Below are 72089 nucleotides of genomic sequence, written 5' to 3' on the forward strand. Positions count from 1 at the left end.
TAATGTAAGTACGGTATTTAATGTAAGTATTGTATATAATGTAAGTACGGTATATAATGTAGGTACGGTATATACTGTAAGTACGGTATATAATGTAAGTACGGTATATAATGTAAGTACGGTATATAATGTAAGTACGGTATATAATGTAAGTACGGTATATAATGTAAGTACGGTATATAATGTAAGTACGGTATATAATGTAGGTGGGTATATAATGTAGATGCGGTATATAATGTAAGTACGGTATATAATGTAAGTATGGTATATAATGTAAGTACTGTATATAATGTAAGTATTTTATTTAATGTAAGTACGGTATATAATGTAAGTACGGTATATAATGTAGGTGCGATATATAATGTAGGTGCGGTATATAATGTAAGTACGGTATATAATGTAAGTATTGTATATAATGTAAGTACGGTATATAATGTAGGTGCGGTATATAATGTAAGTACGGTATATAATGTAAGTATTGTATATAATGTAAGTACGGTATATAATGTAAGTACGGTATATTATGTAAGTACGGTATATAACGTAAGTACGGTATATAATGTAAGTACGGTATATAATGTAGGTACGGTATATAATGTAGGTACGGTATATAATGTAGGTACGGTATATAATGTAGGTACGGTATATAATGTAAGTACGGTATATAATGTAAGTACGGTATATTATGTAAGTACGGTATATAACGTAAGTACGGTATATAATGTAAGTATGGTATATAATGTAGGTACGGTATATAATGTAGGTACGGTATATAATGTAAGTACGGTATATAATGTAGGTACGGTATATAATGTAAGTATGGTATATAATGTAAGTACGGTATATAATGTAGGTACGGTATATAATGTAGGTACGGTATATAATGTAAGTATGGTATATAATGTAGGTACGGTATATAATGTAGGTACGGTATATAATGTAAGTACGGTATATAATGTAGGTACGGTATATAATGTAAGTATTGTATATAATGTAAGTACGGTATATAATGTAAGTACGGTATATAATGTAAGTACAGTATATAATGTAAGTATGGTATATAATGTAAGTATTGTATATAATGTAAGTACGGTATATAATGTAAGTACGGTATATTATGTAAGTACGGTATATAACGTAAGTACGTTATATAATGTAAGTACGGTATATAATGTAAGTACGGTATATTATGTAAGTACGGTATATAACGTAAGTACGGTATATAATGTAAGTACGGTATATAATGTAAGTATTGTATATAATGTAGGTGCGGTATATAATGTAAGTACGGTATATTATGTAAGTACGGTATATAATGTAAGTACGGTATATGCTATGGTGGTATGGTACATAATGTAGGTGCGGTATATAATAAGTTGATGACTATAATTAACGTTATCAACCACACAATATGTTGCGTGTTATATAAACGACAGCTGTTTATTTTCGCCAGATCTTTTTAGTTATTAACAGTACACCAAACAATATTATGTCCTAATACACTCGTCAAATGCCGTTGATATTTATGAATAATTCAGACGTCGTTGTAACACATGTATATTATAAATATCGATTTCTAAAACATGTATCTACAGACATACGTACATGCCGACAGAAAATCGATAGTGTTAGTTTATCCTGTAAACATACTTAGGACTTCTTACACGTGTCAACAGCATGGTTACGTCACATAGATTATCTGTAATGATCTGACTTCCAAATCTTTGATACATAATTAAGTTATGTGTGACGACTGATAGGCAGTAACAGTCCCTTAGTAAAAACAACAACAACAAAAAATTACAAAAGTGTAAGTAAATCCGTAATTACATGTAACTGAACATCGGACATGGACAAAAATTAACTAAGAATAAAACGATTAACATGGATTACCCTGAGGATTAACCTGGATTACCCTGAAGATTAACCTGGCTTACCCTGAAGATTAACCTGGCTTACCCTGAAGATTTACCTGGATTACCTTGGATTACCCTGAAGATTAACCTGGATTACCCTGAATAATAACCTGGATTACCCTGAAGATTTACCTGGATTACCCTGAAGATTTACCTGGATTACCCTGAAGATTTACCTGGATTACCCTGAAGATTTACCTGGATTACCCTGAAGATTAACCTGGATTACCTTGAAGATTAACCTGGATTACCCTGAAGATTAACCTGGATTACCCTGAAGGTTTACCTCGATTACCCTGAAGATTAACCTGGATTACCCTGAAGATTTACCTGGATTACCCTGAAGATTAACCTGGATTACCTTGAAGATTAACCTGGATTACCCTGCAGATTTACCTGGATTATCCTGAAGGTTTACCTCGATTACCCTGAAGATTAACCTGGATTACCCTGAAGATTAACCTGGATTACCCTGAAGATTTACCTGGATTACCCTGAAGATTTACCTGGATTACCCTGAAGATTTACCTGGATTACCTTGAAGATTAACCTGGATTACCCTGCAGATTTACCTGGATTATCCTGAAGGTTTACCTCGATTACCCTGCAGATTTACCTGGATTACCCTGAAGATTTACCTGGATTGCCATGAAGATTAACCTGGATTACTCTGAAGATTAACCTGGATTACCATGAAGATTAACCTGGATTATCCTGAAGATTTACCTGGATTACCCTGAAGATTAACCTGGATTATCCTGAAGATTTACCTGGATTACCCTGAAGATTTACCTGGATTACCCTGAAGATTTACCTGGATTACCATGAAGATTAACCTGGATTACCCTGGATTACCCTGAAGATTAACCTGGATTACCCTGAAGATTAACCTGGATTATCCTGAAGATTTACCTGGATTACCCTGAAGATTTACCTGGATTACCCTGAAGATTTACCTGGATTACCATGAAGATTAACCTGGATTACCCTGGATTACCCTGAAGATTTACCTGGATTACCATGAAGATTTACCTTGATTACCCTGAAGATTTACCTGGATTACCCTGGATTACCCTGGATTACCCTGGATTACCCTCGATTACCCTGAAGATTTACCTGGATTACCCTGAATAATAACCTGGATTACCCTGAAGATTAACCTGGATTACCCTGAAGAATAACACTGTGTCCCGGATGATTGGTGTTTGCTGCTGCACCAACAACACTTGCCTTACAAATCTGGCATTGATCCAGCTAATGCTATGTAAAACGGGTTATTATTTTTTCATTCGTTATTTGCTTGGACAGGAACAAATCAGTCAAAAACGATTGGTTGAAAATGAAAATAAATAAATATAGAAAACATGACCCCTTTCATATCAATATTGTCTGTTTCTGGTATTATAACCTTTTTGTTTCTCTTCGATGCTTATGTAGCTTCATTACTTATATCTACGGTTACTATTTATATCTACGGTTACTATTTATAACTATGATTACTATTTATATCTACAGTGTTACTATTTATAACTACGGTTACTATTTGTATCTACAGTGTTACTATTTATAACTATGATTACTATTTATATCTACAGTGTTACTATTTATAACTACGGTTACTATTTGTATCTACAGTGTTACTATTTATAACTATGATTACTATTTATATCTACTGTGATACTATTTATAACTACTGTTACTATTTATATCTACAGTATTACTATTTACAACTATGATAACTATTCATATCTACTGTGATACTATTTATAACTACTGTTACTATTTATATATACAGTGTTACTTTTTACAACTATGATTATTATTTATATCTAGTGTTACTATTTATATCTACATTGTTACTATTTACAACTATGATAACTATTCATATCTACAGTGTTACTATTTATAACTACTGTTACTATTTATATCTACAGTGTTACTATTTACAACTATGATAACTATTCATATCTACAGTGTTACTATTTATAACTATGGTTAATATTTATACATGTATTTACATTGTTACTATTTATATCTACATTGTTACTATCTATAATTACGTTTACTATTTTTATCTAGTGTTACTATTTATATCTTCTATTTTACTATTTATATATACAGTATTACTATTTATAACTATGATTACTATTTATATCTACAGTATTACTATTTATATCTACAATGTTACTATTTATAATTACGTTTACTATTTATATGTACTGCTAGTATTTATATATATAGTGTTACTATTTACAACTACGCTTAACATTTATATCTGCTGTTACTATTTACATATACTGTTTTATTATTTATATATACTGTCAATGTTTATTTATATTATGTTATCATTTAAAAATTTACTGTGTTACTATTTATATATATTGTGTTACAATTTATATATTTACTGTGTTACTATTTATATATATTGTGTTACAATTTATATATTTACTGTGTTACTATTTATATATATTGTGTTACATTTTATATATTTACTGTGTTACTATGTATATATATTGTGTTACAATTTATATATTTACTGTGTTACTATGTATATATATTGCGTTACAATTTATATAGTTACTGTGTTACTATTTATATATATTGTGTAACAATTTATATATTTACTGTGTTACTATTTATATATATTGTGTAACAATTTATATATTTACTGTGTTACTATTTATATAAATTGTGTTACTATTTATATATAATGTGTTACTATTTATATATATAGAGGATCTGTCATGAGTTTCCCTTCATATTAGATTTATGATACGAGTTTTGAATTTTTTTATTTTTGCGAGCCTCTGGCGATCAAAAATAAAAAAAAATCTAAACGAGTATCATAAATCTAATATGAAGGGAAACGAATGACAGATTCTTTTTATCATATGACGTTTTCTTTCATCGTTCCCCATCAAAAACTGATTTTCTCTTTTGCCTTGAATCGTCACATCTCAACCAAATCACCCGAACCTTCGAAGTAGGTCAATTATACCGACGAGAGAAGAAATAGTTCTAACACAACTGACTCTTGAAAAGGATTCATTTTATTAAATACACGTCTCAAAACAAAATTTCAGCATTTTTTTCATTTAATCTATAATAGATAAATTGTCCTTGGTGTTTGAAACAATGAGGAAAATATTTTAGTTTGAAAGTTCATGAGCGACTGTTTTTGATGTGACGAAGCCGTGACGTCACTTGGCGCGATAATGGAGGCTTCGTTGTACAAATGTCTATTCGCTGTCGCTGTCGTACAGAACCATTGTACGGCGCCTTTTCACTGCTTTGTGTTTATCCTCGTCCTCGCGGGAGTTTATGGAGATGTGAAATGTTCCACCGTGAATATTCCCACTGAACATTGTGTTCAGACTGCCGTGAAAAGCGACTTTGGATGCCGATTTGTGGCAGTGTTGTTTGTTTTGACATTACACGTGTTTGTCGACGACAGTGTCAGCATGTTATTCTGAGTAACCGTTGAAGGCAAGTTGTAACAAACTACATTGCCGTTTTTCATGAGGATTTTATTAAATAATGTTATTATTTGTTTATTTGAAAAGAATCTAGACTAGATATGTCTCCTCGGACAACGCAACCGCATTTTTGTATCTGAGTTGAAATATGTTACTAGACTAGGGGTCATAAAATAGATGTTTGCCAGGCCTAATTTAACATCTTATAGTATAAATATAATTAAAAAAACTTAGGATGTTTACATCTTGGATTTTATCTTTGATTGTACAATATGTTATGTTAATAGACCAATTTGTCGTTCAGTTGATTTTTTTTCAAAGTTTACAAGCACTATAGTCGCCATTTTTACGAGTCGTAGTAAAAAGAAGTAGGTCGTTCCCACGCGTATGAATACAGTTCTCACGGAACCAGCCAATCAGCGTAGCGAAAGGTGTTATTACACTAGTGTCATAAAGAAAATTTATGTGATGGGTTTATGACACCGTATATAACGGTAGTCATGTGATAAAATGTGTTACTATTTAAATAGTTACTGTGTTACTATTTATATATATTGTGTTACTATTTATATATTCACTGTGTTACTATTTATATATAATGTGTTACTGTATATATCTACTGTGTTACTATTTGTATATTTACTGTGTTACTATTTATATATAATGTGTTACTATTTATATATAATGTGTTACTATTTATATATATATACATGTACTTTGTTACTTTTCCGTAGATGATGCCTGTATATGGATCCTTATCGACTAATCACTCGACATGGTGGAATTATTTATGCCTGTACTCCAATTAACAATTAGTTAAATTAACATATCTTAATTCCATGTCTACGACCAAACTCCTTGTATTCATTAATTAATCAAGCGTGCCTCCAAGGCTTAGCATTGCGATACTAAGGTGTTAACACGTCACAATAGACCATCTGTTCCGGTTTATAACAACTTCCTGTTGATTGTCATATAAATAGATTATTTACTTTCTATCAAATAATAATTGTTATCAATGGGCTATAGACATTTCACAAGTCTGTACCATATTCGTACAAAACAACAACAAGTCTATCTTCGAGGAGGGGACATGCGCATTTACGATTTATATGACACGTCATCATATCCTATCATATATTGTAGCTTTACAACAGAATCAACCTCATGTAACAATATTGTAAATTGGATGTTCCCTCCGTCGTTTTGTTATTGGTATATCGCTGATGTCCTATGATTACGGCTATTGTATTGTAGGATCTTTACATTCCGTTTTGTTAAGCTGACCATACTGACAACATGATTCAAGGCCGTAACAATGTTGTCAATTATTTACAGAGTGATTAATCTGTTCTGCTAATTAATCATATCGATTCCCAACTGTGTGTTTGTACTTTTGATTAATTCGACCGCTCTCTCCATTTAGTTAGACGTCGAATCATTGACACCACGACACACTACTGTATCCCCGTATACCTTTTGTCCGGTTTCATAACCTCCAACGTATGGTATGCAGTTGCTGCACGTGCTTTCGTTCTTTGGGATTATTGACCCCTGGACAACTGTACTACACGTACCTCTCCTATTTAGTTTTATGACCTCTCCCCGAGGAATTACTTCCGGGTTAATTTAGTGTAGCTGCGTAAAGTATTCACATGGGGGTACAACAGAACAGATAGATATTTAGGAATAGAACACGGTCTAAAAATAACTTCTTTATTGATACTATTAAGAGATTAATTGTTTTCTCACGTCGGTACAAATTGAATATTTAGTTAATCTCGTGTGCATTTTATCACGTTTCTGAACACAAAGACGTGATCCAATTTTGGTACAGGATGGGTAATTTACCAGGGATCGTGCAGGACTTTGGTCCGCTGATTATCATATAATTTTGGTACAGGATGGGAAATTTACCAGGGATCGTGCAGGACTTTGATCCGCTGAATATCATATGTTTAGTAACAGCTGTTTAGAATGTTTAACGTGAGTAGGTGTATCCTACAGGTGTACACAACAGGGCGGAATATATAATATTTGCAGCATTATAACAGTCTTGATGGGGCGGAGTGTCCGATATTTGCAGCATTATCACAGAATCACAGTCTTGATGGGGCGGAGTGTTTGATATTTGCAGCATTATAACAGTCTTGATGGGGCGGAGTGTTTGATATTTGCAGCATTATCACAGTCTTGATGGGGCGGAGTGTCTGATAGTTGCAGCATTATAGCAGTCTTGATGGGGCGGAGTGTTTGATATTTACAGCATTATAACAGTCTTGATGGGGCGGAGAGTCTGATATTTGCAGCATTATCACAGAATCACAATCTTGATGGGGCGGAGTGTCTGATATTTGCAGCATTATAACTGTCTTGATGGGGCGGAGTGTTTGATATTTACAGCATTATCACAGTCTTGATGGGGCGGAGAGTCTGATATTTGCAGCATTATCACAGAATCACAATCTTGATGGGGCGGAGTGTTTGATATTTGCAGCATTATCACAGTGTTGATGGGGCGGAGTGTTTTATATTTGCAGCATTATCACAGTCTTGAAGGGGCGGAATATCTAATATTTGCAGCATTATAACAGTCTTGATGGGGCGGAGTGTCTGATATTTGCAGCATTATAACAGTCTTGATGGGACGGAGTGTCTGATATTTGCAGCATTATCACAGAATCACAGTCTTGATGGGGCGGAGTGTTTGATGTTTGCAGCATTATCACAGAATGCAGTCTTGATGGGGCGGAGTGTTTGATGTTTGCAGCATTATCACAGAATCACAGTCTTGATGGGGCGGAGTGTTTGATATTTGCAGCATTATCACAGAATCACAATCTTGATGGGGCGGAGTGTTTGATATTTGCAGCATTATAACAGTCTTGATGGGGCGGAGTGTTTGATATTTGCAGCATTATCACAGAATCACTGTCTTGATGGGGCGGAGTGTTTGATATTTGCAGCATTATAACAGTCTTGATGGGGTGGAGTGTCTGGTATTTGCAGCATTATCACAGTCTTGATGGGGCGGAGTGTTTGATATTTGCAGCATTATCACAGAATCACAGTCTTGATGGGGCGGAATATCTAATATTTGCAGCATTATAGCAGTCTTGATGGGGCGGAGTGTCTGATATTTGCAGCATTATCACAGTCTTGATGGGGCGGAGTGTCTGATATTTGCAGCATTATAACAGTCTTGATGGGGCGGAGTGTTTGATATTTGCAGCATTATCACAGAATGCAGTCTTGATGGGGCGGAGTGTTTGATATTTGCAGCATTATCACAGAATCACAGTCTTGATGGGGCGGAGTGTCTGATATTTGCAGCATTATCACAGAATCACTGTCTTGATGGGGCGGAGTGTTTGATATTTGCAGCATTATAACAGTCTTGATGGGGCGGAGTGTTTGATATTTGCAGCATTATCACAGAATGCAGTCTTGATGGGGCGGAGTGTTTGATATTTGCAGCATTATCACAGTCTTGAAGGGGCGGAATATCTAATATTTGCAGCATTATAACAGTCTTGATGGGGCGGAGTGTCTGATATTTGCAGCATTATAACAGTCTTGATGGGACGGAGTGTCTGATATTTGCAGCATTATCACAGAATCACAGTCTTGATGGGGCGGAGTGTTTGATGTTTGCAGCATTATCACAGAATGCAGTCTTGATGGGGCGGAGTGTTTGATGTTTGCAGCATTATCACAGAATCACAGTCTTGATGGGGCGGAGTGTTTGATATTTGCAGCATTATCACAGAATCACAGTCTTGATGGGGCGGAGTGTTTGATATTTGCAGCATTATAACAGTCTTGATGGGGCGGAGTGTTTGATATTTGCAGCATTATCACAGAATCACAGTCTTGATGGGGCGGAGTGTTTGATATTTGCAGCATTATAACAGTCTTGATGGGGTGGAGTGTCTGGTATTTGCAGCATTATCACAGTCTTGATGGGGCGGAGTGTTTGATATTTGCAGCATTATCACAGAATCACAGTCTTGATGGGGCGGAATATCTAATATTTGCAGCATTATAGCAGTCTTGATGGGGCGGAGTGTCTGATATTTGCAGCATTATCACAGTCTTGATGGGGCGGAGTGTCTGATATTTGCAGCATTATAACAGTCTTGATGGGGCGGAGTGTTTGATATTTGCAGCATTATCACAGAATGCAGTCTTGATGGGGCGGAGTGTTTGATATTTGCAGCATTATCACAGAATCACAGTCTTGATGGGGCGGAGTGTCTGATATTTGCAGCATTATCACAGAATCACTGTCTTGATGGGGCGGAGTGTTTGATATTTGCAGCATTATAACAGTCTTGATGGGGCGGAGTGTTTGATATTTGCAGCATTATCACAGAATGCAGTCTTGATGGGGCGGAGTGTTTGATATTTGCAGCATTATAACAGTCTTGATGGGGCGGAGTGTTTGATATTTGCAGCATTATAACAGTCTTGATGGGGTGGAGTGTCTGGTATTTGCAGCATTATCACAGTCTTGATGGGACGGAGTGTCTGATATTTGCAGCATTATCACAGAATCACAGTCTTGATGGGGCGGAGTGTTTGATGTTTGCAGCATTATCACAGAATGCAGTCTTGATGGGGCGGAGTGTTTGATGTTTGCAGCATTATCACAGAATCACAGTCTTGATGGGGCGGAGTGTTTGATATTTGCAGCATTATCACAGAATCACAATCTTGATGGGGCGGAGTGTTTGATATTTGCAGCATTATAACAGTCTTGATGGGGCGGAGTGTTTGATATTTGCAGCATTATCACAGAATCACTGTCTTGATGGGGCGGAGTGTTTGATATTTGCAGCATTATAACAGTCTTGATGGGGTGGAGTGTCTGGTATTTGCAGCATTATCACAGTCTTGATGGGGCGGAGTGTTTGATATTTGCAGCATTATCACAGAATCACAGTCTTGATGGGGCGGAATATCTAATATTTGCAGCATTATAGCAGTCTTGATGGGGCGGAGTGTCTGATATTTGCAGCATTATCACAGTCTTGATGGGGCGGAGTGTCTGATATTTGCAGCATTATAACAGTCTTGATGGGGCGGAGTGTTTGATATTTGCAGCATTATCACAGAATGCAGTCTTGATGGGGCGGAGTGTTTGATATTTGCAGCATTATCACAGAATCACAGTCTTGATGGGGCGGAGTGTCTGATATTTGCAGCATTATCACAGAATCACTGTCTTGATGGGGCGGAGTGTTTGATATTTGCAGCATTATAACAGTCTTGATGGGGCGGAGTGTTTGATATTTGCAGCATTATAACAGTCTTGATGGGGCGGAGTGTTTGATATTTGCAGCATTATAACAGTCTTGATGGGGTGGAGTGTCTGGTATTTGCAGCATTATCACAGTCTTGATGGGGCGGAGTGTTTGATATTTGCAGCATTATCACAGAATCACAGTCTTGATGGGGCGGAGTGTTTGATATTTGCAGCATTATCACAGAATCACTGTCTTGATGGGGCGGAGTGTTTGATATTTGCAGCATTATAACAGTCTTGATGGGGCGGAATGTCTGATATTTGCAGCATTATCACTGTTTTGATGGGGCGGAATATCTATTATTTGCAGCATTATAACAGTCCTGTGGGGCGGAGTGTCTGGTATTTGCAGCATTATCACAGAATCACAGTCTTGATGGGGCGGAGTGTTTGATGTTTGCAGCATTATCACAGAATGCAGTCTTGATGGGGCGGAGTGTTTGATATTTGCAGCATTATCACAGAATCACTGTCTTGATGGGGCGGAGTGTTTGATATTTGCAGCATTATAACAGTCTTGATGGGGTGGAGTGTCTGGTATTTGCAGCATTATCACAGTCTTGATGGGGCGGAGTGTTTGATATTTGCAGCATTATCACAGAATGCAGTCTTGATGGGGCGGAGTGTTTGATGTTTGCAGCATTATCACAGAATCACAGTCTTGATGGGGCGGAGTGTTTGATATTTGCAGCATTATCACAGAATCACTGTCTTGATGGGGCGGAGTGTTTGATATTTGCAGCATTATAACAGTCTTGATGGGGCGGAGTGTTTGATATTTGCAGCATTATAACAGTCTTGATGGGGCGGAGTGTCTGATATTTGCAGCATTATCACAGAATCACTGTCTTGATGGGGCGGAGTGTTTGATATTTGCAGCATTATCACAGAATCACAGTCTTGATGGGGCGGAATATCTAATATTTGCAGCATTATAGCAGTCTTGATGGGGCGGAGTGTCTGATATTTGCAGCATTATAACAGTCTTGATGGGGCGGAGTGTTTGATATTTGCAGCATTATAACTGTCTTGATGGGGCGGAGAGTCTGATATTTGCAGCATTATAACAGTCTTGATGGGGCGGAGTGTTTGATATTTGCAGCATTATAACAGTCTTGATGGGGCGGAGTGTTTGATATTTGCAGCATTATCACAGTCTTGATGGGGCGGAGTGTTTGATATTTGCAGCATTATCACAGAATCACAGTCTTGATGGGGCGGAGTGTTTGATATTTGCAGCATTATAACAGTCTTGATGGGGCGGAGTGTCTGATATTTGCAGCATTATAACAGTCTTGATGGGGCGGAGTGTCTGATATTTGCAGCATTATAACAGTCTTGATGGGGCGGAGTGTCTGATATTTGCAGCTTTATCACAGAATCACTGTCTTGATGTTGAAGGCTTGGTTAAGCTTGTTGTTGACCCTTTTTCGTCCTTTAAGGAGTTGAGGATATATTTTCTTCATTCATGAAATGGAATTTAAATCCGATACCAGATCACCATTTATGAAGCAGTTGAAAATTTCGGAACATTTGAGTCTTAACCATCCTTGAATATCAATTGATATTGACACGCAGATTATGATATTAATCGACACTATCACGGTAAATATTCAAACCCACTTAAAACAATACAATATCATACGAACTAGGAACAGATGCGCTGTCCATTTCATGCTTTTAGATTTGTTGCACCTTTATCATATCGCCATGGCAACGAGTGTTAATGACGTCATCAAAAATTGTCTGATAAGAACATTAACACGCGTTGACATATCGACCTGTGACCCGTACATCAATAACTCGAATTGTCTATAACAATACATTAAACTACCGGGATAGAGGTTAAGCCAACTTAAATTGTCTGGCCTGTGTCTATAGAAATACATTTCCAGTGACTTTGATAACAAAACTAAATATGTGTGACAACAGACTGGGTTATTTATGAAGCCACACGAACAGATGTTTAAACAGCTAAGTGTCCACTACAAGTAAATGATGGTATTTATAATCTCGGTTATAAGCTCTCCATTATACCTTGTAATTTACTGACAATTTAAATCTCAAGTTGTCAAGTGTTGTCATACGGCGACAGATATATGGATTATTACATTAGACATTCCCCAATGTTGGAATATTGTATCGCTGACGAACGAAACAACACAATTGAAAACGTTAATCAATACATAGCTGACCTTTACCATCCATCACCTAATTACCCGTGTGTGTGTGTGTGTGTATTGGCCATCAGGACCATAATATATTAAATCAAATATAAATGAACACAGTTTAGGATAGATTACTACATAATGATGTTACAGAGTTCATCCGCATTAACAACTGTGTTCATTGTTACAAAAAATATCATTATTAACCAATTATCTTCGTTCTAAAATAGGACCAATAGACAATTCATCAGCGATGCATGTTCAAGCATTGATAATTCCGTCAAAAATAATATAGTCTAAAAGTTAAAACATTCCGAAAAGACGGGACATATAGAACCAACTGTATTTCGGCATTTCCGGAATACGTTAATTAAAAATTAAATAGTGTTGTTGTTTTGATGCCTATTTTAGGATCTCAATACAATTTCATTTCTTTTTCTTTTTTTTTCCAATTTGTTAACAACTTTGAGCTTTACATCTCATCGGTGCACATAACACTTCATACATTGTACAATTGGCGGACACTACGTGATAGCAGTGTATACCGGACAAAAATATTTTTTTTTGAGAATGGACAAATCAAGTTAGACAATAAACATTATATCAGACTTTTCAGTAGTTGTGTAGCATCATATATATATATAGCTTAGAAACACAAATGACGAAGGAAGACAACTTTTTGACTCGTGCCCTGACCGGGCCTCGAACTCACGATCTACGGCACCCAATCACCTAGCCAGAAATACCCGCAGCCTATACCGCTGCTCTTAAAAAAATGAACGTTTCAATGGCGCACTGATGGCCGGCCCGATACCCTGACATGATCATTGTGGAAGTCGTCTATAAGATGATATATGAATACCTGGATCGCAATGTATTTACATACATGGATACGAATTGTACATATATAATATATATTTCTCTCGGTACAACTACGACAGGAAATTCAAATCTATATCTTCGGATCACCAACACAGAGTGTATATGATACAATGTGCTAATAAATAGATATATAGCTTAGAAACACAAATGACGAAGGAAGACAACTTTTTGACTCGTGCCCTGACCGGGCCTCGAACTCACGATCTACGGCACCCAATCACCTAGCCAGAAATATCCGCAGCCTATATACAATAAAGTTAAAATGTCCATGTGACGGTAAATAATAATAAAATAAAAAGTCAAACACAGATCTGCTGTCTCCCTAGTACTTTCGCGGCTACATCGTGCCGCTCTTCAGGGGATATATACAGATATATCTGATCAGCTAAATACATGTACTATATTCAAATCAATAACATCACCTTTCATCGACACGGTGCTAGTGTGTTCATAATTTTTATATTGCAAAATAGTTGGATTTACATAGGCTTAGCCTGTTTATCTGATCCTATTGTATATTTTTGTACAGTAAAATTTGTTAAAATGAAAAAGTTGGATTTTTGAGAAAGTAATGAGCCACATATTTTTTCTAATACCGCTGATTTCTTCATCATGACATTTAAAACGATAGTGAAATTCGTCACCTGTGGACATTAACTAAATGACGACGTCTCTGCCTGTACATAAGAAAAGGACAGTACTATCATGGGAAAAGAGGGAACTTGTTTTAACACAATTAACTCTACAACACCGGAAACGAGATTTATGGTGTACGACTCATATTGATTACAGTTCCGGCTGAATCTCTTACAGCATCATTTCATTTCGTTAAACAATATAAAACCATCGGACCGGGGTTGATAAATAATTTCCCAACGGTCAAAGACGTACATCTTATAATGTACTGACGATAGAAAATATTCACCGGGCGGAGTAGGAATTCATTAGGAGGACGAGTATCCTTAATAATCAGAAGATATTCACCGGGCGGAGTAGGAATTCAATAGAGGGACGAGTATCCTTAATAATCAGAAAATATTCACCGGGCGGAGTAGGAATTCAATAGAGGGACGAGTACCCTTGATATTCAGAAAATATTCACAAGGCGGAGTAGGAATTCAATATGGACACAATTATCCTTAATAATCAGAAGATATTCATCAGGCGGAGTAGGAATTCAATAGAGGGACGAGTATCCTTAATAATCAGAAGATATTCACCGGGCGGAGTAGGAATTCAATCAAGGACGAGTATCCTTAATAATCAGTAGATATTCACCAGGCGGAGTAGGAATTCAGTCAAGGACGAGTATCCTTAATAATCAGTAAATATTCACCGGGCGGAGTAGGAATTCAATAGAGGGACGAGTATCCTTAATAATCGGAAGATTTTCACCGGGCGGAGTAGGAATTCAATAGAGGGACGAATATCCTTAATAATCAGAAGATTTTCACCAGACGGAGTCAGAATCCAAGGAACTGGAGTGTCGTAAATAGTCATAAGATATTCGCAATAAGCTTAATATTTTGTCATCTGTGTGATCGTCACTTTCGAATGGAGGACATCGTAGAGAGGAGATTGTCCACTCGGAGCCTTCGGATAGGTCATGTTTATTTTAAACATGTATACTTCTTTGTAAGATGATCAGAATGGCTATTGTTTACGCCATTGGACTGTAAAACTGATGAAATGATTACATACATGTAGTTGAAATTGTTCATTCCATATAACTCTTAAAATCATAACCTGTTTGCTTCCATTATTGTGAGGTCATATATAAATGACGTCACGCTATTGTCGCCGATTTTATTGTTTGTGTCAATATAGACCTTGGCTTTAGGGAAATTACTGTGAAAGTTTTCTCTTATCGTCCCCGTCAATGTTGGATGAAAAGAATATCACATTACTTTTTATGTGGTATGGAATTTATCAAACGAGTTCAATAATTTGATATTACAATGTATGTGTTATGAATTTTGGACGAGTGACATATCAAATTATCAAACTAGGTTTTATTGATGTATGATATATATTGATATTAGTACATTCTATTTATCCTACTGACACATGTTTGGATCATTTATATACAACAGTTACAAGGTACTTCCTGTATTGACTTTGTGTACCAAACATACACTCGGAACATCCAGCGTTGTTCATAAAATGCGCCAGGTTCACACGTACAATGGATTACCTGCCTTAGTACCATTTCTCTCCGCTAGGCTGCGCTCATGAATACTAAGTCGTTGTATTTTCGAAGCGAAGCCTAGCGGAGAGTAGAAAAACTACGGCAGGTAATCCAGTCTAGGTTCACACGTAGTCATTCGTAACCTCTCCCGATCTATATACTTGGGAACCATTATCAACGTATTTCATACACAGTGATATTGACTTCTGCTCAAATTTCTCTTCGTAATGTTTTACTGTAATTAAATTATCACATCAGGTTTTTGGACGAAGATCAAAATAATTTGCTTGTAAGCAAAACTTAAAACGTTATCGTTAAATTAGTCCCAAACTCAGGAAGATGGCTCTCGATTTCATATTTCATAGTTATAATTGTTTGAATACTCTAAACTTAAATCTTTTAGCGATAGTTGTATTTTAGTGGTAGTTGTATTTTAGCGGTAGATGTATTTTAGCGATAATTGTATCTTTGCGCTAGTTGTAAATGATCATTAGAGATAATTCATTTTAGCAGTTACTGTAAACGTAAATCTTTTAGCGATAATTGTATTTTAGCAGCAATTGTATTTTGCGGTAATTGTATTTTAGCGGCAGTGTTTTTTAGCGGAAATTGTATCGTTGCATTAATTGTATTTGAGCAGTAATTGCATCATTGTTCTAATTTTATTCTAGCGGTAGCTGTATCTTTGCACTATTTGTATTTGAGTGACATTTGTAATTTAGTGGTAATTGTATTTGAGTGATAATTTTATTTTAGCGGTAAATGTATTTTACGGAAAATTGTATCTAAGCGGTAATTGTAGTTAAGCTCTGAAATATTAATTGCACTAATATACATGTATGACTGCAAAATTGCAGTTGCTGTATGTTTATATACAACACTTGTATTTTGTTTGAAACTCTATCATGCTAAAATTTGACGACGCCAAAATGTACTATTTTTCGCGTTGTAGGACATGATTGCGGTCACAAACAACTGTCGGACAAGATTGTACAAAAACGCCAGAAAGTGTCAAAGTATCCGTCTATACACAACTGTGACATTCTGTATTTATCTGCCCAGGGACACCGAGACATTTAAAATGACAATAATCAATAATGGGACATGAAAAATAGAATTATTGTTGATACACACAAATAAATTATAACTTACCGCTATAAGGCAACTTCTCCAGCTACAGGCGGCACCGGAACAGCCAATCAGCGAGACAACTAATCCGGCTAGACCAACCGCGATAAAGAGATTTGACAATGTAACCAGCATGTCAGCGATGGTGGCGCCATCTTGCTGTGTGTTTAGTTCTCGGAGTAGTTCCACTAAGGGCCCATTAATAAAGTCACCTTTGACCTTGACGGCCATACCGGCCGCTACCATGGCAAACCCAAGGAGCTGAAAGTGCAAAAAGAACAATGTACATATATGTATAAATTACAAAAAAACCTTGTGGAATCTGCGTGCATGTTTTGTATAAGTACAGATTGGAATATTTCTATCCTTTTGAAATATCATTATTATCAAAAGGAAACGAAACAAACAAAAATAGAAAAAAAAATAATAAAAACAACAACATTTTATTACAAATATTGTTCATTCAGTCACTAAATGTTGTTTTCTCTGTTGATTTCTCCACTAAAATAAACTCATTGACAGTATCTAAATTGTGCGTTAAATATTCGCAAAATATGACAATCACTAAAATGAAATCATTCACAGTATATGAATGGTGCGTTAGATATTCACGAACATATGACAACTACTATACTAAAACCAATATGTTGGCAGTGTCTTAGTGTTTCGTTAGATATTTGTGAAAAATCCATGGAGACGAAGGCAATTAGTTCATTATAAGCCTACTTCGCTATATGTGTATAACGAAGCTTGGAAAAATTATGCATAATTCGTTAAAGGAAAAATCAATACAATATAACGAACGACGGACTTATTTCTGGATAATATTTAATAGTTCATGTGAAAATAAACAACTATACGCTTCAGTCTACATTTGATGTTATTTAAAGAAATCGCCAATGTCTGTTTGCTTTCGTTCACTTTCTGAAACATTGTTTAAAACAGTTAAACGGTGTTCAAAGCATTGTAATTAAAAGATGTATAATATATTCGCGAAAATAAAACTTCACCAAAACATTATCAGATATCATAGTCCTGTTACTGTAAATGCCCCATGCAGCTGTCACATATTACCGGGATGGAGAGACGATCGTACACAGAGAAACTAAATCCCGATAATGATACGTCCTGATGTAGGCAGATAGTACCCAACAGGGACACTCTTCACCACTGATAAATTATTGATGACTCACTCGGTCTTTTGGTCCCCGGTATACCACTGTATCGTTAGTATTGCTGTTATAGCTGTGTAAATGTACTGTCAAACGTATCAACAGCTTAACAACGAAACTGGCAACACATAAATACATTCATATCTTATCAACTTAATTCTGATTTATTATTTGAAATTTTAGACATTTAAAAAAGTTGTTTTACTTCGTGTCATATTAAAAATCTGTTGACAAATTCTTGGATTTTTCATCCTCACCCGATACTTGTCAAGATGGCAGGTTTTTATCACCACAATACTTATCCCCCTCGCGGATATATCGATATCATTCCTCCACTTCTGGAGAGAACACAGATGATTTAATGGACAAGAACAGAGTCCGACATTGTTCCGAAAACAAACAACATCACGCCTCGTTAGCGCAGAAAACAGTGGAAAAGAAAAACAGACGATAGCAGACGCAATCACGTGGCTTTGATAGTAGCTAATAAATTTAAGAAATGATGAAAAATGTCATGAATTATAAAGCGAGTAAAATATTATCTTTATCGCTGTTTAATACACAATTTTGAAATCAGTATAGGCCTATCGGTCAAAATGTCCACTATGTTTGCCTTTTTCTCCACTGCACGACGTTTGGTTTGAGTACAGCTATGGCCATATAAGGACTGTTTCCCTGTGTAATTTTAACATCCTACCAACAGCTAGGATTTTGTATCACAATACAGTTTTTTGCCTGTCTAATGGTGTCAGTTAGACATGATATAAAACTATTATTGCTATATTATTCTGATGATAGCGAGGCTGGCAAGACCGGTAAGATGATGATATCGAGGCTGAGAGGACCCGTATAATGACATCGAGGCTGACAGGACCCGTATTATGAAAGTCCAGTCAGACCAATGGAACTTTAATCAAATATCGTTCAAAATTGAATTTAGAAGAAAAAGTCTGTGAGAAAAAGCTCAATGTTTAAAATTATCGGTACCTTTCCATCTTGTTTATCATTCTTCTGCCTACAATCGATTTATAATGACATGTCTGTATCAATGTTTAAAAGAAATGTGTATTTAAACATTAAAAAACACACACATAATGCAAAAAAAACTTATACTTAAACCGTTTTTTGTCGGTGAACTAACCAGACTCAAAATAATAGCCGTCTGCTGTATTACAATCCTGGGGTTATCCTAATGAACAAGACGCTAAGAAAAATATGTGTTAGCTTCCTGTATCCGCGACAGAATTTCCGAAAGGTTATTTCCATAAGATTGCGTTTCAATTGTTTAGAAGTAATCTACTTCCTGTGTTTTTACATGAAACGTATAATCAAGCGAAGAATCGTTGTTTTCCCATCGATTTCAGGACAAATAAAATTGATGCCTGTTTCTAAGTAACGGGGCTGTTGACAGCCACCAACCCCTTGAACTAGATAGCATGCTGAGTGATAGTACAAAAGTATTACGCGGAAAAAACCTCATTTAAATCTGTCTTTACACGGCAGGATCAGCACAGTGGTGGAGGACATCTGGGTCGGATGTTTCTAGACACGGATTGTCGGTGCATGACTGGTGCTATCAGTATATGACAAGTACTATCAGTATATGACTAGTAGCAGTCTGTGACATGGGGTTGATATAAACCACACATCTGAAAATTGGTTTTTTTAAACAAGTGATATTTTCTTTCCTGGTAACAGCTCGGCCAACATGACGACAGGTATCAAGGTGACACAACAGAGAGCTAGTTACGGGAAAAAAAATTGCTAATGCAATATGAAGTCAGACGGGTGTCGTCGATGATACAGAAAACGCTTACTCTTTCGGACCACCTGGTCCTTTTCTCCTTGCGTTCCTTCCTGGGTCTCCATGCTGGGACGGCGTCCTCTGTGTGCGAGTTGCATGCGTGTTTTTTTGGGGGGGGGGGGGGGGGGGGATTGCGGTATGTTCGTGTTTGTATTGAGTGGAACTGATGTCTTTATAGAGATACCTCACAGAAAAATACTACTGAAGACACCCATCAGAACACACCACCCGGTCACAATCATACTGACAACAGGCGAACATGTCCCACTACCAAACACCTAAGCGTTAAGCAGGAGTAGGAACTACTATATCAAAAACAATCGACAAGCCATAAATAGTAAGATAAAGGCCCCGGTAGTTGAGGTATCATACATATACCTAAATATGGGACACGTATGGGAAAAACATCTCCGATTCTTCACTTTAACGCCCTCTACACTTTTCCAAAGTCATACAGACGGGAAATAATAGCACGGAAACAAACTAGGAACTGTAAGTCAATGTATAGTATAGGGAAAGTGAAAGTATAGGTTAAGGTACCTATTGTTTTAATTCCTGATAACACCACAAGGTTACTGTCGTAAAACACTCAAACAGACATAACAAACTCAGCATAAATAACGAAACGATATTTCAACTCCAAAGGGAAATCTTATAAGGATACTTATATTTTTAGTTTTATAATCCGCTATACCCCAGCAACATAGCCACCTCAAAACCTGTTCACAAATTAGTATCTGTGGTTTATATTAATTTCTTTTATACATAAAAGGCATATTGTATGTCTGGTTTCGTGTAACGATTCCTAAATTCCTTTTGTTTCCATACCAAATAATCAAATGATCTTACATGGCCTTAATGACCATCAACAACTTACAAACTCAAGAGGAATTGTTAACTATTTAAAGACAAGGTCAGGAGTGTCTGTACACGTAGTTTGATTTGGTTTATTTTGTTTAACGTCTAATTAACAGCCAGGACCATATAAGGACATGCCAGGCTCTAGAGGTGGAGGAAAGCCGGAGTACCCGGAGAAAAACCACCGGCCTACAGTCAGTACCTGGCAACTGCCCCACGTGGGTTTCGAACTAGCAACCCAGAGGTGAATTAACATAAGGGCTAGTGATAAAGTGTCGGGACGCCTTAACCTTTAGTTTAGCATGCTTTCTAGTCCATCAACACAGATGAAGGTCAGACTATAATCAATTACGTCAAACAATGTGTCCATTAATAAACCGACATGCCGCAAACTAATACGAACATTACAACAAAAGGGTATTCACATTAATCGGTTACTGGTATCGTAATTATCGATTGTGTACCGCATATATTCCGGATAGGATGTTTACGGCGCGGATTACAAATTCATTCAGGTGCTGGAGTATATACAACACGCCTCACTAACTCACTGGGGCATCAACGTAGAAACTAATCTATAATAGATCAACACGTACGGCTTATTCATTTTAAAATCACAATTCTACCATAGAATGTATGTAATCTCCATAAATCATGGAACTTCTAGGATTCTCGAGCGAAAACCCTAGTGTGCCGAGCAACTAATCGGGGAAATGATGATTATAATGGACTATTGCTTTGTCGTTGTTGTTTTTACAAATCCCCGGTGCGTATTACTTCATCAATACAATATATCTTTTTTTTTCAAAAGTTAACGCCTTTGAAAATAGCTTTAATCATGGCAAGGCAACAGCTTGTTTTGATTTGTCAACATCTGTGTGTGTTTGAGGTATTGTTCTTTCATCAGGTAATGACGTCATGACGGTGTCAATCAACAGTGTCATCCCATTGTAATATATCAATGTTGACGACAGAATTTAAAAGCATTGGTGCTTTTTCTCGGTCAATGATTTTCCTCGTCTGGACAAACGGTCGGTACTAAGGATGGCATCAAGACATTATCACAGAATGATTTAGGAATATGTGAGTAGAAAATATGTAAATATCCCGACTGTTCTAATGACTAAAGTAGATCTATTTTAGACCCTTCCATGTCATGTCCATATAGTTGAATTAGTAGATATATCGTAGATAAGGCGTCGTGTAGAAGTGTTAACTCTATCCTGCGAATAAATAAGTCTGTTTGTTCTTCTTAAGGGGTTTAACATCCTCGTAACAGCTAGAGTCATATAAGGACGAGTGTCAAAGAGAGACCTAGAGAAAGAAAACGAAGAAAGACACAGAAAGACAGAGCAGTAAGGGGGAAAAGGAAAGATTTAAGATTAGAAGCAATGGGGCCGAATTTAGTTTAGTCTTCACAGTGTCCCCTTTAAAAGAAGACAGAAGAAAATCCCCGATTCTTCAAGGGGCCCACTTTTAGTCGCCTCTTATGATATGCAGTCAGTTACAGTAAGGATATTCTTCCCCAATCCTGGTCACGGATAAATATATACTGCTGTATCAATCCAAATCGTAAGCCTTCAAAACAACTAAATTAAATACTGTAAACGTACATATTTTAGCGGTAATTTTATTTTAGCGCTTTTCGCGCTGGAAGCCTTGCGCTAAATCATGATTGCGCTAATTACTTTTTGTACGTTCTATTTCTATAGAAAGTTCTGTGGATGCGCTAATTCATCTTTGCGCTAACTGGGTAAAATCTGCAAATGCGCTAAAATTTGATTGCGCTAAAATAAGTATGTTTACAGTAATTACCCCCCTGTAGGAGGAGGGAACCCAAAGCTTTTAATTTTTGATAATTATCTACATTAACCTACTACGACTCCCATCCTTACCAGCATTAGGCTCACCCCTAATGTACCGTGCCAGCTTAAGGAACAGCCAACGTGACGTCACCAGAATGGTTAGTGTTCAAAATCTTCACGTGGAACATATCTGTTGCCTGATAATTAATCGACGGCGTATCAAGGGCCAATTAAGTTGGCTTGTCTAATTACGTGACGTCAAACTATAACCGGTAAAGGCCATTGCTGTGTACAGATGACTGGATTCTAACAACATTTACACGGTATGGGGAGACAGATACTATACAAAACGTCTCTCTAGATGTCAGAGTTATACAGATACGTATACAAACATCTCTCTAGATGCCAGAGGTAGACAGATACTATACAAACATCTCTCTAGATGTCAGAGGTAAACAGATACGTATACAAACATCTCTCTAGATGTCAGAGGTAAACAGATACGTATACAAACATCTCTCTAGATGTCAGATGAAAACATACGCATACGAACATCTCTCTAGATGTCAGAGGTAGACAGATACGTATACAAACATCTCTCTAGATGTCAGAGAGAGACAGATACATATGCAAACATCTCTCTAGATGACAGAGGTAGACAGATACGTATACAAACATCCCTCTAGATGTCAGAGAGAGACAAATACGTATACAAACATCTCTCTAGATGTCAGAGGTAGACAGTTACGTATACAAACATCTCTCTAGATGTCAGCTATAGACAGATACTATACAATCATCTCTCTAGATGTCTGCTATAGACAGATACGTATACAAACATCTCTCTAGATGTCAGAGAGAGACAGATACGTATACAAACATCTCTCTAGATGACAGAGGTAGACAGATACGTATACAAACATCTCTCTAGATGTCAGCTATAGACAGATACTATACAAACATCTCTCTAGATGTCAGAGGTAGACAGATACGTATACAAACATCTCTCTAGATGTCAGAGGTAGACAGATACGTATACAAACATCTCTCTAGATGTCAGAGGTAGACAGATACGTATACAAACATCTCTCTAGATGTCAGAGGTAGACAGATACGTATACAAACATCTCTCTAGATGTCAGAGGTAGACAGATACGTATACAAACATCTCTCTAGATGTCAGAGGTAGACAGATACGTATACAAACATCTCTCTAGATGTCAGAGGTAGACAGATACGTATACAAACATCTCTCTAGATGTCAGAGGTAGACAGATACGTATACAAACATCTCTCTAGATGACAGAGGTAGACAGATACGTATACAAACATCTCTCTAGATGTCAGAGGTAGACAGATACGTATACAAAAATCTCTCTAGATGTCAGAGGTAGACAGATACGTATACAAACATCTCTCTAGATGTCAGAGGTAGACAGATACGTATACAAACATCTCTCTAGATGTCAGAGGTAGACAGATACGTATACAAACATCTCTCTAGATGTCAGAGGTAGACAGATAGTATACAAACATCTCTCTAGATGTCAGAGGTAGACAGATACGTATACAAACATCTCTCTAGATGTCAGAGGTAGACATATACGTATACGAACATCTCTCTAGATGTCAGAGGTAGACAGATACGTATACAAACATCTCTCTAGATGTCAGACGTAGACAGATACGTATACAAACATCTCTCTAGATGTCAGAGGTAGACAGATACATATACAAACATCTCTCTAGATGACAGAGGTAGACAGATACGTATACAAACATCTCTCTAGATGTCAGAGGTAGACAGATACGTATACAAACATATCTCTAGATGACAGAGGTAGACAGATATTATACAAACATCTCTCTAGATGTCAGAGGTAGACAGATACGTATACAAACATCTCTCTAGATGTCAGAGGTAAACAGATACGTATACAAATATCTATCTTGATGACAGAGGGAAACAGAAACGTATACAAACATCTCTCTATATGACAGAGGGAAAGAAACAGATACGTCTATAAACATCTCTCCAGATGACAGAGGTAAGCAAATTGACCGTCTCTAAATTACCATAGCTGTTGATAGGACGTACTATAAAACCAGTTCATGCTGGCATGTGTTTCTACCGACCCTGAGAGGTCGATCCAGCCTGATTAAGATGGCGTCATACGAATTCCTTCTCAATATATTGGAAGTGTTCTATCCCTTTTATTAGAATTGTTTGCTCAAAACCTCAATTTGTATCGCTTTTGAAGATATTTTTTTTTAATTTCGAAATTGATAGACTATAAAAGAAATCATATATTTATTTTTGCCTCGTTCATTAACGACTGTCACCACACTACCAGACGTTGTCACCCGGCCGTAGAGCTTGACTGAATTCCATAGCATTATATCGATTACTGTCAACAAACCTTACTCATTTCCTTTTAATCAAACTAATATATTACCTAGCAAGCATAGGCGGGTATGTGGACAAGGAGTTTAGGCTAGGCTTTATGTTTTATATATTTAAGAGAGTTCTATGTATTTTCTTCAGTGATGACATTCTTCCCCCAAAAGATGAAACTATTCCATTTTAAACACAGCTATGATGTCTTCAATTATTATTGGCGTTCTGTATCCAGCAGAAATTAATAAAGATATCACCTGTATCCTTATAATAAGTTTGTGTAGCTGTCAAATAAGTAAACAACAAAATACACTTATTGGACAGCTACAGGTAACTTATTGGACAGCTACAAGTAACTTATTGGACAGCTACAGATAACTTAGCTACAAGTATCTTATTGGACAGCTACAGGTAACTTAGCTACAAGTATCTTATTGGACAGCTACAGGTAACTTATTGGACAGCTACAAGTATCTTATTGGACAGCTACAGGTAACTTAGCTACAAGTATCTTATTGGACAGCTACAGGTAACTTATTGGACAGCTACAAGTAACTTATTGGGCAGCTACAGATAACTTATTGAACAGCTACATATAACTAATTGGACAGCTACAGGTAACTTATTCGACAGCTACAGGTAACTTATAAGACAGCTTCAGGTAACTTATTGGGCAGCTACATATAACTAATTGGACAGCTACAGGTAACTTATTGGACAGCTTCAGGTAACTAATTGGACAGCTACAGATAACTTATTGGGCAGATACAGGTAACTTATTGAACAGCTACAAGTAACTTATTGGACAGCTACAGGTAACTTATACGACAGCTACAAGTAACTTATTAGACAGCTACGGGTAACTTATTGGACAGCTAAAGATAACTTATTCTACAGCTTTAGGTAACTTATTATATAGCTACAGTTTTTTAAAGCAATTTTTTTACCTAATAGACAAATAGAGGCGTATATCCTTTTGATAGTTAAAGGAGTAATCAAAGAAAACTGTAAGAATATTTTTTGGTAATTTCTATTTATTTGATGTAGATGTTTTGTCTTTTTTATGTTTTTAAGTAAGATTAGCTTTCTCTTTCTAAAAACAAGCCTTTTCATTATCTATTGACCAAGAAATCCAGTTTGATTCTGAAACGATCAATCAATGTAATAATGCACGATGTCACGTTTCCCTAAAATTCTCCGGAGTTTCACGGGTGTTTCATACGAGATCTGACGTAGAACTTCAACTAAGACATCGCCAAGTTAAATCCAATTATCTCCAACAAATTAGCCAATAAACCAAAAAGTAAATTTCATTTAAACTAACTTAATACAACCCGTTACCAGCGGAATCCGACATACAAAAAAAATAACGCGTAAACGATTTGGAATGCATACATGCGAGTTTATAAATAGAAAATGCATGTAAAGAGGTTCTCTCGACACGAACACGGAACCAAACAAAAGCTAAATGCACTTATATTACATAATAGGTAATAGTAAGACTAATGTTGGAGATGCAGTGTGGCAGATTTACGGTGAAATCCACGCCCCAGTGTGTGAAATCATTAAGCTCTGCCAATAAATACAATTCACCATTAGTTCTGAGTTCACCTATGTTCATATTGATTAAGAGAAACCACTTTTTCTGGATAACGACCAATTGTTCTGTCAAATTCTTACAGATAACATTTATGGTTCAACATGATTTAATGTTTTTACATTAAACAGCGGGTTTGAAAACAATAAAATATCCGTGTCTAGACCAATTTTACAAACATTTAACCCCGGAAGTGTATTTTGCTGACCTTATCAAAGACATATCTCGACAATTAGCATGACTCATTTGGTAATTTTCAGGGTGAATTTAATCCATTAGGGGGGCACCAAACCATAAAAGAACAGTTTTAACTGTCGTTTTCACAAAATTTCCATAAATCCTTTATTATTTGCTAATTATACTAGTATCTCCCGTTTGTCATCCTAGAACATTGATAATTGATATATCATCATATTTAGATGAAAACGGAATGACTGGGAATTTTTAATGTGTTTAAAGTTAAACAGGGTAATATGAGGACGGGTGTCGATGGGACACCTATAGCAGGTAGATTTCAGATAGTCAGTATTAGTATTGGGACAGAAGATCTATTTTGGTCTGTTCAATGCACCCTAACTAGCAGACATGGAAGAAAATACCCCGATTATTCACGGGGCCCACTTTTAGTCATTTCTACGATCAACACCCAGTAAGATACAGCGGGACCTTATCCTTTGGCTCTTCATTCCGCCTGAAGAGGCCGAAGAGGCCTGAGAGGTCTTAATCTTGGTTTTAATTTTATACATTTATCCTTTGCAAGAGCTTTACTCAATTTGTTTTAATATATAGTGATTTGATTAGGAAACTGGTTGGTTTTTGTTTTAATATATGATAATTTGATTAGGATACTGGTTGGTTTTTGTTTTATTATTTGGTGATTTGATTAGGATACTGGTTGGTTTTTTGTTTTATTATTTGGTGATTTGATTAGGATACTGGTTGGTTTTTGTTTTATTATTTGGTGATTTGATTAGGATATTGGTGTTTTTCACTAGATATGTGTATCTCATGTTACATACAAACAGCGTGATACCGGAGTTCGGTGATATCGCAGACTACTTCAATATAACCGATCTTTCCTTGATAAATGTAGAAATAAAAGTCACGCGAAATATATGTGTATTCTACAATTCCACTGTATGTTGTCTGTTAACCTATTAACATAAATACTGTGTCCCATTAATAATTACAACCTTTCTGGTCGGTTCTCATATAGCGTAGTTCGGCTTTATGTTTTAGCTTTTTCTAATCTAATCGCCATTCCTACATCAATATCACGCAGGACCTTTTCGGATTGTCTTGTAATTTCATTGTCACGTAATTTCTATCTACAAAATAAGATGTGTATTGGCTAATGCTAAAAGGAAACATCCTATTTTGTAAACAGAAAACTAATGATATATCCTTTTTGTTGTTCATAAGGGACAAGGGATCAGAAAGACTCGTATCTTTGTTTGTTTGCTGTTTTTTATGACCATAACCTCACCGACGAGTCAAAGAAGGACGAGACAGTTTTATGATGTCCCTAACATCACTGACGAGTCCTAGAAGGACGAAACAGCTGTATGATGTCCCTTACATCACCGACGAGTCATAGAAAGACAAAACAGCTGTATGATGTCCCTTACATCACCGACGAGTCCTAGAAGGACCAAACAGCTGCATGATGTTCCTAACATCACTGACGAGTCCTAGAAGGACCAAACAGCTGCATGATGTTCCTTACATCACCGACGAGTCCTCGAAAAACGAAACAGCTGTGTGATATCCCTAACATCACTATTGAGTCATACAAGGATATAACAGTTGTATGATGTCACTAGCATCACTGACGAGTCATAGAAAGACAAAACAGCTCTATGATGTTCCTAACATCACTGACAAATTCTAGAAGGGCGACACAGCTGTATGAAGATCCTAACATCACCGACGAGTCCCAGAATGATGATAGAGCTGTATGGTGTCCCTAACATCACCGACGAGTCCCAGAATGATGATAGAGCTGTATGGTGTCCCTAACATCACCGACGAGTCCCAGAATGATGATAGAGCTGTATGGTGTCCCTAACATCACCGACGAGTCCCAGAATGATGATAGAGCTGTATGGTGTCCCTAACATCACAAACAGGACCACAAAGTTGTGTTGTGGTGAAGATTGATTCATTTTGGCTCTACCATACCTAATTCTCAATTTGTTGAAAGGTGTTTATGACATGCGTTTTGTAGAATCCAGTAAATGGTGGGTATTGCTATCTGACGTTAGATTCACTTAGCAGTAGCATGTGTCCTTTCCTTAGGACCAGTTTTAGTGGTACGACCAATTTTTCCCACATCTGTCAAACAAGTAAAATAATAATTATATCTGATGTCTCTATTAAATGCTGCATAAGAGGCGACTAAATTTGAGATTTTATCGTTTCCCTTCTTTCCTCTTCTTAATGTCTATCTTGACATTGGCTCACGTTTGACCTTGAGCGAGGGCTTTGTGTTCTGTTCTCCCTAAATTGTTAAAAATGGCACTAACTTGCTCTGTCTCTAAAGTGCATAACTGGTTTGTTTCGGGAACATTGTAATTGATCAGAGGAGATGTCTTGGTGTCACAATGATACATCATGGAAACGGCACCATAAGACGCAACTGAGTTGGCCTTATTCAAGTGCGCTTGCCCTTAAAAGACCTGAATCTGTTGATGATAAACATTCACCGTCCAACTACCCCCTAGACATTCGTTGTCGTGACTCTGGCTGCTGCAGGAGACGATAATCTCCAAACAAACATTGTTCTTATGACATATGTTTGGTGATATTTCATGTCCTTGACAGTAATAATAGTACAACTGAGGAAAACAAATATCTACGTAAGGACTAGAAACATCCCCATAGCAACATGCCACGAGGTCTAACTGGCGGTTTCATTGTGTACGTTTTCACGAGTGACCTTGTAAATCTCGTGTTGCCCAAACACTGTCCTTGTTCCGTCCAATTTGAGTGATAATTACGGTATTACTGTAACGTCGGTGTCCCCTAGTTGTTTCTTAACGCCGTTTTATATAGATTATATAGATATTTGTTTTTTTTTTTTATAGATTTATCGTCCTCGCAACAGTCATGGTCATAATATTAGGACGGGTGTCAAGGAAATACCTATACACAAAACTAAAATACAGAATAACAGAGTTTCGGAACCGTCGTTATCAGCGAGAATTTTGACTTGCGGATTCTTCCCAAATCTAATCACGTTTTGCAGAACATGAAGACCGAAGGAATACGATGGATTTGTTAGACTAATGCAAACCAAATATAGTAAAAAAAAGTTCTTTCCACAGGTAAAGCAGGTAAAGATACAGATAAATTCATTCCAACAACATCGTTCTCTGTGTGTTTAAAGCCTACCACGGGTCAGGGATCCTGAAGTCATCTAATTTCATGTTTGTTATCATTTATTTATCAACACAATATGACAGTGATCTTATATTTATTCGGTATACAGTTTATCTATGGGAACCTGACATTTTACGCCCCGACGGCAAGTGATAGTAACAATGTCACGGGGCCCTTTTTGATCACAAACCACTGCTGTCTAGTTGAAGAAATGAAAACATTTAATTATATTTTCTAAAATAGAATCCAAGAGAGCTAATCTGACAGGTATAGTTTCATGTAGGATACTGCAGACTTTAGATAGTAAAATAGCTGTTTTCACAAACCGCCCATGACTCCCATTCTTTTATTTCAAACAAGAGCCCAGCTGTGATCAACTAACATTCAGTTTGTAAAAATTGAAATAATTTAATTTTGTATGAAACACGCATTTTCATTGGCTGAAACAATTTTGTTATACCTCCATAACAAAATTTTTGACGTTGCGAAATGTAACGTCATTTTTGATTGGCTGATGACGTTGCGTAATAATTTATCACAGAAAAGAGTTCGCCAAAGAAGTGAAATATCTTGGTGTGTATCAGACGAAATTAAATTATAAGAATTAACATTAATTGTTTTTTCTGTTATACAGTCATAACATAAAAAACTGGAGTGTACTCTCTTCATAAACCGCTTCGCGGTTTATTTAGAGTACACTCCAGTTTTTTTCTGTTACGACTGTATAACAGAAAAAATAATTGATGTTAATCCTTAAATAGATAAAATCAACACACCCGATGTTGTTTTTAACATTTAAGCTCAATATACCACATGAATACTGTGATTTGCTGAGCACTGAACAATTTTGACATCATAACCATGGGTATATTATTTTTCATATTTATGACGGAACAGCAAGATATTTTGTATAAGTTGATGTTGATACGATGAAGAGGGTGTTAATGTATAAATGATAAATATTAGAACAAAAATGGTGTAATAATTGGACATTAATTAAGGAACTATAAAATTGATATTCTATAACCAAACCTAGGTGATGATATGGATGCTGCGACTGATTAAACATCATTACAATGTATTGTTGAATGGCAGCCACGATGAAATTGAATCGTCATAAATCTAGGAAATGAGCGTAACGCTGACTAGACTAAGTGGTGCTGTTGGCCGATTTCCGAGATGATAGATTCAAAACCATGACAAAACGCAAAGCTTTCAAGTAAATGGTCATTGATTAATGATACTGTGACAGTATAATGATGATAATTACATATCAAAATAGACGATATAGAATCCTGTGGTAGAGGGCGTTTGATCGTCTAGCCATGTGAGAACGGATATATTTCGGTCGTCTCCAACTTTGATAAATATATGCTACCTTATCGAAGACCAGAGAGCTGTTGATGGGACGTTAAAAATACAAAACAAAAACATATCAATGGTCTAATGTGTTGGCAGTGTTTCTTAAGGAGAAAAAATGAGATAATACAAAAAGGATGTAAAACAACCCGTTTTTAATCTGTGCCAAGCTGGTATAATTTCTATAGAAAAGTTCGCGTGCACTTAGACATTTAAACCTTTAATGTATCAATGTAAGGTTACCAGCGATGAGTATGTCAATCAAAAAAGTCAATTTACTTCCTCCTGATACTAAACAATTTCTCAATGTTTGATTTTTCACTCGTGTTTATGGTGGAGGTGAAAAGCCGTCTCGGCTGCGGAGGACAGCTTTAACACTTGAACTTTGACCTTGGCTGGGTGATCTCCATGTTTTATAGTAAAATATCACGGAAACAAATACAGTAGAAGAAAAACGTGGCAAGTAACACAGTTTACAGCTTGTGTAATAAATAAAAGATAGAAATCAAAACAAATGAGCGATACGACCTGTAAGATATCGTGTCTGTAACGGAATAGTGACGGAATATACTCTACTGTCACGGAACTAAACAGGGCTTACAGAGAGTTGAGCAAATACGGTTCGTTTTTTTCTGCACATCATAATTCATTTTGAAACCTCTGCCATCAATGTATGATACAGAATAGTTTTAATGTTTGCTGATAGACATAGTTATCCGATCTTACTATATACGCTTTGGCGAAATAATTCACTCTAGATATTGATAAATACACATATACTGGTATTGACGAGATCAAGTTTTAAACCATTATCACATTTTTAAAGGTTTCTGCGTGATGAAAAGAACTTATTCCAACAAAACATCATTTTAACAACGAATATATGTTTAATGTGATGGTTTTAGAATCTACCAATCATTTATTAGCAAACTAAACGAAGAGCACCTCTTCCTAACGAAACGAGATAATGATGATTTTCGTAGTAATTACACATAAAGAAATATCTATATTGACGTCAATATACTATACTATTCATTGTATTGTTTTTTGTTTAATCAAACAATCAATACCACACCTTAGTTAGGGAAATCAATACAATAAAAATATGTTATTGTTTTTATCCTTTACATTAATAACAGAAATCACTACAGCAGTAAATATTTTGTTGTTTCGCCTTTACACGTATAACAGAAATCACTACACCAGTAAAATATTTTGTTGTTTTATCCTTTACATTAATAACAGAAATCACTACAGCAGTAAATATTTTGTTGTTTCGCCTTTACACGTATAACAGAAATCACTACACCAGCAAAATATTTTGTTGTTTTATCCTTTACATTAATAACAGAAATCTCTAAACCAGTCAAATATATAGAGGATATCTAACAGTGTCTTCAGTAATGCCAAATATATTTCACAAGTGGGGCTAATATTTTGATATTTTTCACGAGTGCGCAGCACGAGTGAAAAATATCAAAATATTAGCCACACGAGTGAAATATATTTGGTATTACTGAAGACACTGTTAGATATTCTGTTTATTACATTTTTTATCAACGAAAAACCTACCCCGTATGCTAACTAGGCCTACAGCGATAATTTGTAAACAAAAAAAGTAGTTCCCCCTGTCCAGGTGCTGACATATATGTCGGGCTTTCTGATTGGTCAATTATTTTGGTATTTTCTAATCATTAATTTGATTGGTCAAATCAGCAAAAGTGATATTTTTCACTTTTTCACTAGTGAAAAATATGATATTTGTCACTAGTGAAAAATATCACTTTCATAGAATGAATAATTTTTGATATTTCACTGGTAAAAATGTAATAATTTGTTGTTTCGCCTTTACACGTATAACAGAAATCACTACAGCAGTAAAATATTTTGTTGTTTTATCCTTTACATTAATAACAGAAATCACTACAGCAGTAAATATTTTGTTGTTTCGCCTTTACACGTATAACAGAAATCACTACATCAGCAAAATATTTTGTTGTTTTATCCTTTACATTAATAACAGAAATCTCTAAACCAGTCAAATATATAGAGGATATCTAACAGTGTCTTCAGTAATGCCAAATATATTTCACGAGTGGGGCTAATATTTTGATATTTTTCACGAGTGCGCAGCACGAGTGAAAAATATCAAAATATTAGCCACACGAGTGAAATATATTTGGTATTACTGAAGACACTGTTAGATATTCTGTTTATTACATTTTTTATCAACGAAAAACCTACCCCGTATGCTAACTAGGCCTACAGCGATAATTTGTAAACAAAAAAAGTAGTTCCCCCTGTCCAGGTGCTGACATACATGTCGGGCTTTCTGATTGGTCAATTATTTTGGTATTTTCTAATCATTAATTTGATTGGTCAAATCAGCAAAAGTGATATTTTTCACTTTTTCACTAGTGAAAAATATGATATTTGTCACTAGTGAAAAATATCACTTTCATAGAATGAATAATTTTTGATATTTCACTGGTAAAAATGTAATAATTTGTTGTTTCGCCTTTACACGTATAACAGAAATCACTACAGCAGTAAAATATTTTGTTGTTTTATCCTTTACATTAATAACAGAAATCACTACAGCAGTAAATATTTTGTTGTTTCGCCTTTACACGTATAACAGATATCACTACACCAGTAAATATTTTGTTGTTTTCTCCTTTACACGTATAACAGAAATCACTACACCAGTAAATATTTTGTTGTTTTCTCCTTTACATTTATAAGAGCTCGGAAGAAGCACTTATTTAATATAAAACTATGTGGTGGTGCTGTTCCTTCAAATACTTAATCAAAGTTCGAAGATATCGAAAAAGACCTTTTAAAAGTATAAACACATGGAAATGGTGTGTTGATTTCTCCTGGTCCAAATACATGTTATGGACCATCAAACGTTTAATGAAATACTACAGGACGTTTTTAAAATCAATAAGTTTCAAATTTCACAAGAAAATGATAAATACTATGTTTTGCATAATATCGATTGTTTCACTTCAAACTGAAAGGAGGACGAATGTACTAAATACCAGTTAAACTATACCGTCGATATATGATATACACATAACTGTACCTATACTAGTGGACAAAGAGGTTCGCATGACATACAAACCTGGTACAAAAATAGCTGTTTAATGTGCTTTTTGTGATACATGAGATAAGTGATAGATTCATAGACTCACGAAAAAGATGATGTTGATAGCGAAGAGGAACCATCGCAGTGGTGATGGCTTAATGTCAACCTTCATGGCGGAATACTCCTTACAGGGACATCACTCAGGGAGCCAGGACATCAATATTTCAGACACACGCAAGTCATTAATGTCTATCGTGGTAGAACTACAGTCCAAAGGCGCCCTAAAGCTGGCCAAGGTATTGTCACTTTTACCGCGGCAAATAGTCACTCACGTAAAACTTCTATACCGTTCACACATCAGGGATGGATGCTGTGGGTGTGTCCCAGTATGATAGGAAGCCTGTAATATACACAGAAATACCATTTAATTGTTTTACGAACGCAGATCAGCGGCGAGGTTTGGTGTTGTATTTAATGTCCATGTATTCCTGAAAACCTGTAATACAGATAAGGCATGTTATTGGATTGTTTTATGTCCGTAGATCAGCAGTTTATGTCAGTATTTAGTTTAATGCTCCAATATGCCTGGAAACCTGCAATAAAATAAACCATGTTATTACATTTTATGATATGAAGGTACCAAGGTGGATATTTTTAGACTACAGAGGTCGAATTATATGTTTTGTATACTATAAACATGTATAATATCAATAGTTATGTCGGATGGTGTACAGTGGACCTTTTCCTCGGGTTGGAAAGAATGATTTAATGTAAGGATTTTCGTAACACAACCATTGAATGAGTATGTGTTTCGATGACTAGTACGATATGTACACTGTCATCTTCATCTGACAAATGACTAGTACGATATGTACACTGTCACCTTCATCTGACAAATGACTAGTACGGAATGTTCACTGTTATCTTTATCTGACAAATGACTAGTACGATATGTACACTGTCATCTTCATCTGACAAATGACTAGTACGGAAAGTTCACTGTCATCTTCATCTGACAAATGACTAGTACGATATGTACACTGTCATCTTCATCTGACAAATGACTAGTACGATATGTACACTGTCATCTTCATCTGACAAATTACTAGTACGATATGTACACTGTCATCTTCATCTGACAAATGACTAGTACGATATGTACACTGTCATCTTCATCTGACAAATGACTAGTACGGTACGTACATTGTCATCTTCATCTGACAAATGACTAGTACGGAATGTTCACTGTCATCTTCATCTGACAAATGGATAGTACGATATGTACACTGTCATCTTCATCTGACAAATGACTAGTACGGAAAGTTCACTGTCATCTTCATCTGGCAAATGACTAGAAATGTCACGTAAAAATAATCAAAAAATGTGCTACGAAAATCCTTACATTAAATATCGAGTTTTGTATGCTTTAAACGTGTAATAAAGTTAATGTGTATGGTTATAGTTGACTTATAGAGTATTGCATGCTTTAAACATGTGTAATATCAATATTTATACATGTGTTTAGTGTACAGTGGACTTATAGAGTATTGTATGCTTTAAACATGTGTAATATCAATATTTATGTGTTTAGTGTACTTTAAACATGTGTAATATCAATGGTTATGTTGATAGTGTATATAATGACCCAATGCAAGTCAACATGACGTGAAAACGAACGAAAATTCCACGTCAACAATTAGATACAATGTACGCAATTTAGAATCAGTGTCTGAACCCCAGGGTTGTGGACCTTAAAGCGAGGAAAGTCGTCCTGTTGTCCTCTGTCTAATTCCATATATCGATTGCCTGATTTTAGTTAAACGTCCTCGCAAAGGTCAAGGTCAATGAAGACTGATGTCCAGGGAGACGCCTCCGACACTAATGTGTAAATAGCAATGGATAAAACAGTGAAATCACTCGTGTTGTAGCTAGGGAGGCGCTGACGACATTGATGGGTAGATATCAGAATATAAGAGTCGCGGCGGATTGTCTTCCTATGTTAAACACAACAAGCGGGACTTCCTAAACACTGCACATAAAGTCAAGACATGGACGCAACTGTTCCAATGTAGGTACATAGCAGATCACTTTTGGGTTCTTACTGGAAACTCGAACTTAGAGAAAAACGAAACCGTAATGCTACCTCAAAATCGATCAAACGAGGGTAACATACGAAAAAAGTTATCTATTCAAATGCAAAACCTTGAAAAGGTACAAAAAGAATCAGGCAAGGAGTTCCAGTAGGATTAGCGTCCATCGACGACATCCGCCATGAAAATCGAGATCAAATCCCGCTTATGTCACATCCACAAAAATAAAAACCAGATCAAAATGCCCGACTCTGTAACTTTTCATCGAACGATCAACATAGGGTTAATCCATACTATCTAACGTCCCATTAAGGGTACCAACACAATAACTATCCATAATTCAAACTAAAAATCGATAAATCGTAGTAAAATGTGTTCCAAGATATAAATTTCATTGAGACCTTTGCAAACTACAAGGAAGATATAACCAGGTTCTGTTTAAAACCGTCTATATTCATGCACGGAGTGATGTAGTTAGTCGCCTCTTCTATCATACAATGGAGAGAAGCAGGCATACAGTGTGTTATATCGCTGTTTCTGTAATGTTTCCGGGTTTGTGTTCCTTCTTCATTGTCGTAAGCTGATTGGTACAAAGTAGAAAAAAAATAATTTGTAGGATATAAGTCGGAATTAATTACTACATACTGTAAAATTGGAAATATTCGCGGTGTGGAAATTTTCGCTTATTTCGCTATCAGTAAATCTCCGCGAAAATTTCTACACACGAATATATTAACACATACAAATACTAAATATAAAAGATACAAGTCAGCGCAAATATCCACTTTTACAGTATTTAGAGATTTTTTATTGGATCACAAAAGTTACGTTGTCAGAAGTAACTAACTTCCTATAGTTATCGTCAATAACGCGTAGATAGATTAACGCCGATCAGAACTATTAAAGTCTAGATTTGAAGTTGACAGCTTCAGTGATGTGTTTGTCCTGTGTGATGTAGTGAAATACTTGCCAGCATAGATGTTTGTTTGATCATAGAGAATAACAAAACTGCATCAATTCAAAGCAATTGTCACGTTTCCTAATGACGGCTTGATGGATATCAAAATCGTGGGAAACAAAAACGTGCGAAGTTGTAATTTTTGCAAAGCTATTATTCCAGGCATCTCACAAATAGTTTTCGTTTTCCCAAAAATCAAATCTCTTAATAGATAATACCAGCGCCTTCCAGAACATCACTTTGCAATTTTGACAAAAAAATATGTTCTGAAGATTTTAACCCTTAGATGTTTTAAACAGCATTCACATATAGACCGTATTGACGAAACCATAACTCAAGCTTAAAATCAATTAAACAAGAATAAAATATAAACTATCGATTTGAACGGATATACAGGAAAAGTACTAGCTGAATAGGACCAGGTGCTCCGGAAGAGTGAGCAACATCCGCCATACAAATCTAGGTCAAATCGACGACACTCGGCATACAAATCTAGGTCAAATCGACGACACCCGCCAAACAAATAAAGTTCACGACGACATCCGCCATATAAATCTAGCTCAAATCGACGACACCAGTCATACAAATCTATGTCAAATCGACGACACCAGTCATACAAATCTAGCTCAAATCGACGACACCAGTCATACAAATCTGTCAAATCTACGACACCAGTCATACAAATCTAGGTCAAATCTAAGCCACCCGCCATACAAATCTAGCTCAAATCGACGACACCCGCCATACAAATCTAGCTCAAATCTACGCCACCCGCCATACAAATCTAGCTCAAATCGACGACACCCGCCATACAAATCTACCTCAAATCTACGCCACCCGCCATACAAATCTAGATCAAATCGATGACACCAGTCATACAAATCTGTCAAAACTACGACACCAGTCATACAAATTTAGGTCAAATCTACGACACCCGACATACAAATCTAGCTCAAATCTACGCCACCCTCCATACAAATCTAGCTCAAATCGACGACACCCGCCATACAAATCTAGCTCAAATCTACGACACCCGCCATACAAATCTAGGTCAAATCTACGACACCCGCCATACAAATCTAGCTCAAATCGACGACACCCGCCATACAAATCTAGGTCAAATCGACGACACACGGCATACAAATCTAGCTCAAATCTACGACACCCGCCATACAAATCTAGGTCAAATCTACGACACCCGCCATACAAATCTAGGTCAAAACGACGACAATCGCAACAGAAATCTAGATCAATTCCAGGGTCACAATCTGAAATGAGAGTTAGGGTTGAGACAACGGAACACAAGGCTATACATAAACATCAAAGACGTCTCACTTCAAATATCATAATGTAATGTTTCCAAACGAGATCGTGATGTCATGATTTTTTACATTTCAGTATGCTCTCTACGTGTATTTCAATCAAAAGTTTGATAAATAATAATAATAATAATAATAATAATAATAGTGTAAATTTCAATTATTACCGCTTTAAAAGTCAAAATGCTGAACAGAAAATATTGGATACAACGAAACCAATACTTCAACAAAACGTTAAAAACAAATAAAACACAAATCGTGTGAACTTCTCTTTTGGACCAAGACCACTTTTTAAAATAAGGATAGTTCTTGCTGCAAGTTGCAAGTGAATTAAGAAGCATAAAATGGCTTTTTTGCACACTACAATCAACCACATGGCGATATTTTGATTAGCGTTAATTCGTAACAAATAAAGAATATCATTGTATATAATAATAATTGTATTTCTGTACAAAGTAAACGAGTGAAGTGGATGTCTGTGTAACAATTCTAAAGTATGACTGGAATAATGGACTTCACTCGCATCAACACTACAATAACTGTGCTGAAGCCTTGGAAATGTTATTGAATTGTTTTATGTCCCTGGAACACAAGTTTTATGTTTTTCAATGCTCACAAAGGTGTTTATTGAATTTTACAGGGCAAACGTGCGTTCTTAAAAAGGTTATCGGGCGATTTCAAACTCGTTAGAGTCCGACTGCAAGGAAACTTGATATGCATGGTTTTAATTGTAAAGCATCACCAATTACATGACTGCCAGGCACCGCCATTCTAATGCTGAACAAGGTTTCTAAAGTGATATTGTACCATCGACACTACGGAAGATGTGGAGTCGAGAACAATGTTTTTATTGTCTAATGCGAGTCTGTTGTCACCGGAAGTTTAGGCAGTGAATTCTGTATTATGGCTGTTAGTGACTATGTTGCAGTGATATTTTCATGGCATCGTAGATGATGTCAATACGTGTTTACTTTAGAAATAAGTAATGTTTCTCACGCTATGAAGCGAATCACGGTATGTTTACTGTGTGATCTGTAAGAGTTGTGAGGTTTATCAGAGGTTGGTGTCCGTACGGGGACTGATAATGGATTGTATTGTTAAACCGAGGTGTAATTGAATGCCTCGCGTCTGTACGAAAAATTAAACTGAGATCAGAGAAAGATTTGTTGGCTTGGTTTGTAGGTATACTCATAACAGTCAGGGGTCGAGTGAGGACGGGTGGTGATGGTGGCGAAACAATCAGAAGGACGCAAATACATACATAAAGGCAGAGAATACTAAAACATAAGGAAAAGTATTAAGTGATGCAGGGGGAGTACACTTTTGATGTCATCCATATTTTTTAAATATAAGACTCCGAAGAAGTAGAAAATTCACATTTCTTTAAAGTCGCAGATATTTTGGTAGATATTAAATACTACTCTGGAAATTCTTTAAATGTTAATGCCACATAAGTTAATGGTTTTCGGCAGTTTGATCTTTTTCGCGCAAATTGTTAATTTGTCTTATGATCCCAATGCTTTATATTTTCAATGTATCTAATTTGTAGGGGGTTTATTATCTTAGTAGCCGAACATAGAACCACTTGGCCATAATAACCAGCATAATGAAGTATGTTACCAATTGTCTAAACGATACAACAAACAACAATATTTCAGAGAGGACACATGACACGCAAAACTCACCAATGATTGCCCTCAAGTCGACAATATCATGTACATGGTAGCACAAGAAAGGTTTAAAGTAGGGCGTCATACTTCAACAAATAAAACACTAGAATATCGACACGGTTGTTGTATTACTTTCCAAACCTACTATACTAGAATATTGACACAGTCGTGTTATCACTTTCCAAACCTACTATACTAGAATATCGACACGGTTGTTGTATTACTTTCCAAACCTACTATACTAGAATATTGACACAGTCGTGTTATCACTTTCCAAACCTACTATACTAGAATATCGACACGGTTGTTGTATTACTTTCCAAACCTACTATACTAGAATATTGACACAGTCGTGTTATCACTTTCCAAACCTACTATACTAGAATATAAACACAGTCGTGTTATCACTTTCCAAACCTACTATACTAGAATATCGACACGGTTGTTGTATTACTTTCCGACCCTACCATACTAGAATATTGACATAGTCGTGGTATCACTTTCCAGACCTACTATACTAGAATATCGACACAGTTGTGGTTTAACTTTCCAACCCTACTATACTAGAATATCGACACAGTTGTGTTATTACTTTCCAAACCTACCATACTAGAATATCGACACAGTTGTGGTTTAACTTTCCAACCCTACTTAACTAAGATATAAACACAGTTATGGTTTTACTTTCCAAACCTACCATACTAGAATATCGATATAGTTGTGTTATTACTTTCCAACCCTACTTAACTAAGATATAAACACAGTTATGGTTTTACTTTCCAAAACTACTATACTAGAATATCGACACAGTTGTGTTATTACTTTCCAAACCTACTATACTAGAATATCGACACAGTTGTGTTATTACTTTCCAAACCTACTATACTAGAATATTGACACAGTTGTAGTTTTACTTTCCATCTCTACTATACTAAAATATAGACATAGTCGTGGTATCACTTTCCAGACCTACTATACTAGAATATTGACACAGTTATGGTTTTACTTTCCAACCCTACTATACTAGAATATCGACACAGTTGTGTTATTACTTTCCAACCCTACTATACTAGAATATCGACACATTTGTAGTTTTACTTTCCAACCCTACTTAACTAAGATATAAACACAGTTATGGTTTTACTTTCCAACCCTACTATACTAGAATATCGACACATTTGTTGTATTCTTTCCAAACCTACCATACTAGAATATAAACACAGTTGTGTTATTACTTTCCAACCCTACTATACTAGAATATCGACACAGTTGTGTTATTACTTTCCAAACTAGCTACCATACTAGAATATAAACACAGCCGTGGTATTACTTTCAAACCCTACTGTACTAGAATATAAACACAGCCGTGGTATTACTTTCAAACCCTACTGTACTAGAATATCATCACAGTTGTATTACATTCCATTCAAACTTGGAAAACATCAACACATTGGAATTATACGAAGAACGTCGGTCTGTTTCCATGAAATAAAACTAACTGTAGCCACATTTACCATTAACCATGTTATCTTTTTTGTTTATGTGATTTTGCTTCGTTGAACAGCATATTTGAACCCCACTTTTTGCCCTAGTGATATTTTCGGTGTTGATGGGCCGTTACAATGTAATAATGTAATAATGATCATTTTAGTTATAAACAAGAATACGAACAATGTGCCTTTGTTTATTTTCTTACCAACCTACCATACCGCAGAATATAGAATGTTACCTTACTTTTCAGAAAAGTTCCGTCACGACACATATCGGCCTGTTAAACATTTAATCCACTGCTCCATACTATATCCACGGACAGTTACTAACTGTGATGACAAATCCACAATCACTAACTGTGATGACAAATCCACAATCACTAACTGTGATGACAAATCCACAATCACTAACTGTGATGACAAATCCACAATCACTAACTGTGATGACAAATCCATTGGTAGTCACTCATTGTATTGGTAATCCGTAGAACAATCACAGGCGATAGATCTTACTCCGAAGTAGTAAAGTCACTGTACCACGGCCTCTGTGGTGTGTAACATGTTAGGTGGGGCGTGTAAGGAGTTCAGCTACACCTGACGGGGTCCACTATCGGCCACACAGAAGAGTGCACGTGATTGCGACCCACTGTCAGCCACTGAATGGCCACACGTGATGGACACACGCGATGGGGATTATCACAGCCAGTGTACTACGGCTGAGTGTATATATAGACTTGTTACGGTACCACTACGAGCGTATGCAAATGAACCGTTCTATCAATTGATCAGAAACCCATTGTTGACGATGTTACATTATCCAATAGATGTATGGGTTGGTATGACTGACACAGAGACATGGGATGTTAATACAGGGACTATGGGTTAGTATGACGGACACAGACATGGGATGTTAATACAGGGACTATGGGTTGGTATGACTGACACAGAGACATGGGATGTTAATACAGGGACTATGGGTTAGTATGACGGACACAGACATGGGATGTTAATACAGGGACTATGGGTTAGTATGACTGACACAGACATGGGATGTTAATACAGGGACTATGGGTTAGTATGACTGACACAGAGACATGGGATGTTAATACAGGGACTATGGGTTGGTATGACGGACACAGAGACATGGGATGTTAATACAGGGACTATGGGTTAGTATGACGGACACAGAGACATGGGATGTTAATACAGGGACTATGGGTTAGTATGACTGACACAGAGACATGGGATGTTAATACAGGGACTATGGGTTGGTATGACGGACACAGAGACATGGGATGTTAATACAGGGACTATGGGTTAGTATGACTGACACAGAGACATGGGATGTTAATACAGGGACTATGACTGACACAGAGACATGGGATGTTAATACAGGGACTATGGGTTGGTATGACTGACACAGAGACATGGGATGTTAATACAGGGACTATGGGTTAGTATGACTGACACAGAGACATGGGATGTTAATACAGGGACTATGACGGACACAGAGACATGGGATGTTAATACAGGGACTATGGGTTGGTATGACTGACACAGAGACATGGGATGTTAATACAGGGAATATGGGTTGGTATGACTGACACAGAGACATGGGATGTTAATACAGGGACTATGGGTTAGTATGACTGACACAGAGACATGGGATGTTAATACAGGGACTATGGGTTGGTATGACTGACACAGAGACATGGGATGTTAATACAGGGACTATGGGTTGGTATGACTGACACAGAGACATGGGATGTTAATACAGGGACTATGGGTTGGTATGACTGACACAGAGACATGGGATGTTAATACAGGGACTATGGGTTAGTATGACGGACACAGAGACATGGGATGTTAATACAGGGACTATGGGTTGGTATGACTGACACAGAGACATGGGATGTTAATACAGGGACTATGGGTTAGTATGACGGACACAGAGACATGGGATGTTAATACAGGGACTATGGGTTGGTATGACGGACACAGAGACATGGGATGTTAATACAGGGACTATGGGTTGGTATGACGGACACAGAGACATGGGATGTTAATACAGGGACTATGGGTTAGTATGACTGACACAGAGACATACAGGGACTATGATATTTATCGATATTGTCAATACCGAGTCATTGTAGCAAATGATGTTTGATAACTGTGTTACTATATCGTTTAAGAACCAACACGACTCTTATACGTGGTACTGTATGATAACTATCTGTACGTTACGTTCACATTACTTATCGTTAGTTTAAGGTAATAAGGCCCATACAGACATTTCATACTTCACGCGTAAAGAGTTCTCTAATTCTGAACAATAGAAACTCTGTCAGTGCACGTGACAATTAACACACATTGAAACAGTGGAAAGACGTTGACAACGAGTAATGTTTTGCAAAAACAAAAACACAATTGGATTGACAAGTCTTGATTGTGACGCGTGGATTATGCTACAGTGTTTGTAACCAGAACGCGTGACCTTCATGTAGAAATGAAATTAAAATGATGTAATCTTATTTCATCTCTGAAATAGTTTCCTTTTCTTTTATTTTCATTTTTATGGGTGCTATTATCTAGTTATTTCAAGTTGATTTCAAATCAGTACGCGTTATTGTACCTACTACAGTAGTTTAAGAGGTGGATATGATATAATATTTCGTGTAACAAAGCATTTTCACTTGCTTAAAAATGGCGTAACTAACAGATAACGTAATAAAATGCAGACAAGGGTGATGTCGCTTTTGATTGGCTGATATACCGCGGTGTAAAAAAAATACTAGAATAACAGAATGTGTCTATTAAAGTGGATTTCAACAGGAAATCCGTACATTAGACTAAGTTATTACGATTAACGGTTACAGTTTTATGTAATAAAGCTATACCACAACATACAGGAAGGTACTCTCATCATACACTGCTTTGCGGTTTGTACACTCATTTTTGTGTTATATCATTTTAACATTAACAATTTGTTCGATATTGACTTACGTGAATATGTCTCTAAATGCTGAACAGTTTACATCAAACATAGCTTGAGCCGAAGTGGGTATAACCATTAAAAGACACATGCATGTTGTACAGATCGTAGGAGGGAATAAAAGTGGGCCTCCTGACACGAGATTTAAGAACTTCTCTTCTAATTGCAAAATTTTGGATCTGAACTCTTTCCTTTACTTCGCCGCAACTCTGTCACTGTGTGATCTATAGGTGTCTACTTGACATCAGTCCTCATATTGCTGTTGGGAAGACGTACGGACAGACTTTTCTGACTTCTAAAACGAGTCGTGATGAGAAATTTGACATAGTAGAATGTTAAGTTGCAATGGACGTGACAACAAATATTGAAACAGTGCGCACACTTTTACATGAGTTATGTTGAATGAAACAAAACAAACACAATGAAATTGACATTTCGGGATAAATACGCAGACTCTTCTAATCCAGCATGACGCCTAAACAATGGGCAATGATATATGTGTACACCGGTGATCGGCCAAGTCAAACTCCACACTACATTCCGCCGCCTAATGACAAAACATCAAATCCTGAAAAACTGACACCATATGCGATTATTATCATCTTTTGATAATCTTACAATAATTTGAGTTAGAATAACAGAACGAAGAGATGGCGGGGACATTATATACACTAGATTTACATGTCTTACCGGTTTGTGTTTCTGCGTCGGATTTTAAAGCCTTAACGATCGCAAATTTTAGTGGTTATCTTTAGAATGTTTTAAGGGGATACTGCAGCCTCCGAAACACACGCGCTCTCAACACACGCATGCGTCTCGCATACAGGTGAGGCCGTTCTTAAATGACGTCAGCTGTTGGCGTTAAACAATGCAAACCAACATACTTAAGGGCTAAAGTCCACCATCTACTAATACCTTAATCTTTACAGTAATCCATATATAATGGTTCAGCCTGTAGATACAGTGTATTGTAAGCTTTTACAGAATTCCATTGCCTGCACGTGTAGCTGTCAAAGTTTAGCAGGGCGGTCAGGATGTACCCCTATATACAGTTATGCATTGCGCCAGGACCAATCGACCAGCTGTACACCAATTTACGATAATAAAAGGCGACAAATAAGAGCCCGTAGCTAATAATACTTGGTTGTTGGCCATGTCACCCGCTCAAGATACAATGCGGATATTTGAATTGAAAAAGGTCCTCGGTTTTTTTCACAACCCGCAATTTTAAAAGTGTGATGTACCTCGGGTGCTGCTGTCTACTTTACGGTACATTAAGTGATAACTGCTGTCAAGGGATCTTATAATGATTACCGGCCTTTGTTGTGGCAAACTCCGCCAGGGCAGCGCTACACGATACGACATCCAGTACTAAAACCAGGAGAGATCTGCTATAGACGTGTTAAATCGATATGTCTAGATATTATTATGATAGACCAAATACATGTAAATTTCATACATAATTCAATTACGTAACTCAAAATGATCTCATTTCATTGGCTAAATTTATTATTGATATAAATGAGATAATTAATTCACAATACTGATGTCCATCCTGTTTTACCATGTATTATTGTTATACATGTGTTAAAGTTCATATTCTCTGCAATGTACTGTTTACGAGAATAAATAGTTGTCATTGTCATTGATGAATACAATAACATGTCGTAACAAGGTTTTAGTTTTTGGATTTGTATTGTTTAATGTCCTACCAACGAATAAAGTATTTTAATGACGGACTCCCTATGTGCGAGATGCATGTTTTTGGTGAATGTGTGTTTTGTGAGGCTGCGGTATGTTGGTGTTTGTCTCCTTGTGATAGCGCGGAACTGATGCCGACATTATAGTGCTACCCCACTGAAGTGTACCACCAAAGACACCCAGCAGGACACCCCACTCGGTCACATTATACTGACAACGGGCGAACCACCCTTCTCACTCCAAAAATGCTGGGTGCTAAGAAGGAGTAACAACTAACATTGTTAATAGACTCTAGTATGTCTCGGCCAGGGGATAGAACACAATGCCTCCATCGTTTTATTTTGCTGTCATTTTAACACTTAGAAATACGTCTTGGTTATCACGTTAGTATTCTCGTATAAGTGTCTGTCCGTAGATCCACTATTGTACCGCCTCCTACTCCCATGATTGGGTATGGACTACCATGACATGGTTTGTGTCTCCCTGGGTGCCATTAAGCCACATCAATTTTGACAGGAGTTATGGCCCTTGATGGGACTTAGTGAGACATATCTTGTCCGGACTACTCTAATAACTTCAATAAGACCACACACGGATGTTTAAAAAAAAAGGTGAAGAAGATGTGCATGAAGGTCGGTTTTTTCAGATTGTTTGATTGTGTTTAGGGGTTTAACGTTCTCACAACAGCCAGGTTTAAATGAAGGCGGTTGTCAAGGACACAGCTAGAGCAAGAAAACAAATTACAGGAAGACAAAGTAGTGACGAAAGAAAGGAAAGATTGAAGACACCAGTTGTTGCAATGTGCACATAGGATATATTTTGGTCTCTTCAATCTTTCCTAAATAGAAGGCACAAAACAAAATCCCGATTCTTCAGCAATCCCACAATTAGTAGTTTCTTACTTCATGCAGTGATACACAGCAGGCATATTATTAGCCTTCTCCTGCTCGGGTATTTTTTCAGAAGTTTCGGTTACCATGGTAGCACGCAACTCTACACATGTTTTGCATAAATGCCACTTGGTCAGCTGTCCTAAGAGCTATTTTTGATCAAAGTGGTGAAATTTATACAAGGCTATTATTCAAAACATCAGGTGTTTCCGTAACCGTTACTATGGAAACATAGGGTTTTGAGGGATGGTATTTGTTTTACAAATCATGGTTGCCTTGGTTGCAGCAGTGTTAGCGAGTGGTATTAGTTAGCCATTGACTTGCAGTTCTAGTTTAATAAGAGCATGACCATTGTTATAGTAAGGAGATGACATACCAGTATCAGTCTGGTATTTGGAAGTTTTAGGTTCTTAGAATAAAAAAAAAGGGTAGTTACTACAGCTGTGTGAAGTTAGCTAACTTACATACGACATTCAAAAAAATCTGGTGTGTTTTCACTAGCCAACGAGGGAACTTTTGAATGTTCAACAGCTCGACATACAACATTCAACATTCAGATTTAGAATGTTGTGTAGCGCGTCATACGACATTCAGATTTTGTGCAAAACAATTCATGGTTGTTTTATTCCAAGTCTACCTGTTCATACGCTGCTCTATATTTTCCGGAAACCTCTTACCCAATTCTGATGAAACCTTTTTGCTTGACACTTCTGTTTTCTACTTTTGCCTGACGTGTCCTTACCAAGGTACCCGTATGGAGAGAATTTACATAGGCATAGCCTGTTATTCAATCCAATTGACTATATTCCATCATTTTTGTCAATAAAATTTGTTGAAATGAAAGTACCCGTATGTATTTCATTAGCTTCTCTAGTTCTTAGCTTATCGGCAACTCATTAGTTTTTGAAGCCATTTTGTCATAAAAGACACATATACTAAGAACCCGGATGACCATTCGGCAAGATTCGGATTTCACCGATAGATCAAAAGTATGCATGTCTATACTCATGGTCTGCGAACAAGGCGCGTCTTTGGTCGAATGGCAGATTTTACCCCAGATTTTAAGATGTGTTCCATTGATATTTATTATTAGATAATAAAACCACATAGCGAGATAAAACAACCGACATAGCGAGATAATTTACTGCGTTTACGAAGTCGCTATCCCGACATCTCGCCGCATTAGATGCTACAACTGACATGGATTTTTTTTCTTGTCAACGTCACGTGACCCCCATTCGGAAGTTCAGCGCGGCAGTGCACACGAAGCTTGGACAGGGAAGCTCTGAACTTCTCGTTATGTGATGGCAGATCCATGCCACCATATATATAAGCAAAAAGGATACTCGTCGGGATAAGTTCCCGCGCTATCACAGGGAGGCAAACACGGACATACCGCAGTCTCCCAAAACACACTCACATTTACCACACGAAAGCATCTCGCACATAGAAAAAGCCGTCCTTAAATGACGTAAGCTGTTGATAGGGCGTTAAACAATACAAAACTAAACCAAACCCACACAGGAAAAGCCGTCCTGATATTACCGTAACTGTTGATGGGACGTTAAACAGTACAAACAAAACTTCTTCCCTGTTACATTTTGCTAGCAAATCAGAAAATAGCATAAATAGCACATATACCCGTGGAAGGCCTAATCCCGACCGTTGATGAAGGAGGGAGAGAGTAATACAGCAGACCTTATCCGAGTTAATTACCCGTAATTAGGTAGGGGTTCCGTCAAGAGTTCAGAGGTTGCGGTCCTGGTCGTTGTATTTACACTCCCCCGTTACATTTGGTGCATAAATGATCATAATACACATCATTAGTGTCGTATAATGAAGGACAGAGCTCCACGCGCGGGCCACGCTAAGGTCAGTTGTCGGTGGTCAGCTGTACTGGTTACAGCGACCGTCTACAGATGTCCCGGTTCGGACAACAATGACGCTACACGAATGATACTGTAACACTGACGTTAGGATGATACTGTATGATACTGTAATACTGACGTTAGTATGATACTGTATGATATTGTATGATACTGTAACATTGACGTTAGTATGATACTGTAACACTGACGTTAGTATGATACTGTATGATACTGTAACACTGACGTTAGTATGATACTGTATGATACTGTAACACTGACGTTAGTATGATACTGTAACACTGACGTTAGTATGATACTGTATGATACTGTAACACTGACGTTAGTATGATACTGTATGATACTGTAACACTGACGTTAGTATGATACTGTATGATATTGTATGATACTGTAACATTGACGTTAGTATGATACTGTAACACTGACGTTAGTATGATACTGTATGATACTGTAACACTGACGTTAGTATGATACTGTATGATACTGTAACACTGACGTTAGTATGATACTGTAACACTGACGTTAGTATGATACTGTATGATACTGTAACACTGACGTTAGTATGATACTGTATGATACTGTAACACTGACGTTAGTATGATACTGTATGATACTGTAACACTGACGTTAGTATGATACTGTATGATACTGTAACACTGACGTTAGGATGATACTGTATGATACTGTAACACTGACGTTAGTATGATACTGTATGATACTGTAACACTGACGTTAGGATGATACTGTATGATACTGTAACACTGACGTTAGTATGATACTGTATGATACTGTAACACTGACGTTAGTATGATACTGTATGATACTGTAACACTGACGTTAGTATGATACTGTATGATACTGTAACACTGACGTTAGGATGATACTGTATGATACTGTAACACTGACGTTAGGATGATACTGTATGATACTGTAACACTGACGTTAGTATGATACTGTAACACTGACGTTAGTATGATACTGTAACACTGACGTTAGGATGATACTGTATGATACTGTAACACTGACGTTAGTATGATACTGTATGATACTGTAACACTGACGTTAGTATGATACTGTATGATACTGTAACACTGACGTTAGGATGATACTGTATGATACTGTAACACTGACGTTAGTATGATACTGTAACACTGACGTTAGTATGATACTGTAACACAGACGTTAGTATGATACTGTATGATACTGTAACACTGACGTTAGGATGATACTGTATGATACTGTAACACTGACGTTAGTATGATACTGTATGATACTGTAACACTGACGTTAGTATGATACTGTATGATACTGTAACACTGACGTTAGTATGATACTGTATGATACTGTATGATACTGTAACACTGACGTTAGGATGATACTGTATGATACTGTAACACTGACGTTAGTATGATACTGTATGATACTGTAACACTGACGTTAGTATGATACTGTATGATACTGTATGATACTGTAACACTGACGTTAGGATGATACTGTATGATACTGTAACACTGACGTTAGGATGATACTGTATGATACTGTAACACTGACGTTAGGATGATACTGTATGATACTGTAACACTGACGTTAGTATGATACTGTAACACTGACGTTAGTATGATACTGTATGATACTGTAACACTGACGTTAGTATGATACTGTATGATACTGTAACACTGACGTTAGGATGATACTGTATGATACTGTAACACTGACGTTAGTATGATACTGTATGATACTGTAACACTGACGTTAGTATGATACTGTATGATACTGTAACACTGACGTTAGTATGATACTGTATGATACTGTATGATACTGTAACACTGACGTTAGTATGATACTGTATGATACTGTAACACTGACGTTAGTATGATACTGTATGATACTGTAACACTGACGTTAGGATGATACTGTATGATACTGTAACACTGACGTTAGTATGATACTGTAACACTGACGTTAGTATGATACGGTATGATACTGTACAACTGACGTTAGGATGATACTGTATGATACTGTAACACTGACGTTAGTATGATACTGTATGATACTGTAACACTGACGTTAGGATGATACTGTATGATACTGTAACACTGACGTTAGGATGATACTGTATGATACTGTAACACTGACGTTAGGATGATACTGTAACACTGACGTTAGTATGATACTGTATGATACTGTAACACTGACGTTAGTATGATACTGTATGATACTGTAACACTGACGTTAGTATGATACTGTATGATACTGTATCACTGACGTTAGTATGATACTGTAACACTGACGTTAGTATGATACTGTATGATACTGTAACTCTGACGTTAGTATGATACTGTATGATACTGTAACACTGACGTTAGGATGATACTGTATGATACTGTAACACTGACGTTAGGATGATACTGTATGATACTGTAACACTGACGTTAGTATGATACTGTAACACTGACGTTAGTATGATACTGTATGATACTGCAACACTGACGTTAGTATGATACTGTAACACTGACGTTAGTATGATACTGTATGATACTGTATGATACTGTAACACTGACGTTAGTATGATACTGTATGATACTGTAACACTGACGTCCCTGCTATATTACATTTGTTTGGGTACTAACATATCGATATATGACGTCACTCGCTTAGCTTCCAAGCTATACGGAATGAAAAGCGGTTAAGATAATAATCTACTTTTGTTCCTACGTCCTTCTTAATATTCTGTTGTGTGACAATATTCAAATCCTGACATTGTCACCGTAGATAGCGGTCCTATAGATAACAGATACTAATATCGACCTACACATCCTACTGTATAATTACTGTACTGTCTGTCAATGGCCGCTAGGTAAAGAGACCTTCGGCTAGTTATCTTTGTGTACAATGTACGGAAAACACTGACAGGTTTACCATCTTTTTTGCCCAATAAAATAATCTCATACCTTAGAGTAGATTTATCACATTCATTCAGACTAATTACAACCTGTGGACGAATCGTCCTTTGGAACCTTATATCCAAGTTGAGGAATTATTTTTTTTTTATTTGCTATGGTGAATTGTGATTTTCCATACCCCACGGATCGCGTTTGTATTTATAAGTTTCCGTCCGAGCGTCCGACCGACTACAATTTCCGATGTATAACTCCAAAACTGTACGATCCTTGTACACGCATTGTTCTAGTGTTTCGTAATCGTTCTGTAACCATGGAAACATGTATGGTCAAAACCCAAAATATTAACGTTTCTGAAGCGTAACTAAATCTTTGAAGATACACGCATTCCTCAAGCGGTCTAGCGGTGTTGTTAGGTATGAAGTGATTTGAAATTTCCGAAATATTTCTGTAACCATGGAAACATGGTTCTAAGCCGATATATCGCAGTTAATGCAGACAAAGGCATTCATGTACCGGTAGTTCCATAGCTTTTCGATGATGACAATGACTTCTTGTTCTGTTGATTTCCATACCTTTCCGTTCATCATCGACGAGTCCCACAAGGACGAAACAGCTGTATGACGTCCCTAACATCACTGACGAGTCCTTGATGGACGAAACAGCGGTATGACGTCCCTAACATCACTGACGAGTCCTTGATGGACGAAACAGCGGTATGACGTCCCTAACATCACTGACGAGTCCCACAAGGACGAAACAGCTGTATGACGTCCCTAACATCACTGACGAGTCCTTGATGGACGAAACAGCTGTATGACGTCCCTAACATCACTGACGAGTAGTAGAAGGACTAAACGGCTGTAAGACGTCCCAAAAATCACAGACGAGTAATGGAAGGACGAAACAGCTGTATGATGTCCCTAACATCACTGACGAGTCCTAGAAAGACGAACCTTTTATACATGTCCCTCAAATCACTAACGGGTCCAAAATAACAAAGCAGTTGCGTGATCTCCGCTTGTATCAAGTCCTTGGAAAAGAAAAACAACTGTATGATATCCCCTTGTATCAGTGACTAGTCCTCGAAAGAACAAACAGCTGTATGATATCCCCTTGTATCCTAGGACGGAGAAATAGCTGTATGATATCCCCTTGTATCCTAGGAAGGAGACACAGCTGTATGATATCCCCTTGTATCCTAGGAAGGAGAAATAGCTGTATGATATCCCCTTGTATCAGTTACGTGTCCTAGGAAGAAAAAAAAGTGTTATACATTGTAATTCAGTTTGATAGTCATCATTATCATATTATACTATATCTATTGCTAAGTCGATATTTCAAAAAAACACTAGTTACTTGATTTTGTTCTAGGATGTTAAACTTCGATTACCAATGTCCATGTTGGTTGGTAATCTAGCCGTAATAGCATACTTTATACATTTTATGTTTTATCACATGTACACCTCTGATCCGAGGATACTGTCTCGGCATGGTCTTAGCTTTCGATAGAATAAAACCCCCAAAACTACAAACAAACCCAAAAATAGATATTTCAGTTACTTATCATGAACTTCTTTTTTCTTGAAGAATGAATTACTAAAGCTGTAAACACCCGATATCGGAGTAATTATGAGTTGTATTCTATGATTTGTGTTTAACGCTTAGCAATTAAGGGGAGCATAAGGAAGCATACCGACTAATACAGACGTCAAAAACCGTGACTGCGACGTGACTTCGTCTTCACAAGTGTCCTCCGACCAACAAACACCGACGGAGGTCCCTACATCTACACAGGTATCTCCCGACCAACAAACACCGACGGAGGTCCCTACATCTACACAAGTGTCCTCCGACCAACAAACACCGACGGAGGTCCCTGCATCTACACAAGTGTCCCCCGACCAACAAACACCGACGGAGGTCCCTACATCTACACAAGTGTCCCCCGACCGACAAATACCGACGGAGGTCCCTACATCTACACAAATGTCTCCCGACCAACAAATACCGACGAAAGTCCCTACATCTACACAAGTGTCCCCCGACCGACAAATACCGACGGAGGTCCCTACATCTACACAAGTGTCCCCCGACCAACAAACACCGACGGAGGTCCCTACATCTACACAAATGTCCCGACCATCAAACACCGACGGAGGTCCCTACATCTACACAAGTGTCCCGACCAACAAACACCGACGGAGGTCCCTACATATACACAAGTGTCCCCCGACCAACAAACACCGACGGAGGTCCCTACATCTACACAAGTGTCCCCCGACCAACAAACACCGACGGAGGTCCCTACATCTACACAAGTGTCCCCCGACCAACAAACACCGACGGAGGTCCCTACATCTACACAAGTGGCCCCCGACCAACAAATACCGACGGAGGTCCCTTACATCTACACAAGTGTCCCGACCAACAAACACCGACGGAGGTCCCTACATATACACAAGTGTCCCGACCAACAAACACCGACGGAGGTCCCTATATCTACACAAGTGTCTCGACCAACAAACACCGACGGAGGTCCCCACATCTACACAAGTGTCCCGACCAACAAACACCGACGGAGGTCCCTACATCTACACAAGTGTCCCCCGACCAACAAATGCCGACGGAGGTCCCCACATCTACACAAGTGTCCCCCGACCAACAAACACCGACGGAGGTCCCTACATATACACAAGTGTCCCCCGACCAACAAACACCGACGGAGGTCCCCACATCTACACAAGTGTCCCCCGACCAACAAACACCGACGGAGGTCCCTACATATACACAAGTGTCCCCCGACCAACAAACACCGACGGAGGTCCCTATATCTACACAAGTGTCCCCCGACCAACAAACACCGACGGAGGTCCCCACAGCTACACAAGTGTCCCCCGACCAACAAACACCGACGGAGGTCCCTACATCTACACAAGTGTCCCCCGACCAACAAACACCGACGGAGGTCCCTATATCTACACAAGTGTCCCGACCAACAAACACCGACGGAGGTCCCCACGTCTACACAAGTGTCCCCCGACCAACAAACACCGACGGAGGTCCCTACATCTACACAAGTGTCACCCGACCAACAAACACGGACGGAGGTCCCTACATCTACACAAGTGTCCCCCGACCAACAAACACCGACGGAGGTCCCTACATCTACACAAGTGTCCCCCGACCAACAAACACCGACGGAGGTCCCTACATCTACAAAAGTGTCCCCCGACCAACAAACACCGACGGATGTCCCTACATCTACACAAGTGTCTCCCGACTGACAAACACCGACGGAGGTCCCTACATCTATACAAGTGTCCTCCGACCAACAAACACCGACGGAGGTCCCTACATCTACACAGGTGTCCTCCGACCGACAAACACCGACGGAGGTCCCTACATCTACACAAGTGTCTCCCGACTGACAAACACCGACGGAGGTCCCTACATCTACAAAAGTGTCCCCCGACCAACAAACACCGACGGAGGTCCCCACATCTACACAAGTGTCCCCCGACCAACAAACACCGACGGAGGTCCCTACATCTACACAAGTGTCCCCCGACCAACAAACACCGACGGAGGTCCCTACATCTACACAAGTGGCCCCCGACCAACAAACACCGACGGAGGTCCCTACATCTACACAAGTGTCCTCCGACCGACAAACACCGACGGAGGTCCCTACATCTACACAAGTGTCTCCCGACTGACAAACACCGACGGAGGTCCCTACATCTACAAAAGTGTCCCCCGACCAACAAACACCGACGGAGGTCCCTACATCTACACAAGTGTCCCCCGACCAACAAACACCGACGGAGGTCCCTACATCTACACAAGTGTCCCCCGACCAACAAACACTGACGGAGGTCCCTACATCTACACAAGTGTCCCCCGACCAACAAACACCGACGGAGGTCCCTACATCTACACAAGTGTCCCAACCAACAAACACCGACGGAGGTCCCTACATCTACACAAGTGTCCCCCGACCAACAAACACCGACGGAGGTCCCTACATCTACACAAGTGTCCCCCGACCAACAAACACCGACGGAGGTCTCTACAGCTACACAAGTGTCCCCCGACCAACAAACACCGACGGAGGTCCCTACATCTACACAAGTGTCCCCCGACCAACAAACACCAACGGAGGTCCCTACATCTACACAAGTGTCCCCCGACCAACAAACACCGACGGAGGTCCCTACATCAACACAAGTGTCCCCCGACCAACAAACATCGACGGAGGTCCCTACATCTACACAAGTGTCCCCCGACCAACTAACACCGACGGAGGTCCCTACATCTATACAAGTGTCCCCCGACCAACTAACACCGACGGAGGTCTCTACATCTACACAAGTGTCCCCCGACCAACAAACACCGACGGAGGTCCCTACATCTATACAAGTGTCCCCCGACCGACAAATATCGAAGGAGGTCCCTACATCTACACAAGTGTCCCCCGACCAACAAACACCGACGGAGGTCCCTACATCTACACAAGTGTCCCCCGACCAACAAACACTGACGAGGTCCCTACATCTACACAAGTGTCCCCCGACCAACAAACACCGACGGAGGTCCCTACATCTACACAAGTGTCCCCCGACCAACAAACACCGACGGAGGTCCCTACATCTGCACAAGTGTCCCCCGACCAACAAACACCGACGGAGGTCCCTACATCTACACAAGTGTCCCCCGACCAACAAACACTGACGAGGTCCCTACATCTACACAAGTGTCCCCCGACCAACAAACACCGACGGAGGTCCCTACATCTACACAAGTGTCCCCCAACCAACAAACACCGACGGAGGTCCCTACATCTACACAAGTGTCCCCCGACCAACAAACACTGACGGAGGTCCCTACATCTACACAAGTGTCCCCCGACCAACAAACACCGACGGAGGTCCCTACATCTACACAAGTGTCCCCCGACCAACAAACACCGACGGAGGTCCCCACCTCTACACAAGTGTCACGACCAACAAACACCGACGGAGGTCCCCACCTCTACACAAGTGTCACGACCAACAAACACCGACGGAGGTCACCACCTCTACACATGTGTCCCCCGACCAACAAACACCGACGGAGGTCCCTACATCTACACAAGTGTCCCCCGACCAACAAACACCGACGGAGGTCCCTACATCTACACAAGTGTCCCCCGACCAACAAACACCGACGGAGGTCCCTACATCTACACAAGTGTCCCCCGACCAACAAACACCGACGGAGGTCCCTACATCTACACAAGTGTCCCCCGACCAACAAACACCGACGGAGGTCCCTACATCTACACAAGTGTCCCGACCAACAAACACCGACGGAGGTCCCTACATCTATACAAGTGTCCTCCGGCCAACAAGCACCGACGGAGGTCCCTACATCTACACAAGTGTCCCCCGACCAACAAACACCGACGGAGGTCCCTACATCTACACAAGTGTCCCGACCAACAAACACGGACGGAGGTCCCTACATCTACACAAGTGTCCTCCGGCCAACAAGCACCGACGGGGGTCCCTACATCTACACAAGTGTCCTCCGACCAACAAGCACCGGCGGATGTCCCTACATCTACACAAGTGTCCCCCGACCAACAAACACCGACGGAGGTCCCTACATCTACACAAGTGTCCCCCGACCAACAAACACCGACGGAGGTCCCTACATCTACACAAGTGTCTCCCGACCGACAAACACCGACGGAGGTCCCTACATCTACACAAGTGTCCCCCGACCGACAAACACCGACGGAGGTCCCTACATCTACACAAGTGTCCCCCGACCGACAAACACCGACGGAGGTCCCCACATCTACACAAGTGTCTCCCGGCCAACAAACACCGACGGAGTTGCCCATTTCTATACAAGTGTCCCCGACCAACAAACACGGACGGAGGTCCCCCAATCTACACAAGTGTCCCGGCCAACAAACACCGACGGAGGTCCCTACATCTACACAAGTGTCCCCCGACCAACAAACACCGACGGAGGTCCCCACCTCTACACAAGTGTCCCCCGACCAACAAACACCGACGGAGGTCCTTACATCTACACAAGTGTCTCCCGACCAACAAACACCGACGGAGGTCCCCACCTCTACACAAGTGTCCCCCACCAACAAACGCCGACGGAGGTCCCTACATCTACACAAGTGTCCCGACCAACAAACACCGACGGAGGTCCCTACATCTACACAAGTGTCCCCCGACCAACAAACACCGACGGAGGTCCCTACATCTACACAAGTGTCCCGACCAACAAACACCGACGGAGGTCCCTACATCTACACAAGTGTCTCCCGACCAACAAACACCGACGGGGGTCCCTACATCTACACAAGCGTCTCCCGACCAACAAACACCGACGGAGGTCCCTACATCTACACAAGTGTCCCGACCAACAAACACCGACGGAGGTCCCTACATCTACACAAGTGTCCCCCGACCAACAAACACCGACGGAGGTCCCCACATCTACACAAGTGTCCCCCGACCAACAAACACCGACGGAGGTCCCTACATCTACACAAGTGTCCTCCGACCAACAAACACGGGCGGAGGTCCCTACATCTACACAAGTGTCCCCCGACCAACAAACACCGACGGAGTTTCCCATTTCTATACAAGTGTCCCCCGTTGGGACAGGACCCGGATATAACAACTACATACCAAACTTTACCAATTTCCTATCTGAAATTGATTTTTCTTGTAAATTGTCCAGTTGATGAGTATTGTTTCATCTCTTGGTTCCCCTGGTAACACTTGTACTCCCAATACGTATATAAATTAATTCATGTTCGACAGTTTTCTGGATAAAAACAGGAATTTAATGTATTGCTCATGCGATGATTTTTTAATATATATTTTAAAAGCATTGGAAGCTTAATCTGTTGGTAATTAATGCATTTTGAATATATTTTAATTATATTGCAAATGCATTAATACTGGCCAATCAAGCTTTCAATGCTTTCGGAAAGTAATTGAAACAAGAAGTATCTTCAAAAAAGATAAACGGCATAGTTTGAAGTTTGAATCATTTTTGGTGATAATAAGACTGCATTTGAATCAGAAATATAATTTTATCAATATGTCATTTGAAAAGATACTTCCACTTATTCAGCTTGCATTCAATCTCAGCTTTGTTTCGTTTTTAACTGCATATCTGCATTTTGCATTTACCACTACATTGACCGATGACATACTTAATCTTGACCAGTAACGCCACCTGTCGCGTCATATCCTGGGCCAAAAGAATTTTATACGGCTATGCCGAAAAAAATGTATTTTTAATATATTGGAATTATATTCCAAATGCATTTTTATGCCAATAGCTTCCATCTGCCTTTATTTTCATTCAAATATGTTTTCAATCTGAACTATTTGCGACAAACTGGATGTATAATAAAATTCTTTTTCCCCACGTGAAGCTAAAATTAGTTTGCACGTGCGTTCCTAAAGTCAGTGTTTGTCCTATATGTTGTGCACGGCCGGAGATCCCTAGTGTCAACAGAGCAGGCAAGGCTGGGTTTATGCCGAGTTGCTTACGGAAACTAAATTGATTGCCTCAGTCAAATATTCGACCTTATCCAATATTGATTGATTGTGTTTTTACAGTGAGTTAATCTGCACGTGCTGGGAGTATTAAATTCAGAAGTGTGTCTCCATATATGGCTATTTGTCATAAATAAAACACTTAATTCAGCATAAAGGACAGTCTAATGGATTGGTTCTCTATGACAGTGACAGAGCTCGTGTTTGACGGAGCATTGCTGATTAAAATCGCATTATCACAGAGTGGTTTAGATTTAGCTTATATGGTGGTTGCCATGGATACGATAAAAGACGCTTGGCCGTCTGGACCACCTGGTCTTAATCGCCGTCACCTGAAACCTTTTAAATACTGCCCTGAAGGTAGGGCTTAAGTATTGTACCTCCTTCCCACATTGCATAATGGTGACTAAATTTGGGGTCTCAACTTTTCTCCTCTTTCTAGCCCCTAATGTCTCCATTGACAACGCCTCACTTTTGGCCTTTAGTTGACCGTTCGCCCCTTTGAAGAAGACTTTGGGTTCTGTTCCCTGGCTAAGACCTATCAGAGTCTATAAAAATGGAAGTTGCTACTCAGCAATTTTGGAATTGGAACGACTGGTTCGCCCGTTGTCAGTATAATGTGACTGGGTTTGGTGTCCGTCCTGTTGGATGTCTTCGGCAGTATGCTTCAGTGAGATTGCACTGTAAAGTAGGCATCAGTTCCGAATTTAAATATTTCATCAACATATATTTTTCTTCAAAGGGGAAGAAAGGTTGGCCTGGACAAGAATTACTTAAAGAAATGAACTTCTGGAGAATTATAATACCGTGTATATGTCGGTGATAACTTCTGTTTGTTTACCCTACAACGGTCATATATTTATAGAGTCTCGTGCAGAATATGAAACGATTTAATTCAGCTACTGCAAAATACTGGTACGTACGAATATGATGACAACATCTCTATAAAATATCATTATAAAGCATGTTTAATTCCCAAACAAGATATAAATTGCAAATACGCCAGTTTCGTGAAAGTATTGTTAATACAAATTTCTGACTGTAGACATTTTGAAAGTGAGAAGACATGAGTGTCACAGCATATTTAATATAGGGTAATGGGATGATGTTTACTTTGGTTATCCTGAAAAAGTTATATACAATCATCAAACTCGGTGAATTGGAAAACAAATATTGATGAATTGTCCTTATCTGTCTAGATAAACATTAATATTTTGGAATTTTCTGCTAATGCATGTTGAGACCACGTGACGGCAGACACATCATTAACACTTGAGACCGGCTACATACCGAGGATGTATTTTAGATCCATCGGAAGCATATGTCGTAGATTTGTCGTTAACCATGCAATCACCAATCGTATTCTGACATTTAATACGTTTATCGGTATAAAGTTGTTTGTCACAAAACAGAAACAAAAAGTTATATGTTTACAATAAACCGATATCAGGAAGTATTGTCTAGTAAAGTTATATACTATAATACCCTTGTAACCGATATAAGGAAGTATTGTCTAGTAAAGTTATATACTATAATACCCTGGTAACCGATATAACGAAGTATTGTCTGTAGTAAAGTTATATATTATAATACCCTGGTAACCGATATAAGGAAGTATTGTCTGTAGTAAAGTTATATACTATAATACCCTGGTAACCGATATAAGGAAGTATTGTCTAGTAAAGTTATATACTATAATACCCTGGTAACCGATATAAGGAAGTATTGTCTAGTAAAGTTATATACTATAATACCCTGGTAACCGATATAAGGAAGTATTGTCTAGTAAAGTTATATACTATAATACCCTGGTAACCGATATAAGGAAGTATTGTCTGTAGTAAAGTTATATACTATAATACCCTGGTAACCGATATAAGGAAGTATTGTCTGTAGTAAAGTTATATACTATAATACCCTGGTAACCGATATAAGGAAGTATTGTCTGTAGTAAAGTTATATACTATAATACCCTGGTAACCGGTATCAGGAAGTATTGTCTAGTAAAGTTATATACTATAATACCCTGGTAACCGATATAAGGAAGTATTGTCGGTAGTAAAGTTATATACTATAATACCCTGGTAACCGATATAAGGAAGTATTGTCGGTAGTAAAGTTATATACTATAATACCCTGGTAACCGATATAAGGAAGTATTGTCTGTAGTAAAGTTATATACTATAATACCCTGGTAACCGGTATAAGGAAGTATTGTCTAGTAAAGTTATATACTATAATACCCTGGTAACCGATATAAGGAAGTATTGTCTGTAGTAAAGTTATATACTATAATACCCTGGTAACCGATATAAGGAAGTATTGTCTAGTAAAGTTATATACTATAATACCCTGGTAACCGATATAAGGAAGTATTGTCTGTAGTAATGTTATATACTATGATACCCTGGTAACCGATATAAGGAAGTATTGTCTTGTAAAGTTATATACTATAATACCCTGGTAACCGGTATAAGGAAGTATTGTCTAGTAAAGTTATATACTATAATACCCTGGTAACCGACATAAGGAAGTATTGTCTAGTAAAGTTATATACTATAATACCCTGGTAACCGATATAAGGAAGTATTGTCTGTAGTAATGTTATATACTATGATACCCTGGTAACCGATATAAGGAAGTATTGTCTTGTAAAGTTATATACTATAATACCCTGGTAACCGGTATAAGGAAGTATTGTCTAGTAAAGTTATATACTATAATACCCTGGTAACCGATATAAGGAAGTATTGTCTAGTAAAGTTATATACTATAATACCCTGGTAACCGATATAAGGAAGTATTGTCTGTAGTAATGTTATATACTATAATACCCTGGTAACCGGTATAAGGAAGTATTGTCTAGTAAAGTTATATACTATAATACCCTGGTAACCGATATAAGGAAGTATTGTCTAGTAAAGTTATATACTATAATACCCTGGTAACCGATATAAGGAAGTATTGTCTGTAGTAATGTTATATACTATAATACCCTGGTAACCGATATAAGGAAGTATTGTCTGTAGTAAAGTTATATACTATAATACCCTGGTAACCGGTATCAGGAAGTATTGTCTAGTAACGTTATATACTATAATACCCTGGTAACCGATATAAGGAAGTATTGTCTGTAGTAAAGATATATACTATAATACCCTGGTAACCGATATAAGGAAGTATTGTCTAGTAAAGTTATATACTATAATACCCTGGTAACCGATATAAGGAAGTATTGTCTAGTAAAGTTATGTAATATGATACCCTGGTAACCGATATAAGGAAGTATTGTCTAGTAACGTTATATACTATAATACCCTGGTAACCGATATCAGGAAGTATTGTCTGTAGTAAAGTTATATACTATAATACCCTGGTTACCGATATAAGGAAGTATTGTCTGTAGTAAAGTTATATACTATAATACCCTGGTAACCGATATAAGGAAGTATTGTCTGTAGTAAAGTTATATACTATAATACCCTGGTAACCGATATAAGGAAGTATTGTCTGTAGTAAAGTTATATACTATAATACCCTGGTAACCGGTATAAGGAAGTATTGTCTGTAGTAAAGTTATATACTATAATACCCTGGTAACCGGTATCAGGAAGTATTGTCTAGTAAAGTTATATACTATAATACCCTGGTAACCGATATAAGGAAGTATTGTCTGTAATAAAGTTATATACTATAATACCCTGGTAACCGGTATAAGGAAGTATTGTCTGTAGTAAAGTTATATACTATAATACCCTGGTAACCGATATAAGGAAGTATTGTCTGTAGTAAAGTTATATACTATTATACCCTGGTAACCGATATAAGGAAGTATTGTCTAGTAAAGTTATATACTATAATACCCTGGTAACCGGTATAAGGAAGTATTGTCTAGTAAAGTTATATACTATAATACCCTGGTAACCGATATAAGGAAGTATTGTCTAGTTAAGTTATATACTATAATACCCTGGTAACCGATATAAGGAAGTATTGTCTAGTAAAGTTATATACTATAATACCCTGGTAACCGATATAAGGAAGTATTGTCTGTAGTAAAGTTATATACTATAATACCCTGGTAACCGATATAAGAAAGTATTGTCTGTAGTAAAGTTATATACTATAATACCCTGGTAACCGATATAAGGAAGTATTGTGTGTAGTAAAGTTATATACTATAATACCCTGGTAACCGGTATAAGGAAGTATTGTCTAGTAAAGTTATATACTATAATCCCCTGGTAACCGATATAAGGTAGTTCTGCCGGTAGTAAAGTTATATACTATAATACCCTGGTAACCGATATAAGGTAGTTTTGTCGGTAGTAAAGTTATATACTATAATACCCTGGTAACCGATATAAGGAAGTATTGTCTGTAGTAAAGTTATATACTATAATACCCTGGTAACCGGTATAAGGAAGTATTGTCTAGTAAAGTTATAATACTATAATACCCTGGTAACCGATATAAGGAAGTATTGTCTAGTAAAGTTATATACTATAATACCCTGGTAACCGATATAAGGAAGTATTGTCTGTAGTAAAGTTATATACTATAATACCCTGGTAACCGGTATAAGGAAGTATTGTCTAGTAAAGTTATATACTATAATACCCTGGTTACCGGTATAAGGAAGTATTGTCTGTAGTAAAGTTATATACTATAATACCCTGGTAACCGATATAAGGAAGTATTGTCTAGTAAAGTTATATACTATAATACCCTGGTAACCGATATAAGGAAGTATTGTCTGTAGTAAAGTTATATACTATAATACCCTGGTAACCGATATAAGGAAGTATTATCTGTAGTAAAGTTTTATACTATAATACCCTGGTAACCGATATAAGGAAGTATTGTCTGTAGTAAAGTTATATATTATAATACCCTGGTAACCGATATCAGGATTTATTGTCTAGTAAAGTTATATATTATAATACCATGGTAACCGGTATAAGGAAGTATTGTCTGTAATAAAGTTATATACTATAATACCCTGGTAACCGGTATAAGGAAGTATTGTCTAGTAAAGTTATATACTATAATACCCTGGTAACCGATATAAGGAAGTATTGTCTAGTAAAGTTATATAGTATAATACCCTGGTAACCGATATAAGGAAGTATTGTCTAGTAAAGTTATATACTATAATACCCTGGTAACCGATATAAGGAAGTATTGTCTGTTGTAAAGTTCTATATTATAATACCCTGGTAACCGATATAAGGAAGTATTGTCTAGTAACGTTATATACTATAATACCCTGGTAACCGATATAAGGAAGTATTGTCTAGTAAAGTTATATACTATAATACCCTGGTAACCGATATAAGGAAGTATTGTCTGTAGTAAAGTTATATACTATAATACCCTGGAAACCGATATAAGGAAGTATTGTCTGTAGTAAAGTTATATACTATAATACCCTGGTAACCGATATAAGGAAGTACTGTCTGTAGTAAAGTTATATACTATAATACCCTGGTAACCGATATAAGGAAGTATTGTCTCGTAATGTTATATACTATAATACCCTGGTAACCGATATAAGGAAGTATTGTCTAGTAACGTTATATACTATAATACCCTGGTAACCGATATAAGGAAGTATTGTCTGTAGTAAAGTTATATACTATAATACCCTGGTAACCGATATAAGGAAGTATTGTCTCGTAATGTTATATACTATAATACCCTGGTAACCGATATAAGGAAGTATTGTCTAGTAACGTTATATACTATAATACCCTGGTAACCGATATAAGGAAGTATTGTCTGTAGTAAAGTTATATACTATAATACCCTGGTAACCGATATAAGGAAGTATTGTCTAGTAAAGTTATATACTATAATGCACTGGTAACCGGTATAAGGAAGTATTGTCTGTAGTAAAGTTATATACTATAATACCCTGGTAACCGATATAAGGAAGTATTGTCTAGTAAAGTTATATATTATAATGCACTGGTAACCGGTATAAGGAAGTATTGTCTGTAGTAAAGTTATATACTATAATACCCTGGTAACCGATATAAGGAAGTATTGTCTAGTAAAGTTATATACTATAATACCCTGGTAACCGGTATAAGGAAGTATTGTCTGTAGTATAGTTATATATTATAATACCCTGGTAACCGATATAAGGAAGTATTGTCTGTAGTAAAGTTATATACTATAATACCCTGGTAACCGATATAAGGAAGTATTCTCTGTAGTAAAGTTATATACTATAATACCCTGGTAACCGATATAAGGAAGTATTGTCTAGTAAAGTTATATACTATAATACCCTGGTAACCGATATAAGGAAGTATTGTCTGTAGTAAAGTTATATACTATAATACCCTGGTAACCGGTATAAGGAAGTATTGTCTATAGTAAAGTTATCTACTATAATACCCTGGTAACCGATATAAGGAAGTATTGTCTAGTAAAGTTATATACTATAATACCCTGGTAACCGATATAAGGAAGTATTGTTTGTAGTAAAGTTATATACTATAATACCCTGGTAACCGATATAAGGAAGTATTGTCTGTAGTAAAGTTATATACTATAATACCCTGGTAACCGATATAAGGAAGTATTGTTTGTAGTAAAGTTATATACTATAATACCCTGGTAACCGATATAAGGAAGTATTGTCTAGTAAAGTTATATACTATAATACCATGGTAACCGGTATAAGGAAGTATTGTCTATAGTAAAGTTATCTACTATAATACCCTGGTAACCGATATAAGGAAGTATTGTCTGTAGTAAAGTTATATACTATAATACCCTGGTAACCGATATAAGGAAGTATTGTCTGTAGTAAAGTTATATACTATAATACCATGGTAACCGGTATAAGGAAGTATTGTCTATAGTAAAGTTATATACTATAATACCCTGGTAACCGATATAAGGAAGTATTGTCTGTAGTAAAGTTATATACTATAATACCCTGGTAACCGATATAAGGAAGTATTGTCTGTAGTAAAGTTATATACTATAATACCCTGGTAACCGATATAAGGAAGTATTGTCTAGTAAAGTTATATATTATAATACCCTGGTAACCGATATAAGGAAGTATTGTCTGTAGTAAAGGTATATACTATAATACCCTGGTAACCGATATAAGGAAGTATTGTCTGTAGTAAAGTTATATACTATAATACCCTGGTAACCGATATAAGGAAGTATTGTCTGTAGTAAAGTTATATACTATAATACCATGGTAACCGATATAAGGAAGTATTGTCTGTAGTAAAGTTATATACTATAATACCCTGGTAACCGATATAAGGAAGTATTGTCTGTAGTAAAGTTATATACTATAATACCCTGGTAACCGATATAAGGAAGTATTGTCTAGTAACGTTATATACTATAATACCCTGGTAACCGGTATAAGGAAGTATTGTCTGTAGTAAAGTTATATACTATAATGCCCTGGTAACCGATATAAGGAAGTATTGTCTGTAGTAAAGTTATATACTATAATACCCTGGTAACCGATATAAGGAAGTATTGTCTGTAGTAAAGTTATATACTATAATACCCTGGTAACCGATATAAGGAAGTATTGTCTGTAGTAAAGTTATATACTATAATACCCTGGTAATTGATATAAGGAAATATTGTCTAGTAAAGTTATATACTATAATACCCTGGTAACCGATATAAGGAAGTATTGTCTGCAGTAAAGTTATATACTATAATACCCTGGTAACCGATATAAGGAAGTATTGTCTAGTAAAGTTATATACTATAATACCCTGGTAACCGGTATAAGGAAGTATTGTCTGTAGTAAAGTTATATACTATAATACCCTGGTAACCGATATAAGGAAGTATTGTCTGTAGTAAAGTTATATACTATAATACCCTGGTAACCGATATAAGGAAGTATTGTCTGTAGTAAAGTTATATACTATAATACCCTGGTAACCGATATAAGGAAGTATTGTCTAGTAAAGTTATATACTATAATACCCTGGTAACCGATATAAGGAAGTATTGTCTGTAGTAAAGTTATATACTATAATACCCTGGTAACCGATATAAGGAAGTATTGTCTGTAGTAAAGTTATATACTATAATACCCTGGTAACCGATATAAGGAAGTATTGTCTAGTAAAGTTATATACTATAATACCCTGGTAACCGGTATAAGGAAGTATTGTCTGTAGTAAAGTTATATACTATAATACCCTGGTAACCGGTATAAGGAAGTATTGTCTAGTAAAGTTATATACTATAATACCCTGGTAACCGGTATAAGGAAGTATTGTCTGTAGTAAAGTTATATACTATAATACCCTGGTAACCGATATAAGGAAGTATTGTCTAGTAAAGTTATATACTATAATACCCTGGTAACCGATATAAGGAAGTATTGTCTAGTAAAGTTATATACTATAATACCCTGGTAACCGATATAAGGAAGTATTGTCTGTAGTAAAGTTATATACTATAATACCCTGGTAACCGATATAAGGAAGTATTGTCTAGTAAAGTTATATACTATAATACCCTGGTAACCGATATAAGGAAGTATTGTCTGTAGTAATGTTATATACTATGATACCCTGGTAACCGATATAAGGAAGTATTGTCTTGTAAAGTTATATACTATAATACCCTGGTAACCGGTATAAGGAAGTATTGTCTAGTAAAGTTATATACTATAATACCCTGGTAACCGACATAAGGAAGTATTGTCTAGTAAAGTTATATACTATAATACCCTGGTAACCGATATAAGGAAGTATTGTCTGTAGTAATGTTATATACTATGATACCCTGGTAACCGATATAAGGAAGTATTGTCTTGTAAAGTTATATACTATAATACCCTGGTAACCGGTATAAGGAAGTATTGTCTAGTAAAGTTATATACTATAATACCCTGGTAACCGATATAAGGAAGTATTGTCTAGTAAAGTTATATACTATAATACCCTGGTAACCGATATAAGGAAGTATTGTCTGTAGTAATGTTATATACTATAATACCCTGGTAACCGGTATAAGGAAGTATTGTCTAGTAAAGTTATATACTATAATACCCTGGTAACCGATATAAGGAAGTATTGTCTAGTAAAGTTATATACTATAATACCCTGGTAACCGATATAAGGAAGTATTGTCTGTAGTAATGTTATATACTATAATACCCTGGTAACCGATATAAGGAAGTATTGTCTGTAGTAAAGTTATATACTATAATACCCTGGTAACCGGTATCAGGAAGTATTGTCTAGTAACGTTATATACTATAATACCCTGGTAACCGATATAAGGAAGTATTGTCTGTAGTAAAGATATATACTATAATACCCTGGTAACCGATATAAGGAAGTATTGTCTAGTAAAGTTATATACTATAATACCCTGGTAACCGATATAAGGAAGTATTGTCTAGTAAAGTTATGTAATATGATACCCTGGTAACCGATATAAGGAAGTATTGTCTAGTAACGTTATATACTATAATACCCTGGTAACCGATATCAGGAAGTATTGTCTGTAGTAAAGTTATATACTATAATACCCTGGTTACCGATATAAGGAAGTATTGTCTGTAGTAAAGTTATATACTATAATACCCTGGTAACCGATATAAGGAAGTATTGTCTGTAGTAAAGTTATATACTATAATACCCTGGTAACCGATATAAGGAAGTATTGTCTGTAGTAAAGTTATATACTATAATACCCTGGTAACCGGTATAAGGAAGTATTGTCTGTAGTAAAGTTATATACTATAATACCCTGGTAACCGGTATCAGGAAGTATTGTCTAGTAAAGTTATATACTATAATACCCTGGTAACCGATATAAGGAAGTATTGTCTGTAATAAAGTTATATACTATAATACCCTGGTAACCGGTATAAGGAAGTATTGTCTGTAGTAAAGTTATATACTATAATACCCTGGTAACCGATATAAGGAAGTATTGTCTGTAGTAAAGTTATATACTATTATACCCTGGTAACCGATATAAGGAAGTATTGTCTAGTAAAGTTATATACTATAATACCCTGGTAACCGGTATAAGGAAGTATTGTCTAGTAAAGTTATATACTATAATACCCTGGTAACCGATATAAGGAAGTATTGTCTAGTTAAGTTATATACTATAATACCCTGGTAACCGATATAAGGAAGTATTGTCTAGTAAAGTTATATACTATAATACCCTGGTAACCGATATAAGGAAGTATTGTCTGTAGTAAAGTTATATACTATAATACCCTGGTAACCGATATAAGGAAGTATTGTCTGTAGTAAAGTTATATACTATAATACCCTGGTAACCGATATAAGGAAGTATTGTCTGTAGTAAAGTTATATACTATAATACCCTGGTAACCGGTATAAGGAAGTATTGTCTGTAGTAAAGTTATATACTATAATACCCTGGTAACCGATATAAGGAAGTATTGTCGGTAGTAAAGTTATATACTATAATACCCTGGTAACCGATATAAGAAGTATTTGTCTGTAGTAAAGTTATATACTATAATACCCTGGTAACCGATATAAGGAAGTATTGTGTGTAGTAAAGTTATATACTATAATACCCTGGTAACCGGTATAAGGAAGTATTGTCTAGTAAAGTTATATACTATAATCCCCTGGTAACCGATATAAGGTAGTTCTGCCGGTAGTAAAGTTATATACTATAATACCCTGGTAACCGATATAAGGTAGTTTTGTCGGTAGTAAAGTTATATACTATAATACCCTGGTAACCGATATAAGGAAGTATTGTCTGTAGTAAAGTTATATACTATAATACCCTGGTAACCGGTATAAGGAAGTATTGTCTAGTAAAGTTATAATACTATAATACCCTGGTAACCGATATAAGGTAGTTATGTTGGTAGTAAAAGTCTACACTTGAAGAGCCTGGTAATTTTCTCCCGGTGGAATCAACTTAACAAAATAAAAGATTCATGGTAGAACGCCTGCTTGTCTAAGGCATACCGGGAGTATGAGGGCTTGTCTGCTGAGAAGATGTGGGCGAGGAGCTAAGTTCTCGGTACTTAATTAAATCATTTACTTTTCGAGAAAATGTTTTTGATGATATTGCAAAATATGTCAGTACATTTTCCTTTGGTTGCGGTTAATGTTTGGAATGCACCACCTAGGTAAATTATCGGGGGGTTTTCTTTTCCGTCCGTCGTTTGGACTCGTCCCCTGGCTTCAGTATTATCTCATTTACCTACTTCAAATAAAACAAATTGACAAATAATTTCTTTAGTAATTGATGTGTATGCAATGTTATATCACACTATTCGACATCATCTTAACACAACAAACGTCTTATGACTACATTATAGTCATGTGACGATGCTTTAAGTCATGTGACGATATTTTAGCCATGTGACGATACCTAAAGTCATGTGACATAGTCATGCATGTGAATATATACCAAAAGTCACGTGACGATGTTTTAAGCCATGTGACGATACCTTAAGTCATGTGACATAGTCATGTGAAGATACCTTAAGTCATGTGACGACATTATAGACATTTGAGGACGGCATCCCGGTTTGAGTTGTATGATTATGATGAGTGTGCGTGTTTTGCTAGACTTTTCTGCATGACCAGAAATCTGCAACCGGATTAGGAGACATTTCATTAAAATTCTATCAATGCTAAAAACTGCTTCGTCGCATAGCCGACGGTGGTAATCACAGGCAGTTGGTGATGAATTCACAACTATTTCTATAAAGTCACATTTTAATCATTCAGAAGTGTTTTCAGTGTAAAATGGTCATACATTGAGTTGTGCTAACAAATCAAAGACTAGGGAGAAAGCAGCGATAGTAAAATGAATTGGGTCTACAGACTCCCGTATACCTACTAATGGAACCCTGATATATCTGTTATTACTGTACGGTATAACCCGTGGATACACAGACACGTGTTTGGTTCATCACCAGAAGGAGCCAGATTGAATGTTGATGACGCTCTCGGTGTGGATATAACATGGTGTGGGCTGTTCTCGTCCTCGGAAGTCCCGGTGTTAATAGAGGTACGGCCAATATGCTCCATTTTAGATGAGAGAAAAA

The 72089-nt window shown here is 37.3% G+C and overlaps 1 long non-coding RNA gene across 1 annotated transcript; it reads right to left on the minus strand.

The window, feature by feature from the left end:
• Positions 1-17096: 17096 nt before the first annotated feature.
• On the minus strand, positions 17097-42738 carry LOC117315869. The gene is made up of 3 exons (XR_004529780.1): positions 42303-42738; positions 34638-34931; positions 17097-17327 (listed from the first exon to the last, which is right to left on the minus strand). It is a non-coding gene; the product is annotated as an uncharacterized LOC117315869 (long non-coding RNA).
• Between the last annotated feature and the right edge of the window lie 29351 nt (positions 42739-72089).

This window comes from Pecten maximus, chromosome 17, assembly GCF_902652985.1.
Source record: "Pecten maximus chromosome 17, xPecMax1.1, whole genome shotgun sequence".
Lineage (NCBI taxonomy): Eukaryota > Metazoa > Mollusca > Bivalvia > Pectinida > Pectinidae > Pecten > Pecten maximus.